This window comes from Salvelinus fontinalis, chromosome 16 (assembly GCF_029448725.1).
Source record: "Salvelinus fontinalis isolate EN_2023a chromosome 16, ASM2944872v1, whole genome shotgun sequence".
In the NCBI taxonomy this organism is placed as follows: domain Eukaryota; kingdom Metazoa; phylum Chordata; class Actinopteri; order Salmoniformes; family Salmonidae; genus Salvelinus; species Salvelinus fontinalis.
This window is the reverse complement of record NC_074680.1, coordinates 32150162-32222250: the sequence shown is the minus strand read 5'-3', so window position 1 is coordinate 32222250 and position 72089 is coordinate 32150162. Positions and strand designations below refer to the sequence as shown.

At 42.5% G+C, this 72089-nt stretch overlaps 1 protein-coding gene and 1 long non-coding RNA gene across 3 annotated transcripts; one reads left to right on the top strand and one right to left on the bottom strand.

Annotated features, from left to right (window-relative positions):
- Positions 1–21062: 21062 nt before the first annotated feature.
- LOC129813040 (uncharacterized) lies at positions 21063–36143 on the bottom strand. The gene is made up of 2 exons (XR_008753100.1): positions 35928–36143; positions 21063–23218 (listed from the first exon to the last, which is right to left on the bottom strand). It is a non-coding gene; the product is annotated as an uncharacterized LOC129813040 (long non-coding RNA).
- An 89-nt stretch (positions 36144–36232) lies between these two features.
- On the top strand, positions 36233–51303 carry LOC129813039 (protein LBH-like). Of its 2 annotated transcripts, none has more exons than XM_055865177.1 (3): positions 36233–36495; positions 45106–45282; positions 49427–51303. In XM_055865177.1, the coding sequence occupies exons 2-3, from the start codon at positions 45166–45168 to the stop codon at positions 49622–49624; spliced, it is 315 nt and encodes a 104-aa protein (XP_055721152.1). In that variant the 5' UTR covers positions 36233–36495; positions 45106–45165; the 3' UTR covers positions 49625–51303. The 2 variants fall into 2 exon arrangements, with proteins under 2 accessions (XP_055721152.1, XP_055721151.1); XM_055865176.1 differs by having other exon boundaries at positions 36240–36495; positions 45180–45282.
- Positions 51304–72089: the final 20786 nt, after the last annotated feature.

Sequence of the window (72089 nt, the reverse complement as noted above, 5' to 3'; positions counted from 1 at the left end):
TGATATAACTCGGTTTAAAATAACTACATTATGATGTTTTTAACACGTATATCGAATAAAATCAGAGCCGGATATATCTAGCGCCTATAACAACAGCTTTACAGGACGCAATCCTGAGGTCTGTCTCGCGTCAAGACGAACGTAGAAAAGACTGCACACCCGGTTCCAAGAGCTCTTGTTTGGCCTCAGATCTACCTAGACACCCCATTCCAATTCTCACTGCTTACTGACATCTAGGGGAAGGCGTATGCAGTGCATGTAGACCCATAGATTACATGCAAATTAATAAACTGACCCTGGAACAGAGCCCCCGATTTCAGATTTCGGGTTAATGTACAAAAAATCAGCATTTCTTTCAAAAGCAAGGACATTTCTAAGTGACCCAAAAAACTTTTGATCGATAGTGTATATACCTCAAATACCTCGTACCCCTGCACATCGACTCAGAACTGGTACACCGTGTATATAGCGAAGTTATCGTTACTAATTGTGTATTTATTCCACGTGTTATAACTTTTCTCTGCATTGTTGGGAAGGGCCCCTAAGTAAGCATTTCACTGTTAGTCTACACGTAACAGCAACAGTGAAAGCATGTGACAAATAACATTTGATTTGATTTGTGTGTGTGCACGTTTGAGTGTGTGTGTGTGTCATCCACCCCCCCCCCCCCCCCCCCCTCCCCTCCTCCCCCCTCTCCCAGGTGGCAGTGTGGCTTTGAAGCGCGGTCCCCTCCCTCCCTGTGATTCCCCTCTACTCTGCCTGCCCAGGTGTGTATGGGCTGCACCCGGCTTTCTGAGAGAAAAAGGCCCTTTTTTGCCTGAGCTTTTCAACCAGCTCTGTCACACCCTTGATCTCTCTGCCTCCCCCTCTCCACTTTAGCGTGCTACCACACCTCCCAAATAGTCCCCAGTCTTAGATGTGGGACCTGAGAGAAACTAAAACCTGTTGGGTGAAGGGGGGTTATGGGTGGAGGGGTATATGTAGATAAGGAGGGGCTGTACTCTTGCCGCTAATGGGGCAACTGTTTGCACTCTACAAGTGCTGGCCTCGCAAATGAGGTCACAGCTCAAGTGTGGCTCTTCAGAGGGAGAGGGGGATTAGAATTCCTAGGAGTGCTGGGAGAAGACATGGGAAACATACACACACGCCAGAGGAGAGACACATGGATACACAAACACTTAGCCTGTCAGTGTTGGAAGGCTGCTGAAAAAAGATCACAGTCATCATGCGACTTAACACACACATTCTTGAGTTACCTTTTAGGGGTCATGACTCTTATCCAAAATTCAACATTGGCGTCAGTCACCTGAGGCCAAACACACAGCTCTTTATGGCTCAGAAGAAAATGCACCTAGCTCCAGAACATGGATGATTCACCTTGCAAGGTGTATCCTTTTGATCAGTGTGTGCACACGCTAATAAATACTTTTAGCTTTAGATCTGCCGTTCAGCCCTCTACTTTTGACCCACCAGCAAAAAAACATAAATGAAGAGAACAGAAAATATAATTTTCGGTTTGAGGGATCCCATCTGTCTTAATAGAAGAGAGAGGGTGGGGGTGAGAGAGATAAAAAGAGACGGACCGATGGACGGAGAAAGCTAAATACATCACGGACCCTGAACAGCTTCTACCCCCGGGCGGGCGGGCGGACGGGCGGACGGGCGGACGGACGGACGGACGGACGGACGGACGGACGGACAGACAGACAGACAGACAGACAGACAGACAGACAGACAGACAGAGCTAAATACATCACGTAAACACACAAGACACTATACCAGGCGGTGTCAGAGGAAGGCTATACAAATTGTCAAAGACTCCACCCACCCAAATCTGCTACCACATGGCAAGCGGTACCAATGCACAAAGTCTGGAACCAATAGGACCCTGAACAGCTTCTATCCCCAAGCCATAAGACTGCTAAATAGTTAATTAAATAGTCTGGGTAGTGATTTGGTTAATTATCTGCATTGACCCTCTTTGCACTAACTCTTTTGAATCATTACTTACGCTGCTGCTAATGTTTTATATATCCTATTGCCTAGTCGCTTTATCCCTACCTATATGTACATATACCTCAATTACCTTGTACCCCTGCACATCGACTCGGTACTGGTACCCCTTGCATATAGCCAAGTTATCATTACTCATTGTATATTTATCCCTTGTGTTATTATTTCTGTATTTCTGTCTCTGTTAGAAAGTAAGCATTTTACTGTTGGTTTATTTATTTATTTATTTATATATATATATATATATATCTTTTTTTTTTATTTTTTTATTTTTTACATTTGTCAGGTAGCCTAGTCGTTAGAGCGTTGGACTAGTAACTGAAAGGTTGCAAGATCAAATCCCTGAGCTGACAAGGTAAAAATGAACAAGGCAGTTAACCCACTGTTCCTAGGCAGTCATTGAAAATAAGTGACTAACTGACTTGACTAGTTAAATAAAAGTAAAAAATATATGTATATACACTGCTCAAAAAAATAAAGGGAACACTTAAACAACACAATGTAACTCCAAGTCAATCACACTTCTGTGAAATCAAACTGTCCACTTAGGAAGCAACACTGATTGACAATAAATTTCACATGCTGTTGTGCAAATGGAATAGACAAAAGGTGGAAATTATAGGCAATTAGCAAGACACCCCCAATAAAGGAGTGGTTCTGCAGGTGGTGACCACAGACCACTTCTCAGTTCCTATGCTTCCTGGCGGATGTTTTGGTCACTTTTGAATGCTGGCGGTGCTTTCACTCTAGTGGTAGCATGAGACGGAGTCTACAACCCACACAAGTGGCTCAGGTAGTGCAGCTCATCCAGGATGGCACATCAATGCGAGCTGTGGCAAGAAGGTTTGCTGTGTCTGTCAGCGTAGTGTCCAGAGCATGGAGGCGCTACCAGGAGACAGGCCAGTACATCAGGAGACGTGGAGGAGGCCGTAGGAGGGCAACAACCCAGCAGCAGGACCGCTACCTCCGCCTTTGTGCAAGGAGAAGCACTGCCAGAGCCCTGCAAAATGACCTCCAGCAGGCCACAAATGTGCATGTGTCTGCTCAAACGGTCAGAAACAGACTCCATGAGGGTGGTATGAGGGCCCGACGTCCACAGGTGGGGGTTGTGCTTACAGCCCAACACCGTGCAGGACGTTTGGCATTTGCCAGAGAACACCAAGATTGGCAAATTCGCCACTGGCGCCCTGTGCTCTTCACAGATGAAAGCAGGTTCACACTGAGCACATGAGCACATGTGACTGACGTGACAGAGTCTGGAGACGCCGTGGAGAACGTTCTGCTGCCTGCAACATCCTCCAGCATGACCGGTTTGGTGGTGGGTCAGTCATGGTGTGGGGTGGCATTTCTTTGGGGGGCGCACAGCCCTCCATGTGCTCGCCAGAGGTAGCCTGACTGCCATTAGGTACCGAGATGAGATCCTCAGACCCCTTGTGAGACCATATGCTGATGCGGTTGGCCCTGGGTTCCTCCTAATGCAAGACAATGCTAGACCTCATGTGGCTGGAGTGTGTCAGTAGTTCCTGCAAGAGGAAGGCATTGATGCTATGGACTGGCCCGCCCGTTCCCCAGACCTGAATCCAATTGAGCACATCTGGGACATCATGTCTCGCTCCATCCACCAACTCCACGTTGCATCACAGACTGTCCAGGAGTTGGCGGATGCTTTAGTCCAGGTCTGGGAGGAGATCCCTCAGGAGACCATCCGCCACCTCATCAGGAGCATGCCCAGGCGTTGTAGGGAGGTCATACAGGCACGTGGAGGCCACACACACTACTGAGCCTCATTTTGACTTGTTTTAAGGACATTACATCAAAGTTGGATCAGCCTGTAGTGTGGTTTTCCACTTTAATTTTGAGTGTGACTCCAAATCCAGACCTCCATGGGTTGATAAATTTGATTTCCATTGATAATTTTTGTGTGATTTTGTCAGCACATTCAACTTTGTAAAGAAAAAAGTATTTAATAAGAATATTTAATTCATTCAGATCTAGGATGTGTTATTTTAGTGTTCCCTTTATTTTTTTGAGCAGTGTATTTAACTAGGCAAGTCAGTTAAGAACAAATTGGCAAAACCCTAACCCGAACGACGCTGGACCAATTGTGTGCCGCCCTATGGGACTCCCAATCACAGCCGGTTGTGATACAGCCAGGAATTGAAGCATGGTCTGTAGTGACGCCTCTAACACTGAGATACAGTGCCTTAGACCGCTGCGTCACTCCAGAGCCCCAGTTTACACTTGTTGTTTATGAAGCATATGATAAATACAATTTCATTTGAAGGAAGAGCGGAAACATTTAAAAAGGGGGAACATATGAGAAAGAATAAAAGAAAGAGGAAGAAAATAGGAGAACAATTTTTATTAATTTAAAATATTTGTATTGTCTTTGATCACATTGTCAGTTGGATAGTTGGGGATTTAGGATGCACTCTGCTCCACGCTTGTAGCATCAAGGCCTCTGGCTAAACTATAGCCCAGATGAGAAATGGTTAGAAGAGAACATGTCAGACAATTACATGAAGATAAGAAGCCTGATGAAGAATGGCCATGAATATCTGATGCAGCCCGCTCTCCTCAGGCCCGCCCACACACACACACACACACACACACACACACACACACACACACACACACACACACACACACACACACACACACACACACACAGTACAACCACAGTCCCATTCTCCTCTGTCTTTGTTAGGATGATATGCAGGTGTCACGATCGTTGTTTGGGTGGAATTGACCGGACCAAGGTGCAGCGTGGTGAGTGTACATTTCTTTTTATTTATAATGTCGCCAATAAAAAACAAGAAACAACAAAAACGAACGTGAAGCTTACTAGGGCTATACAGGCCACTAACAAAGTCAACTACCCACAAACTACAAAAGGAAAAAAGTCTACCTAAGTATGAATCCCAATCAGAGACAAGGATATACAGCTGTCCCTGATTGAGAACCATACCCGGCCAAAACATAGAAATAAAGAAACTAGAATGCCACCCTAGTCACAGCAGGTATTTTCATCCTGACACTTCCTGTGCTTTAGACTTGTTCATTGTGTCTCTCTACACCATTGAGTCTACAGCCTCACACAAATCTCATTGATGTTTTTTACCCTATATCCACAGGAATTTACATTCACAACTAATTTACTGTTATTTTTCTCAGGAAGCTGTAAAGACATAAAAAAAACAAATAATGTCAAATCCCACCAGGTTTGCTAAAGTAGGGATTTGGTTGTTTTTCTGGGTAAAATCTCCAGTTTTTCCTCCAGCTCTTGGCTTGAAGGCAAGACCAGGCGGCCTCTTTGTGAGGAAATGTACATTAATGGGTCAGGTGCAATATGGAATGCTGAGGAGAGAAATAATTCCTGTTTTTGTAACTTTATGCCCTTCCGTAGCCAATTAGCAGGTAGCTGGAGGAATGAGCGGTATTGAGCGAGCTGGGCCTATTAAAGGGTAGGTAGAATAAACATAACCACATGTAACATGGATTTGCATTAGTTTATGCATAAAAAGTCCCAATGCAAAGTTACACCTCACTTTTCTATTTTTCAACAAATCAGAATTACAAAGAATGCCGAAGTCATGTCAGAAAATTATTTTTGCAGGGTGTGATGTAATATGGAGGACCGGCAAGCCAGCCTATTCCCTATAATGTAAACTCCAACAGAAATAACTTCAAATGTATAACTTCAAATTAAACCAAATCTTTTGCACTGATGACTACTGGTTTCAATTAAATTTTCAGCCAACAAGCAAATACTTTATTTATTTTTTGTTACAAATCAACTTGCAAAGTTCCTAGTCATCTAGCCTGCTAACTTTAGCTATTTAGCCAACTAGCTATTAGCCTAGCCAGCCTAGACAACCACCAAGGTTATGGCTGGCAAGCTAGAGCCCAACTACTGGAGACCAGCAAGAACACAACTAACACAACACAACCAAAACATAACCGCAGATTAAAAGCAAATAGAAAGCATATTTATAAATTGATGGCTGGGGCCCATCTGTTAGTAAAACTTTTAAAAGAGTTTAGGCTGAGTTAGTTACCAAAGCAAGGCGGAAGCAGGCGCTTCTACGGGCCAAGGGAGAGTCAGGGAAATCGGAAAATAAATTCCAGATGTCCGTCAGCTAGCACGCTAGTACTAAACCAAGGTGGAAAAAGTTACAAAACTCCAGTAGCTTACTTCACAGAGAACGTGCCGAAATGTTGACAAAATTCAAAGGAGAACAGATGAGGTACTGCAAAATTAGAGCAAGCAGGTATGATTTTCTTTTTCTTTTGAGCCCACGACAAGATAACACAGCCACAAAATCCGTGAAGAGCATGCTGCATGGCAGCATGTGCCCCATCTCCTCCTTGTTTACATCACACTTCCTCGTGATTGGTTGATTGTAACTGTCATATATGTACATGTAGTTGCCTGAAGTGCCCGATGGTGGCGCTGTCGCTAATTACTACATGACATCATAGAAATATTGTTATTCTACCCACATCCCGGCCTCAGTGTGCTGTATATTACATGGTGTCAGAAGTTAAAAAGTAATAAAAAGGAAAGGTTGACACTATGGAACAAACGAGACCGCCAACTACTTCAAGCCTATAGGGAAATCTAGCCAAAAACAGGAGGGAGTGGAACCAGAAATTCAACCTTAATATCATCGCTAGTAGCATCTTGGCGAAATCCGAGGTATGTTCTGTTCTCGCCAGGCATGGCTAAACATATCGAAGATGTTGTAACAAAATGTGCAGTCTGCAACACACAGAAACACAACAACCAAAGAGAGCCCCTTATGTCTCATCCAATCAAAGAGAGAGCTTGGGCCAAAGTTGGAGTGGACCTCTTCCATTACAATGACGCAGAATATCTACTATTTGTGAATTACTGCTCAAAATACCCAGAAATCTCAAAGCTCAACGGGAAAACAAGCAAACACATCATTGCAGCACTAAAATAAATCTTCGCAAGGTATGGGGGGCTCGGCGTTTAGTGCTCTGACAGTGAAAGACAACTGGTGAGTCAAGAAATGTTTGCGACCAACATGTCACGACGAGCTTATGATTTACACAGTCAAATGGCCAAGCTGAGAGAGCAGTTCAGACTGTGAAGAACCTGTTGAAAAAAGTATGACAGGAACAAAGATCCTTACATAGCTCTCCTTGAGTACAAAAACACACCCCTGGAAGGAGTAGGTCTCTCACCTGCACAACTACTATGTCAGAGCTAGAAGCACAAGCATTTCACTACACCCGCAAATACATCTGCTAATTATGTGTACGTGACCAATAAAATTGGATTTGATTTGATTTTACTAATGGGAAGGATGCTGAAGACAAAGATTCTGCCATCAAAGAGACTCTTAAAGCCAGGAGCCGTCTCATAAGCAGACAACAGAGACAAAAACATTACCTCGACCAAGGCACACGTAAACCTTTGGTCATGAAGGAAGGAGAACGAGTCAGGATCAGAGAAAACAACAAATGGCAACCAGCAATTGTACTTGGATAACATGACCAACTAAGGTAATACATAGTACAAACACCAAACAAGAGAGAATCTACAGAAGGAAGTGAAGACACCTGTTAAAAACACATGAAACGACACACTTAGAAACCATAATGGACTTACATTATCCTGTGGAAAGAGAACCTGAAACAAGTCTCACCCTGGAAGAAAACTACTCACCTGTGTGTTCTCCAGCTCCAACACCAAAACAAACAGTGGAAAGCAACAAAATAACCACTGAAACACCAGTGAAATCACCTCGTTATGGAAGACCTTTCAAAATGCCAAAACGCTACCAGTATTGAAAGACTGATATTAACCTCTTTCAGCTAGGGGGCAGAATTTTTACGTTTGAAAAAATAACGTGCCCAAGGTAAACGGACTATTTCTCAGGTGCAGATGCTAGAATATGCATATAATTGACAGATTAGGATAGAAAACAATCTAAAGTTTCCAAAACTGTCAAAATATTGTCTGTGAGTATAACAGAACTGATTTTGCAGGCGAAAACCTGAGGAAATCCAACCCGGAAATGGCTTTTATTTGGAAAAATCCCTGTTCCGTTGCCTGCCCCTCCTCCATTTAAAGGGCTATCAACCAGATTCCTTTTCCAATGGCTTCCTCAGGCTGTGGCCAGGCTTTAGACATAGTTTCAAGCTTTTATTTTGAAAAATGAGTGAGATTTTTCAAAACGCGTCAGGTGTCCTTTGATTAGTTCCTGCGCGCGACAGATGTAGCTCGACATTTTCTTTCTCTGTAGTATTGAATAGGTTACCGTCCTGTTGAAATATTACCGATTATGTATGTTAAAAACAACCTGAGGATTGATTATAAAAAACGTTTGACATGTTTCTACGAACATTACGGATACTTTTTGGAATTTTCGTCTGCCTTTCAGGATTGGAACAAGCCTGTGGTTTTCTGAACATAACGCGCAAACCAAATGGCAGTTTTTGGTTATAAAACGAATCTTTATCGAACAAAAAGAACCTTTATTGTGTAACTGGGAGTCTCGTGAGTGCAAACATCCGAAGATTATCAAAGGTAAGCGATACATTTTATTGCTTTTCTGACTTTCGTGACCATGCTAATTTTGGGCTAGCTGTTCTTACTGTTTTGTCTAGTGATTGATAAACTCACAAACGATTGGATTGCTTTCGCTGTAAAGCATATTTTCAGAATCTGACATGATAGGTGGATTAACAACAAGCTAAGCTGTGTTTTGGTATATTTCACTTGTGATTTCATGATTATAAATATTTTTAGTATTTTTTTTAATTTGGCGCTCTGCAGTTTAGCGGTTGTTGTTGATAAATGATCCCGGTAACAGGATCCATGCGTCAAGAAGAAAGAGACTGAAAAAACAGACTGAATATAAATCAAACAGTAGATTGGAAAAGACAATAACAATGTGATGACAATTCTGATGTCTGTTATGTTGAGGTAAAAATGTTTGCGATGTAAAATGTTGAAACGTGTTGAGAGAAAACAACAAAACATCTAAAGAAATGGATATGTCATGTATGTACATGTACTTACCTGTGCATGAGGGTGGTGCTGTTACTAATTACTGCATGTGATCACCTGGACTAGACCCATGACATCATATACATGTTGTTCTTCTACCCGCATCCCTGCTTCAGTTTGCTATATATTACAGTAACTCACCACCGCCAATCCTTGGTCTGGAATGTAATTACATGCTAGCATAACTAGTGCCTAACTTTAGCCAGCTTGAGCTAACACACAACAATATTGATTCCAAGTAATCGGTAGCGATAGCACAGCTCGACAGATATATTAAATAGCATCCCAAATTGGGTCCTTATCTTTGTTGATCTTCCATCAGAATGTTGTAAAGGGGTCCATTGTCCAGTACAGTCTTTGTTTGGGATCCAGAACGAACTATTTCCCTCTTGAATTAGCAAGCACACTGGCCGTGCGGCGCTATCCTCTCCTTCTTCAAACAATTCTTCCAAAGCATCACGTCTAAAGTCCCGAATAAATTTCAATAATATAATTAAACTATATTGAAAAAACATACTTTAGGATGATATTGTGACATGTATCAAGTCAAATCGAAGCCGGAGACTATATTCACGTATAACGACAGTTTTCCAGGAGGCAATACAAAGTCCAACTTTGCGCCTGGGAGAAAAAAAATTATGGCGGTCCTCTCACTCCAAGAGGCTGTATGCAAGCCCTGAACGAGATATTCAAGTCCTTTCTGCTCTCACTTCCGCATGACACCCAGGGAAAGGCGTATGACGTGTTTCTATGGTCCCAAGTGACATGCCCTTTTATAGACAAGGTCTTGAAGAGAGACATCGATTTTGGAAATCTCAATTCCGGATAGGAAATGGGCTGTAAAAATAGTTCTGTTCCACTTAGAGAAATAATTCAAACGTTTTTAGAAACTAGAGACTGTTTTCTATCCAATAGTAGTAATAATATGCATATTGTAAGAGCAAAAATTGATTAAGAGGCCGTTTGAAAATGGGCACATATTTTCCAGTTTTTCAATACGCCCCCTGCAGCCATAAGAAGATAACTACCAAGCTAGGATACAAACTTTGAGAAATAGTGCATTGTGGGTAGTTTAGAAGATATCCAGAAATAAGTTAGTTATGTTTTTGGGTTATTACATATTTACTATGTTTTTACTATATTGTAGTCACGATCTGGTTACCTATAAGTTGCTAAGTCTTTGACCACACTGTGTTTTTACATTGGTGAGTAAATAAATCATGCTTCCTACCCTTTAAAGGCCAGAGCTGGGGATGTGAATGTTGGAGCCGGACCAGAAAACAGAGGCAGCACCCAGACAGAGGGCATGTCATACCTGCCGAAAGGGAAGGGGATGGATGTCCCATAAGCCAACCCCACACTCAGGAGGCAAAATGGACACTCTCTACGCTAGGTGGATGATGCAAATCCCACACTCAGGAGCCAAAATGGACACACTCTACACAAGATGAATGATGCAATTTGATTGGACAGCCAGCCAGGCTCTGGCGATAGGAAATATCATAGAAACATGGCCTGTAAATGTTATCTTTAGTTATTTTACATCAACAGTTTACCCATTGCTAGTTGGAACATGCCCCTCCACACATCCACCCACCACACACACACATGCAAGCACGTACGTACGCATACACACAAACTCACAGTCCACTGGAATTATGACAACATCTGGAGGAACTCACCCAATATACTGACAACAGTTTTTTGGAGTGCACCGTAGGAAGCATAAGAAGGGTTTCAGACGCACGTACACACTCGCACCCTGATCACCGAGAACAGACGATTGGACCATAGCGCTCAACTGGGGGCACTAAATGTTAAGTACTCACTCACTCACTCACCCACCCAACCAACCAACCAACCAACCAACCAACCAACACAGGTCATGTAATATATTGCCTGGCGCCATGCCAATATGACAAAGTGGGAAAGAGATAGAGACAGGAACACAGGAGATAATGTTATGAGGTGGGATTGAATAATGACTGCTAACAGAATGGGACTTAAGTGTGAAATCAAATATTCAAGCTTTGGGGCAGTGCTTTCAATCTAATTTCACAGGAATGCATCCTTCCTATGTCATAACTTCCTCAATGTGATCATTGATTGAACTCTCTATGACTAGACATTTTTTATGGGATATGGTGGAAACTATGACTAAGTCAATTTCATCAGTGAGTGGCTCATATGTGTCCTTCACTTAAAGGAGGAAGGAAATAAAAGAGGAGGGAAGAAGGGAAGAAAGAATGTAGCCTCTTACAACACCTGAACGGGGTCAGGCACAGGAAGGCAACAGTGTGATGACATGAGGACACACACACGCGAGAGAAGCAAATGATTTAAATCAAATCAGATTGTATTGGTCCCATACACATGGTTAGCAGATGTTATTGCGAGTCTAGTTCTGACAGTGCAGTAATATCTAACAAGTAATCTAACAATTTCACAACAAATACCTAATACACACAAATCTAAGTAAAGGGATGGAATAAGAATATATACACTACCGTTCAAAAGTTTGGTGTCACTTAGAAATGTCCTTGTTTTCCATGAAAAAATACATGAATAGGAAATATAGTCAAGACGTTGACAAGGTTAAAAATAATGATTTTTAATGGAAATAATAATTGTGTCCTTCAAACTTTGCTTTCGTCAAAGAATTCTCCATTTGCAGCAATCACAGCCTTGCTGACCTTTGGTATTCTAGTTGTCAATCTGTTGAGGTAATCGGAAGAGATTTCACCCTATGCTTCCTGAAGCACCTCCCATAAGTTGAATTGGCTTGATGGGCACCGCTTTGTACCATACGGTCAAGCTGCTCTCACAACAGCTCAGTAGGGTTGAGACTGTGCTGGTCACTCCATTATAGACAGAATACCAGCTGACTGCTTCTTCCCTAAATAGTTATTGCATAGTTTGGAGCTGTGCTTTGGGTCATTGTCCTGTTGTGTTGTAGGAGGAAATTTGTTTCAATTAAGCGCCGTCCACAGGGTATGGCATGGCTTTGCAAAATGGAGTGATAGCCTTCCTTCTTCAAGATACCTTTTATCCTGCACAAATCTCCCAACTTAACATCACCAAAGCACCCCCAGACCATCACATTGCCTACACCATGCTTGACAGATGGCGTCAAGCACTCCTCCAGCGTCGTAAAAAATTTTCTGCGCCTCACGAATGTTCTTCTTTGTGATCCAAACACCTCAAACTTAGATTTGTCTGTCCATAACACTTTTTCAAATTTTCCTCTGTTCAGTGTCTGTGTTCTTTTGTCCATCTTAATCTTTTATTTTTATTGGTCAGTCTGAGATATGGCTTTTTCTTTGCAACTCTGCCTAGAAGGCTAGCATCCCGGAGTCGCCTCTTCACTGTTGGCGTTGAGACAGGTGTTTTGCGAGTACTATTTAATGAAGCTGCCAGTTGAGGACTTGTGAGGCGTCTGTTTTTCAAACTAGACACTCTAATGTACTTGCTCAGTTGTGCACCGGGGCCTCCCACTCCTCTTTCTATTCTGGTTGGAGCCAGTTTGCGCTGTTCTGTGAAGGGAGTAGTACACAGCGTTGTATGAGATCTTCAGTTTCTTGCCAATTTCTCACATGGAATAGCCTTCATTTCTCAGAACAAGGATAGACTGACGAGTTTCAGAAGAAAGTCTTTGTTTCTGGCCATTTTGAGCCTGTAATTGAACGCACAAACGCTGATGCACCAGATACTCAACTAGTCTAAAGAATGCCAGTTTTATTGCTTCTTTTAATCAGCACAACAATTTTCCGCTGTCTTAACCTGTCTAGGATCAGCGTGGCGCTAGCGGCACACCCCCCCCCCCCCCACTGAAAAACCAGTGCCGCGAAATTCAAAAAAAATATTTTTTTAAAATATTTAACTTTCACACATTAAAGTCCAATACAGCTAATGAAAGACACAGATCTTATGAATCCAGTCAACATTTCCGATTTTTAAAATGTTTTACAGGGAAGACACAATATGTAAAGATGTACATCTATTACCTAAAAACACATTAGCATATTCCACCATCTTTTATTTGTCCACCAACACCAGTAGCCATCACCAATTCGGCTAAACTAAGATATTTATAGCCCCTAACCAACAAAAAAACTCATTAGATGACAGTCTGATAACATATTTATGGTATGGGATAGGTTTTGTTAGAAAAAAGTGCATATTTCAGGTATATGGCATAGTTTACAATTGCACCCACCATCACAAATGGACTAGAATAATTACAATGAGCAACGTGTTTACCTAACTACTAATCATCAAACATTTCGTAAAAATACACAGCATACACGAATCGAAAGACACAGATCCTGTGAATACAGACAATATTTCAGATTTTCTAAGTGTCTTACAGCGAAAACACAATAAATCGTTATATTAGCGTAGCACATAGCACATAGCAGCCCAGCATTGATTCTAGCCAAAGTGAGCGATAAAAGTCAACATCGCCAAAAGATATTAATTTTTTCACTAACCTTCTCAGAATTCTTCCGATGACACTCCTGTAACATCACATTACAACATGCATATACAGTTTGATCGAAAATGTTTATATTTAGCCACCAAAATCATGGTTAGACAATGTGAAATGTAGACAAGCTGGTAAAGAAAACGTCCTTGCGCCACTTAGACAGTGATCTACTCTTATACATAAATACTCATAAACGTGACTAAAAAATATAGGGTGGACAGGGATTGATAGACAATTTAATTCTTAATACAATTGCGTTATTACATTTTTTAATTTATCCTTACTTTTCAATACAGTTTGCGCCAAGCGAAGCTACGTCAAAAAACATGGCGTCCTAAGCCACTAAAATGTTTCGACAGAAACACGATTTATCATAATAAAAATGTCCTACCTTGAGCTGTTCTTCCATCAGTATCTTGGGCAAAGGATCCTTTCTTGGGAGAAATCGTCTTTTGGTGGAAAGCTGTCCTCTTGCCATGTGGAAATGTCAACTACGTTCGGGATGAACTGAAAAGCGTTCCCAACTTTTCACATCGTTGCAAAAATAAATGTCCCAAAATCGCACTAAACGGATATAAATTGCTATAAAACGCTTTAAATTAACTACTTTGTGATGTTTGTAACTCCTATAACGAGTGAAAAGATGACCGGAGAAATATAACAGGCTAAACTAATGCTTGGAACAGGAGAGGGTCGGTGTCTTCCACGCGCGTTACGCAGCAAGAAAAGACTTGCTAGCTAAAGGTTTTTTTCATTTGTAGTGCCTGTGAACGAGCAATCGAGCCCGTTGGAATCGTCATCACGTAAAGGCATCCAGGGGAAGACGTAAGAAGTGTCCGTATAGTCATAGCAACGACAGTGCCCGTTTAAATGACTTCAGAAAAGTGGCCAACGTTTCTCAAATCTGACTCCATGTCAGGGAAATTGCTGTAGAATGGGCTCTGTTCCACTTAGAGACAAAATTTCAACTCCTATAGAAACTATAGACTGTTTTCTATCCAATAATAATAATAATATGCATATTGTACGATCAAGGATTTTGTGGGAAGCCGTTTAAAAAATTAGCCACATTAGCATAAATAGTCTAAACAGCGCCCCCATCCCCAACAGGTTAACATAATTGCAAAAGGGTTTTCTAATGATCAATTTGCCTTTTAAAACGATAAACTTGGATTAGCTAACACAACGTGTGTAATGAACATGATTGGAGACAGAGAGCTGGTTTCAACCGCAGGGCGCAGCAGGTGTTTATTGTAAAGGACCACAGGAGGAGGCAGGTAGCTGGGTTCAGGGGCAGGCAGAAGGTCATACACAGGGGATCCAAAAAGGCAACAGTACAGGCAGGGAAAAGGCTAGTAACGTCATCTGGGAGATCAGGCGATAGGTTGATAACAGGAAATCCGATAGGCTAAAGTACAGGCAGGGAATAGGCAAAAGGCGTCGTTAGTGAGGTAGGCCAAAAATATCATACACGTGAGGATTAGATTACAGGAAAAACAGAGCTCTGACTAGAAGTGTGTCACAAAAGAAACAATACCTCACAATGATGGGGTGCAAAGAACTGAACTAAATAGTGTGTGATAATGATATACAGGTGTGTGAACAGGTGATCAGAATTCAGGTGATTGGCATCTGGAGAGTGAGCTGCGTTCAGGGGATCTATGTGTTTAAGAGTGTGAGCTGGAAAATGGGCTGGAAAGTGAGCTGCGTTCAGGGGATCTACGTGTTTGAGAGTGTGAGTTGGAAGCAGACATTACAACGTGCCATTGGAACACAGGAGTGATGGTTGCTGGTAGGCCTCTGTACGCTTATGTAGAAATTCCATAAACAATCGAGTGTTTCCAGCTACAATAGTCATTTACAACATTAACAATGTCTACACTGTATTTCTGATCAATTTGATGTTATTTTAATGGACAAAAAAATTTGCTTTTCTTTCAAAAACAAGGACATTTCTAAGTGACCCCACACTTTTGAACGGTAGTGTACATATACATTTATGGACGAGCGATGACCGAGCGGCATAGGCAAGATGCAATAGATGGTATAAAAATACAGTATATACATTTGGGATGAGCAATGCAAGATATACAGTTCGTGAGGGTTTTAGGTGACATCCAAAGTTCTTCAGCTGTTGCTCCTTCTTCACCACACTGTCTGTGTGGGTGGACTATTTCAGTTTGTCCGTGATGTATAAGCCGAGGAACTTAAAACGTTCCACCTCCACTGCTGTCCCGTCTAAGTGGATAGGGAGGTGCTCCCTCTACTTTTTCCTGAAGTCCACAATCATCTCCTTTGTTTTGTTGACGTTGAGTGAGAGGTTGTTTTCCTGACACCACACTCCGATTTCCCTCACCTCCTCCCTATAGGCTGTCTCATCGTTGTTGGTGATCAAGCCTACTACTGTTGTGTCATCTGCAAACTTGATGATTGAGTTGAAGTTGTGCATGGCCACGCAGTCATGGATTAACAGGGAGTACAGGGCTGAGCACGCACCTTTGTGGGGCCCCAGTGTTGAGTATCAGGGAAGTGGAGATGTTGCTTCCTACCTTCACCACCTGGGGGCGGCCCGTCAGGAAGTCCTGGACCCAATTGCACAGGGCGGGGTTGAGACCTAGGGCTTGGATGGTATTATGAGCTTGGATGGTATTATGGTGTTGAATGCTGAGCTGTAGTCAATAAGCAGCATTCTTACATTGGTATTCCTTTTGCCAAGATGGGATAGGACAGTGTGCAGTGTGATGACAATTGCATCATTTGTAGACCTGTTGGGGTGGTATGCAAATTGACGTGGGTCTAGGGTGGCAGGTAAGATGGAGGTAATATGATCCTTGACTAGTCTCTCAAGGTACTTCATGATGACAGAAGGGAGTGCTAAGGGGCAATAGTCATTTAGTTCAGTTACCTTTGCCTTCTTTGGTACAGGAACAATGGTGGCCATCTTGAAGCATGTCGGGACAGCAGACTGGAATAGGGAGTGATTGAATATGTACGTAAACACACCAGCCAGCTGGTCTGCGCATGCTCTGAGGATGCAGCAAGGGATGCCACCTGGGCCGACAGCCTTGCGAGGGTTAACACATTTAAATATCTTACTCGCGTCGGCCACAGAGAAGTAGAGAGCGAGCCTGCAGTCCTTGGTAGCGTGCCGCGTTGATGGTACTGTATTATCCTCAAAGCGGGCAAAGAAGGTTTTTAGTTTGTCTGGAAGCAAGACGTTGGTGTCCATGACTTGGCTGTTTTTTTGTCATCCGTAATTGCCTGTAGACCCTGCCACATGGGTTCCTGAGTGGCGCAGCGGTCTAAGGCACTGCATCTCAGTGCTAGAGGCGTCACTACAGAACCTGGTTTGATTCCAGGCTGTATCGCAACTGGCCGTGATTGGGAGTCCAATAGGGTGGAGCACAATTGGCCTAGCATCGTCCGGGGTAGGCCGTCATTGTAAATAAGAATTTGTTCTTAACTGACTTGCCTAGTTAAATAAAGGTTCAATCAAAAAGGTAATAAATAAAAACACATGTCTCGTGTCTGAGCCGTTGAATTGCAACTTCACTTTGTCGCTATACCGACATTTCGCTTGTTTGAATGCCTTGCGGAGGGAATAACTACACTGTTTGTATTTGGCCATATTCCCAGTCATCTTTCCATGGTTAAATGCGTGGTTCGCGCTTTCAGTTCTGCGCGAATGCCGCTATCTATCCACAGTTTCTGGTTAGGGTAGGTTTTAATAGTCACAGTGGGTACAACATCTCCAATGCACTTCCTTATAAACTCACTCACCGAATCAGCTTATAAATCAATATTATTCTCTGAGGCTACCCAGAACATGTACCAGTCCTCGTGATCAAAACAACCTTGAAGCGTGGATTACGTTGGTCAGACCAGCATTGAATAGTTCTTGTCACAGGTACATCCTGTTTGAGTATCTGCCTATAGGACCCCACTACTCCCCCGCCATACTCCCACCCGCCAAATCACCCCTCACTCCCAACCACCACCTAGTGAGCACATTCCCTCCTCTCCCTACCAGTTCCACGGAAAAACAAAGAAAGAAAAGCTTTTACTCATTAGTGGATGAACTTTTCCCCCGGGCCACATTTTAGAGGCTCTACTTGGCTCCTGAAATGCCTGTCAGCAATCACATGTATATTCAGTGCAGGCAGTGCAGTGGGGGGTATGGATGGGGTTGGATGTGTGGGTAACATCAGTCTGATGTGACAGGAGACAGATATGTTCATGATACCAGTTGGAGCTCCATTCCATGTTAGTGTGGGTTGGCGGTATCCCTGCTGTGTGTGCTTCTTGGATGGGAAAAGGTTGTTAAGTCGTGTAAGCGTTTGTCAGTGTCAGTGTCAGTGTTCTGTTGAGGAAGCTTTCCTAATAACTGTTCTCAGGAGTTGGCTTGTCAATGGGTCTGATGTGTTAGTATTTGAGGGCTGATTTCACAGATGCTCCTAAGTGGCCCTCTGACACTCGTTCACACACACACACACACACACACCCACACACATGCACGCACGCATGCATGTGCACACACACAAAGTCCAATACAGACTCATGGACATACAGTGGGGAGAAGAAGTATTTGATACACTGACGATTTTGCAGGTTTTCCTACTTACAAAGCATGTAGAGGTCTGTAATTTTTTATCATAGGTACACTTCAACTGTGAGAGACAAAAATCCAGAAAATCCCATTGTATGATTTTTAAGTAAATAATTTGCATTTTATTGCATGACATAAGTATTTGATCACCTACCAACCAGTAAGAATTCCGGCTCTCACAGACTTGTTAGTTTTTCTTTAAGAAGCCCTCCTGTTCTCCACTCATTACCTGTATTAACTGCACCTGTTTGAACTTGTTACCTGTCTAAAAGACACCTGTCCACACACTCAATCAAACAGACTCCAACCTCTCCACAATGGCCAACACCAGAGAGCTGTGTAAGGACATCAGGGATAAAATTGTAGATCTGCACAAGGCTGGGATGGGCTACAGGACAATAGGCAAGCAGCTTGGTGAGAAAGCAACAACTGTTGGCGCAATTATTAGAAAATGGAAGAAGTTCAAGATGATGGTCAATCGCCCTCGGTCTGGGGCTCCATGCAAGATCTCACCTCGTGGGGCATCAATGATCATGAGGAAGGTGAGGGATCAGCCCAGAACTACACGGCAGGACCTGGTCAATGACCTGAAGAGAGCTGGGACCACAGTCTCAAAGAAAACCTTCTTCTTCCCACTGTAGGTCTGCACACTGCACACACACACACACACACACTTACACACTTACACCCCCCACACACACCTACCCTCTCTCTTACACATTATCCTGCTTGAAGCACAGTGCTCTGAGGTTCTGTAAAAGCCTTCAGAACAGATACAGTTGCAGTGCCTTGAGTGAACCATCTAAAACCTCTCAGTGCAGGTGAAGACCCTTTAATGAGTAAATTGACAGGATCCTCCCTAAGGCACAGTGCTGCTACTATAGTAATAGCCCTTCAACGCTGACAGATTCATACACAAAGTCTGTTTGATGTGGTTCCCCCACTCCGCTCTAACTTTAACTTCTCTTTTGGCAGGGGAACGTGTTCTATAGAGGAGTGGAAACATTTCAAAGGATGGCAAATGGTAATTAAAGTCTTCTTTCCATGTTTTACAGGCTGCTAATGTTGCACAGCTTTCTAGGGTTGGGGTCAATTCCAATCAATTCAGAAAGTAAACCAAACTCAAATTCTAAATTTTTCTAATTGAAAATAATTGAAGTTAGTTGGAATTTTAGTGCACTTCCTACATTGACTGTATTTGAAATGGAATTGACCCCAACCCTGCAGCGTTTCTTTGACACTGTCTGGCAGATATCTGTGCATCTCTTTGGTTGAGGATCGCTAGGCTTTTACTGTTGTTTTTCTCCTTTTACAGATTATTCCCTTTAAACTTTTTATTAATATGTTTTGACATAACATTTGAAATATATGCTACTTTGTGTGTTTGTGTGTGTACCGGTGTGTGCATGTGTCAGGGGTTATATGCGGTGGGGACGAGGGGGTTCAGAAGAGTTTACTATAGGCCAGGGACCATCAACTAGATTCAGCCATGGGCCGATTTTGTTTCTTGAGTGGATGGTCAGGGGTCTGGAACATAATTACAAATAATTAGTAAACTGCAAATTGACCGCAAGAAGCCCAAATATATGTAATATTTGGCTAAAACATAATCATTTCAAACCTTGCTTACGTTTGCATACGATGAAATACACTGCTCAAAAAATTAAAGGGAACACTTAAAAAACACAATGTAACTCCAAGTCAATCACACTTCTGTGAAATCAAACTGTCCACTTAGGAAGGTCATCCACTTAGCCAGGTCATTTTGCAAGGCTCTGGCAGTGCACCTCCATGCACAAAGTCGGAGGTAGCGGTCCTGCTGCTGGGTTGTTGCCCTCCTACGGCCTCCTCCACGTCTCCTGATGTACTGGCCTGTCTCCTGGTAGCGCCAGCATGCTCTGGACACTACGCTGACAGACACAGCAAACCTTTTTGCCACAGTTCGCATTGATGTGCCATCCTGGATGAACTGCACTACCTGAGCCACTTGTGTGGGTTGTAGACTCCGTCTCATGCTACCACTAGAGTGAGAGCACCGCCAGCATTCAAAAGTGACCAAAACATCAGCCAGGAAGCATAGGAACTGAGAAGTGGTCTGTGGTCACCACCTGCAGAATCACTCCTGTTTTGGGGGGTGTCTTGCTAATTGCCTATAATTTCCACCTTTTGTCTATTCCATTTGCACAACAGCATGTGAAATTTATTGTCAATCAGTGTTGCTTCCTAAGTGGACAGTTTGATTTCACAGAAGTGTGATTGACTTGGAGTTACATTGTGTTGTTTAAGTGTTCCCTTTATTTTTTTGAGCAGTGTATATCTCTCTATTATGCGTTGGACCAAATCCGACCAAATTCGGCACGAGGGCCACCAGTTGGGGAACCCTGCTAAAGGGCGGTCTAATTGAGCTAAAGCTGAGGGATGTGGAGGCTAGAGTCTGTCCTCACCACACCACCACCAAGCCCCTGTGTTTGGAGAGTTTTATTTTCAGCCTCTACGTGAATCTTTAGCATGCAACCCTACCCTGCAATAACCGGGTACTGAGCAATAGAAGGGACATGTGGCCACCAGACTCCCTCAGCCTCCCTCATCCCCTCCTCTCTACCTCTCATCGCTCCTGCTGTTCCTCTGAAAACATTGCGCCCTGCGGCATGAGCAAACATGTTCCTCTGTGGAATGGCGGGACTACGTTTCTTTATGAGGCACTCCCATAATACAACACTGCCACCTCTCTGTGTTACTTAGATCTGGTGCAACAACAACTCTGTTAATTTCCTCTTGCTGTTTTACACATTCTAAGGCTGAATCCATTCAGGAAAGAGGTGGCTGGTGCTTTAGGGCAGTCAGGACACACCTCATCTCACTTGAAGACACTGCCCTCTAGTGGTGCACAGATCAAGCCACAAACACCCAGGGACTGGAAGCATATCAATAGTCTTTATTTTTTGTTTAACTGGGCAAATCAATTAAGAACAAATTCTAAATTTACAATGATGGCCTAGGAACAGTGAGTTAGCTGCCTTGTTCAGAACGACAGATTTTCACCTTGTCAGGTCAGGGATTCAATCTAGCAACCTTTCGGTTACCGGCCCAACGCTCTAACCACTAGGCTACCTGCCACCCCCATCATTGTCTTCATTCCTTTCTTTCCTTCAGAACTGGACTAAAGGAACTGGGCTCAGTTTCCCCAAAAAAACATAAAGATCATCTTTAGCATGAAGGTCATTATTTGTCCATTGCCTACCACTAAGATGATCTTAGTGCTAAAGAAAACATTTGTGTTTTTGGGAAATTCACCAATGGACAGTTTAAATCAATCCCCAGACACTAATGCCTCCACCAGGTTGCTTTCACCTGTACTATCTTATTGGAGATGGGAGTGAAGAAGAGGGAAGGAGAACACTGCAGACTGATATACTTCCCAGAGAATAGGAGCTGCAGTGGTGAAAGTTTGGTTTTTCTTTATTTTGACTATTTTCTACATTGTAGAATAATAGTGAAGACATCAAAACGATGAAATAACACATATGGAATCATGTAGTAATCAAAAAAGTGTTAAACAGATCAAAATATATTTTAGATTTGAAATTCTTCAAGGTAACCTCCCTTTACTTTGATGACAGCTTTGCACAAAAAGATAAATATTCACATGCAACACCATGGACCAGAAAAGGTTAAATACTTTGGCCATGCTGTCAATCCAGCATGACTTCTGCCAAGTTCAAGACAACTGGGAACTCAGAAACTGGGAAAATACATTTTGAACGGTCATCCAACTTGGAATTCAAATCGGGAACTCTGGCCTCTTTCTAGAGCTCTGACCTGAAGATCACTGACATCATGATTCAGAGTTCCAAGTTGTCTTGAAAGCACCATAAATCCAGAAAATGCCAGACTTTGATGACAAAGTTCGATGACAAAATTTGCTGGCAAGAAGGACTGTCGCACCACCTTCCTGTTCAAGTGAGCACAGCACAACAAGGTGAGTCTAAAAATGTCTTGTATGCTGCTAAATACATGATGTAGAGAGAGAGAGAGAGACTGTGAAAGAGAAAGATAGAACAACAGCAATACATAGCTATTAAACACACAGCTGCAAGCCCCATCAGGCCAGCCCTGTACTGCAGAGGCGCGTGTTGCCAGAGCTGGGATCACTCCCACACACACACACTCCCTAACTAATAAAGTACATCTAAAATGGCCAGGGATCCCTGGTGGGGGGACCAGAGGGCCACAGGATCAGCAAACACCTGCTTGTTTTGGCCCTTATGCTCCTCTGTTGGAGTGTGTAAGCAGAGCGAAGGACTTACACAACATCACAGCCCAGGGACCAGGCAGGCCCCCTGTTAATGATAAAACCCTCCCAGAACGTTGCTGCCTAGTTCTGCTTTAGCTGTGAATTTACTTAAAAGAATGTTCCTGAGACAGGCAGTGGGGGTAGAAGAATGGGCAAGGAGGTGTGTGTGAGTACGTGTGTCTGTGTGTGGGTGCGTGTGTGTGCACTTCAAATCAAAATCAAATGTATTCATAAAGCCCTTCTTACTTCAGCTGATATCTCAAAGTGCTGTACAGAAAACCAGCCTAAAACCCAAACAGCAAGCAATGCAGGTGTAGAAGCACGGTGGCTAGGAAAAACTCCCTAGAAAGGCCAGAACCTAGAAAGAAACCTAGAGAGGAACCAGGCTATGAGGGGTGGCCAGTCCTCTTTCTGGCTGGGCCGGGTGGAGATTATAACAGAACATGGCCAAGATGTTCAAATGTTCATAGATGACCAGCAGGGTCAAATAATAATAATCACAGTGGTTGTCAAGGGTGCAACAGGTCAGCACCTCAGGAGTAAATGTCAGTTGGCTTTTCATAGCCGATCATTAAGAGTATCTCTACCGCTACTGCTGTCTCTAGAGAGTTGAAAACAGCAGGTCAGGGACAGGTAGCACGTCCGGTGAACAAGTCAGGGTTCCATAGCTGCAGGCAGAACAGTTGAAACTGGAGCAGCACTACGGCAAGGTGGACTGGGGACAGCAAGAAATCATCAGGCCAGGTAGTCTTGAGGCATGGTCCTAGGGCTCAGGTCCTCCGAGAGAGAGAAAGAGAGAATTAGAGAGAGCATACTTAAATTCACACAGGACACCGGATAAGACAGGAGAAATACTCCAGATATAACAGACTGAACCTAGCCCACTGACACATAAACTACTGCAGCATAAATACTGGAGGCTGAGACAGGAGGGGTCAGAAGACACTGTGGCCCCGTCCGACGATACCCCCGGACAGGGCCAAACAGGCAGGATATAACCCCACCTACTTTGCCAAAGCACAGCCCCCACACCACTAAAGGGATATCTTCAACCACCAACTTACCATCCTGAGACAAGGCCGAGTATGGCCCACAAAGATCTCCGCCACGGCACAACCACCAAGGGGGGGGGGGCGCAAACCCAGACAGGAAGATCACGTCAGTGACTCAACCCACTCAAGTGACGCACCCCTCCTAGGGCCTCATGGAAGAGCACCAGTAAGCCAGTGACTCAGCCCCTGTAATAGGGTAAGAGGCAGAGAATCCCAGTGGAGAGAGGGGAACCGGCCAGGCAGACAGCAAGGGCGGTTCGTTGCTGCAGTGCCTTTTCGTTCACCTTCACACTCCTGGGCCAGACTACACTCAATCATAGGACCTACTGAAGAGATGAGTCTTCAATAAAGACTTAAAAGTTGAGACCGAGTCTGCGTCTCTCACAGGGGTAGGCAGACCATTCCATAAAAATGGAGCTCTATAGGAGAAAGCCCTGCCTCCAGCTGTTTGCTTAGAAATTCTAGGTACAGTTAGGAGGCCTGCGTCTTGTAACCGTAGCGTACGTGTAGGTATGTACGGCAGGACCAAATCGGAAAGATAGGTAGGAGCAAGCCCATGTAATGCTTTGTAGGTTAGCAGTAAAACCTTGAAATCAGCCCTTGCCTTAACAGGAAGCCAGTGTAGAGAGGCTAGCACTGGAGTAATATGATCAAATGTTTTGGTTCTAGTCAAGATTCTAGCAGCCGTGTTTAGCACTAACTGAAGTTTATTTAGTGCTTTATCTGGGTAGCCGGAAAGTAGAGCACTGCAGTAGTCTAACCTAGAAGTGACAAAAGAATGGATACATTCTTCTGCATCATTTTTGGACAGAAGGTTTCTGATTTTTGTAATGTTACGTAGATGGAAAAAAGCTGTCCTTGAAATAGTCTTGATATGTTCGTCAAAAGAGAGATCAGGGTCCAGAGTAACGCCGAGGGCCTTCACAGTTTTATTTGAGACGACTGTACAACAATCAAGATTAATTGTCAGATTCAACTAAAGATCTCTTTGTTTCTTGGGACCTAGAACAAGCATCTCTGTTTTGTCCAAGTTTAAAAGTAGAACATTTGCAGCCATCCATTTCCTTATGTCTGAAACACAATTTTGGGGCTTCACCATGTTTCATCGAAATGTACAGCTGTGTGTCATCTGCATAGCAGTGAAAGTTAACACTTGTTAACCCTGTCAGTTATCTCCTCCATTACATGATGTAAGAGTGTGAGAGACACGGGGAACAGCCCACACAGCTCCCTAGTAACAAGGTATGTGTTTACTTTGGCCACTCTACTGTGAATGGGGAATGGTTGTGTCATACATGCAGTATTCTGCTTCACGCCTCAGACCTAGAGACAGTAGCAGAACTCTGACCTTGTTGGGTTATGGTCAACGAAATGGGTAGACTACAGGACGATAAGGTCAGTTTTTGGTCGAGAACCATGCAGAACCTTTCACCTGTAATTCTCTTGCACAATGAACATAAGACAGAAAGCATCGCAAGTGTTAGCAGTTTGGAGTTTTGTGCTGAGAATTATGAGAGTTAAGAACATACTTGTGAAACGTTTGGCTCGATCATCTAGAGAAGTACATTAAATACTAGTTCCACATTTACAGTATATTACCATGACTGAACTGATAACATAAAGCTTCTACAACACACAAGATGAATCCATAGGCTGACATGGTTAGTGTCTGAGACTTGTTGTTTGCTCCTCTGGTCTGGTTTGGTCGGGGGGGGGGGGGGGGTGTGAGTGTGTGACAGGGGCTTGAGACTGCACACAGCGAGGGGCTCTGTGCATTCTCATATGCAGGAATGGCAGGGGTGCATAGATTGTGTATATATATGTGTGTGTGTGTGTGTGGTAGTTTTGTAAAGGAGCATTTGTACATAGAGTAAATTGGCATTTTAGGGAGATGTACATAGTCCCCCTGGTCTGTTTAAGATCAGGAATAGTTTCCTAACAGTTTCAAGAAGCCCTGTTCTGGCTTAGGTTCCAAATTTAAATTGGGTTTGACCTTGTTGAATAATGATGCTGGTTAAGTTCCCTCTGCTCTCTTTGGCTGCAAGCCAACCTGAACTCTACACAATGTGCAAGTTTCTAAGTTACAACAAACTGAAAAAGAAGAGCTCATATCGTTTTAAAAGGTAGATATTTACTGAGCCCCTTGGACTTGTTGAATGGAATACTGAGCTAAACTTCAGCTCTGTACAACAGATTTTGCAATTGTGTCATAAACATGTTTGGTTTATGCTTCCTGTTTATATGGTCTGTGGAAGTGGAGAGGACATATAACAGGACGTCTGGAGCTGAACTAATGTATCTCCGCCCACTGGGGCTCCTCAGTCTCAAATGTTGTGGGCAATGGCATCTCTCTCGCTCGCCCTCTTATAGGCATACAGAGACAAAAAGAGCAATAGTTTGTAATGAAACTTTGCAAAGTTTCTCTATCGCAAAGCTTATCAGAAGATAGATTTCTCCTTCTGTGTGACTCCTTCATTCACATCCCCATAGCGTTTTCAATGATTCACTGATTAAAGAACCCACAGAGGTCATTAAAACAGAGGGCTCCAGTAATGCATCCAAGGGGTTAAAGACAGCTGCCAATATCTGTAGCTGTGGCTGGCTTGTAATTGTGAGGCCCAGCAAGTGAGCGGGCGGCATGTTGGAAAGGGGGGCTGGCAAGCCGCATATTTCAGCCAAGTGCTCACAGTGCGCCTTTCCGGCCTGCCATGTGGACTCAATGATGGCGTCCAGGGGCATGCTGTGTTCCTATGAAATATTAAATCTGCTGCCGGCCCCCAAGCATGACAAACCACCTGCAAGCAAGCGTGGAGTGCGGCAAGCGAGAGGATCAGATGTCCCACAGCACACACGCATACACAGTTACACAAACACAGTTACACATTCACGGACATTGTCTAAAAATGTCCCAAGCAAGCACACACGCATTTACATAGACACACTAAACTTGAAAAGCATGCACATACTCACTGCCACTGCATACATTCTAAAAATACCAACATGAAGTCACAAAAGTGCCTCCATTACTGAAGGCATGACCTTGTATTACCCCACTCTAACTGCTGATAGTGTGACCAATCTCAGTAATACACAGCTGTGTCACATATAGGTCCCAGAGATGACAGGACAGGCACACGGGATACGCTGAGCTGACCATTCACGCCCTCTACAGGATCTCTGACCACTCTGGCTTTAGAAGCACAAGTATACATTATACAGTACATCCGTTTACTCTGCAGCACGCAATGTGCAAGGACCCTTCTCACAAACTCAAGGGTGTGTACACGAAACGACCAGCAGCTGAAAACAACGATGAAGAGAAGAAGAAAAATAAAGGCACTCGGAATGTTCAGAGCCCCGTAGAAGGAACTTAAGCCTCCTTGGAAACGCGGCCAAGAGGACGACGGGTGCTTGATGACAGCTGTCCCCTCAGGGGCCTCGTCCATTTACACATTGCGCGGGTGGCCTCCCGCCCCACCCACCTGTCCAGATGTGCCTTTGTTTATGTGGAGCAGCGGTCCTGACAGCCGGCCTGAGAATGCTCCCAGCAAACAGTAGACGGTGCTGCCGTGACCGCCGCTAGGAAAAACTAACCACTCTGGCTTTAGCCTATCATTTGCAGTTCACTACAGGTTCAGGATCAGTTCTGTGACCCATTCATTTTGCCTTGAACCATTATAAATCGAACAAAACAACCAATCAGCCTTGTGACAATTGTTATGGACAACTGATAGGCCTAGTTCACTCCCAAACCCAAGGTTTGTTTTATCAAGTTCTTACTAAGTTCTCCAAGCTCTTTAAACCCTGACTGCCACAATCCTTAAGTAACCCCATGCATCAAATAACCTCTGTTTAACTCCATCACCCCACTGACTGACCATCCTTGCCCTCTGCCCTATGACTCAAGCCCGAGTGATGCAGGCCCACTGAGCCTCTGACAACTGAGAGCTTAAATGAATCCTCCATGCCATGGCACATTGTTGTTGTAACTTCAAATACTTACTTCCTCCCGTCCTTGTGCTTTCAGCCTTAAGTCTGTCAGAGAACTGAACATATTTCTAAGACAATAGTGACACCTTATGGACATTTTGTTGATGTTTTTTCATGTTCATATGCAGGTAAGCAGTAAACCGAATGAATTTTCAAAAGCACCACAAAATATCGGTGCTTTTAGCAACGCGGTGTATTTACATACACTAGCAATGCTTTCAATTTTATTGGGTTGCACAAAAACAGTTCGTGGGAAGCCAGAAGTTAAATACACCTACACATTTCAACTAACTGTACCAGTAGGCAGGACGGTAGGTCATTATGATGGGGCAATTTTAAACAAAAAATCTAAAGGATTGTACTATTAAACAGACATTCCAAATGTCAGTTTGCTGTAGACTCACTTGCTCTCTGGTTACCTCATGTCAAATTAAAAGTCCTGCATGTGCGCCATACAGTGGGGCAAAAAAGTATTTAGTCAGCCACCAATTGTGCAAGTTCTCCCACTTAAAAAGATGAGTGGCCTGTAATTGTCATCATAGGTACACTTCAACTATGACAGACAAAATGAGAAAACAAAATCCAGAAAATCACATTGTAGGATTTTTTTTATTTTAATTTTTAACCCCCTTTTCTCCCCAATTTTCATGGTATCTAATCGCTAGTGATTACTATCTTGTCTCACCGCTACAACTCCCATACGGGCTCGGGAGAGACGAAGGTCGAAAGCCATGCGTCCTCCGAAGCACAACCCAACCAAGCCGCACTGCTTCTTAACACAGCGCGCCTCCAACCCAGCAGCCAGCCGCACCAATGTGTCTGAGGAAACACCATACACCTGGCTACCTTGGTTAGCACGCACTGCGCCCGGCCCGCCACAGGAGTCGCTGGAGCGCGATGAGACAAGGATATCCCTACCGGCCAAACCCTTCCTAACCCGGACGACGCTAGGCCAATTGTGCGTCGCCCCACGGACCTCCCAGTCGCAGCCGGCTGCGACAGAGCCTGGGTGCAAACCCAGAGACTCTGGTGGCACTCTGGTGGCTGCGATGCAGTGCCCTAGACCACTGCGCCACCCGGGAGGCCCACATTGTAGGATTTTTTATGAATTTATTTGCAAATTATGGTGGAAAATAAGTATTTGGTCAATAACAAAAGTTTCTCAATACTTTGTTATATACCCTTTGTTGGCAATGACAGAGGTCAAACGTTTTCTGTAAGTCTTCACAAGGTTTTCACATACTGTTGCTGGTATTTTGGCCCATTCCTCCATGCAGATCTCCTCTAGAGCAGTGATGTTTTGTGGCTGTTGCTGGGCAACACGGACTTTCAACTCCCTCCAACGATTTTCTATGGGGTTGAGATCAGGAGACTGGCTAGGCCACTCCAGGACCTTGAAATGCTTCTTACGAAGCCACTCCTTCGTTGCCCGGGCGGTGTGTTTGGAATATTGTCATGCTGAAAGACCCAGCCACGTTTCATCTTCAATGCCCTTGCTGATGGAAGGAGGTTTTCACTCAAAATCTCACGATACATGGCCCCATTCATTCTGTCCTTTACACGGATCAGTCGTCCTGGTCCCTTTGCAGACAAACAGCCCCAAAGCATGATGTTTCCACCACCATGCTTCAAGGTAGGTATGGTGTTCTTTGGATGCAACTCAGCATTCTTTGTCCTCCAAACACGACGAGTTGAGTTTTTACCAAAAAGTTATATTTTGGTTTCATCTGACCATATGACATTCTCCCAATCTTCTTCTGGATCATCCAAATGCTCTCTAGCAAACTTCCGACGGGCCTGGACATGTACTGGCTTAAGCAGGGGGACACGTCTGGCACTGCAGGATTTGAGTCCCTGGCGGCGTAGTGTGTTACTGATGGTAGGCTTTGTTACTTTGGTCCCAGCTCTCTGCAGGTCATTCACTAGGTCCCCTTGTGTGGTTCTGGGATTTTTGCTCACCGTTCTTGTGATCATTTTGACCCCACGGGGTGAGACCTTGCGTGGAGCCCCAGATCGAGGGAGATTATCAGTGGTCTTGTATGTCTCCCATTTCCTAATAATTGCCCCCACAGTTGATTTCTTCAAACCAAGCTGCTTACCTATTGCAGATTTAGTCTTCCCAGCCTGGTGCAGGTCTACAATTTTGTTTCTGGTATCCTTTGACAGCTCTTTGGTCTTGGCCATAGTGGACTTTGGAGTGTGACTGTTTGAGGTTGTGGACAGGTGTCTTTTATACTGATAACAAGTTCAAACAGGTGCTTGTGATGAATTGTTTTGGGGAAATAAAGATATACATGGTTTTAAAAAGGTTGTGGTAGTATTTCATTCAGTACAAAAATGTGTAGGCGGCTTAAATGATCCTGTCCCGCAACTCAACATACCCCATTCCTGTGCCAAGAGACCACTTTTTTGGGACAAACTATGTTTTCAAAACTGTAATGTTTACATTAATTCTGATTATTTCCTGGGATACACAACATTCTGAAATAAATAAATATTTATTTATGTATTTCCCTTGACTGAGTGATGGTGAATGTAAAAAATTGCTCGACATACCCCACTCTCCTCTATCATAAAACCAGCAAAACACTTTCTCTGATGTCACAACTTTCAAACCCACAATTCAGCAGAACTGTTTTTTTCAAGGCATCATGGCGGATCCCAGAGACAAGGGACTTCAAGATTACAGAAGAAATTGATGGACGCCTGAAAGAATGTACAGTAAGTACTCATTAATAATTAACATCAGTTTCTCTTGCATGACACATCGTTTCTGTCAATAGCCAGGCTTTACAGACACTATTTGACTCAATCAAAACAACTGTCCATGTCATTTTGCCATCATGCAACACTCTTCCCACTCGCTAATTTCTTCAATAACCCTCTCCCTTAGCTCACCAAAGATATTTATAACTAACCCAAATAGTTCATCTGTGTCATTTCCAATGGGAGCAAATGAAGCATAGTGGGCAGAACAAGCAAGGAGGTTGGCAAAGCCAAGCACAAGCTAGTGAGATCCTATTGGCATATTTCCGTTAGGGAAAATCTCCTCTGTGAAGTGCACTCCTAAATAGACTCGTCAAGTCTATAAAACTTAGTGCCCTGTGTTCATAATAGATTTTAGTCTTGGTTAAAAGAAACATTAATTGAGATCAGATGTTTCATCGATGAGAAAATGTGCAGAATGTCGGCCCAGTTTCAGCTAGTTCCATCTTCTGCTATTACCCGCGACTGGACTTCCTCTCACTACCATATTTGGTGGTGAGAACTTTTTAAACGGATGCTTCAGCTTTTTAGCCCCTTTGACGTGTCTTGGTTACACCTTCTGTCTGTGGTATCACTGCTCGTGACAGCGCCTCATGTAACTCCTTCCCTGAGAAATCTTTTAGTCCCAGGAACCGCTCTGCCTCATCCACAATAATGTCCATCTTCCTGTCCAATAAGCTACCTTCTTTACATTTAACATCCCTGGATCCTGCTGGTGGGAAGCTAACTCTGCAGCCTGCATTGAAGGCCTACTCAACACTATGGAGTCCTCAGGAGTACCTTTATTTCCCTCCACCCTTTTGACAGCCTCTGCTTATGACCACCCTGACTTTGGCACACTCATTCTCTTTCACCCATGTCGGGCACTCCAAAGATGTAGCTACATGCTTTCCACCACAGTTGCAACACTGCATATCTTCTTCATAACATTCATCATGACCGTCTTTTCAACAATATCCACATCTTGGATTCCTCCGGCTGCAGATTTTCTCTACATATCCAAACATTGTACACCATTTACACAAATCTCTTACATACCCCAGCTTCACTCGGATCGGGAGGGACTCCACATCAAAAAACACAGAATAGACAAGCTATTTTCTTTCTTGCCATTGACCCAATGATTCATCCCCCGTGCATCAGCCACTCCAGGAATACTTTTCAGCTCCTCGATGACCACTTCTTCCGAGACTCCAGCAATTACTCCTTCGACAGGTTTCTCCTTTCCTGAGCTTAACTTCTTTGGGCTGCAAGCCCGAAGCCGGGCACAATATGACAACAGCCACTTCAAGTGCAGGGCGCAAAATTCAAAATATATTTTTTAGAAATATTTAACTTTCACACATTAACAAGTCCAATACAGCATATGAAAGATAAACATCTTGTGAATCCAGCCAACATGTCCGATTTTTAAAATGTTTTACAGCGAAAACACCACATGTATGTTAGCTCACCACCAAATACAAAAAAAGACAGACATTTTTCACAGCACAGGTAGCATGCACAAAGCCAACCTAACTAACCGGCTACTCAATACTGCCCCTGCAGCCCAAACAGGTTAAACCACAATACAGTATGGTCATCAATTCGCCTAATAACCAACATACACTTCCACTGTTTGTATTTATTATGGATCCCCACAGCAGCTACTCCTCCTGGGGACCAGCAAATTTAAGGCAGTTATGCAATTTTAAAAACATTACAATACATTCACAACAGATTTCACAACACAATAAGTGTGTGCCCTCAGGCCGCTACTCTACTAGCACATATCTACAACACTAAATCCATGTGTACGTGTGTGTATAGTGCGGATGTTATCGTATGTGTGTATGCATGTGTCTGTGCCTATGTTTGTGTTGCTTCATAGTCCCCGCTGTTCCATAAGGTGTATTTTTATCTGTTTAAATCTAATTTTACTGCTTGCATGAGTTACTTGATGTGGAATAGAGTTCCATGTAATCATAAAAACAGAAAATATCACATTTACATAAGTATTCAGACCCTTTACTCAGTACTTTGTTGAAGCACCTTTGGCAGCGATTACAGCCTTAAGTCTTCTTGGGTATGACTCTACAAGCTTGGCACACCTGTATTTGGGTAGTTTCTCTCATTCTTCTCTGCAGATCCTCTCAAGCTCTGTCAGGTTGGATGGGGTGTCTAAACATGCGACTGAATTTCATCATTAAATTCAGTCACATCCACAGCACAGCATGGGCTGCTCAGCGTCTGTAGACACAAACCCAGAATTTAAGATTCCGGCTGTTCTGTGATTGGTCCAAAGTGGATCTTCAGAATGTCCATCCGAGCCGGCTCATTGAGCTGCCCATGCTGTGCTGTGGATGTGACTGAATTGAATGATGAAATTTAATCGCATGTTGTTTGTTTCATGACGGGCTTTAACTTTCATTTCTTTGCAGATTACGAGGCTATTGTTAAGTAGTCTGATGGATTTAATGGAGCTGATTTAAGGAATGTGTGCACTGAAGCAGGTTAGGAACCTATCCAATACACTGTATAACTGTATTTTGACATCGTAAAAACAAGCTTTTCACTCACTGTCTGTTCCTATGCGTGTTTCCCAGGTATGTTTGCGATCCGTACTGACCATGAGTATGTGACCCAGGAAGATTTCATGAAGGCGGAAGGTAACCTAGTGGTTAGAGTGTTGCTCCAGTAACCGAAAGGTTGGTGGCTCAAATCCCCAAGCTGACAAGGTAAAAATCTGTTGTTCTGCCCCTGAACAAGGCAGTTAACCCACTGATCCTAGGTGGTCATTGTAAATAAGAATTTGTTCTTAACTGACTTGTCTAGTTAAATATAGGTCAAATAAAAGGCCATTTGCAAGTTTGCAGATTCTAAGGAACTGGAAACTACAAGCATATATTATAGTACCACCAACCTATCAGGAAATGTTTTAGTAATTTACATGGCATTCTTTGAGGCTGGAAGAGTAACGGAACAGATGATGAAAACAAACATATTTGTGGTCTTACTGCGTTCCAAATGTATATCTCATAGACATAGTTTTAGACGTTTAGACACCACTAATACAGACCTATAGTATGTGGTGAAATATATGGTTTGATTATTTGTTTAGAAATTTGCATAAGAATACATATTTAAATAAACTGCCAACGATCTTATGTCCTTTCATATGATTCTCTTAATGCCCGTCCAGATGTTACTGAGTAATACACCAGTCAGTGTAAAATATGCTTAAAGCCCGCATCCGCAGTTGCTTTTCACAACAGAAGCCGCCCACTGCTTGTGTTGAGAGAGAAAAAGTAGAGGTAAACGAAAACATGGGTGGTTGGCCCAGTGACTCCCTAAATACACGCCAGTTCACAAGTCTGCAGATTCCAAGAAACTGGAAACCAAGCTGTACTACAAGCGTATATGATAGTAACACCAACCAACCTATCAAGAAATAATATAGTAATTTACATGGCATTCTTTGAGGCTAGAAAGAGTAAAGGAACAGACAGCAAAAACAAACATATTTGTGGTCTTACTGCGTTCCAAGTGTATATCTCAAAGACATAGTTTTAGACGTTCAGACACCACTAATACAGACCTATGTGGTGAAATATATGTTTTGATTTTTATTTTAGAAATTTGCATAAGAATATATATTTAAATAAACTGCCAACGATCTTATGTCCTTTCATATGATTCTCTTAATGCCCGTCCAGATGTTACTGAGTAATACACCAGTCAGTGTAAAATATGCTTAAGCCCGCATCCGCAGTTGCTTTTCACAACAGAAGCCACCTACTGCTTGTGTTGTGAGAGAGAGAAAATAGTTTGAATGAAAACATGGGGGTTTGGCCCAGTGACTCCCTAAAAACATGCCACTTCGATACAGCTATACAGGAAGTGACTTTTCGTAGCAGATTAGGAGAGCATTTTATTTAACTATTTTCCTAACCTTAACCTAATTTTCATATCCTGCTGCATAAATTCTGCTACTAAAAAGTCACTTCTGGTCATAGCTGTATCGAAGTGTCGTGTTTTTAAGGAATCTCGTTTGGCTGAAACTATCTCACCAGAAAAAAACATTAGAGCGAGTGAAACAGCACCCCTCTGTCTTACTATACAACAGATATACCATCTTATGTCCTTTCATATGATTCTCTTAATGCTCTTGATGAGTCTCTCTGTCAGCATGCGTCTCGGTCAAATAAATGATCAATAATTAAATATTTTATTTGGACGAGCAAGGAGGTATGGTAGGGCTGGCTAAGCCCCCTAATGCCCGCCCTTAATAGCGGCCCTGCTCATGGACCGTTTTAGACCTATGTGGTGAAATGTGGTTTGTTTTTATATTTTTCTAATTTGCATAACACTACATATTTAAATCGTCTGCCAACCATCTTATGTCCTTTCGTATGATTCTCTTAATGCCCATCCAGAGGTTACTGGAAGATACACCAGTCAGTGTAAAATATCCTTAAAGCTGCAATATATAACTTCTGGGGCAACCCGACCAAATGCACATAGAAATGTGAGTTATAGACCTGTCATTCTCATTAAAAGCAAGTCTAAGATGCTGTAGATCTGTTCTATGTGCGCTATTTAAGTTTCGTTTTTGCATCTTTTACTTTCGGTTCGGTACAGCCGTTTCAAACAGCTGAAAATACAATATTTTTAGGTTATAAAAAATATATTTCACAGTGGTTTATATGGTACAATGACATTCTACAAAATTGCTTGTTTTGTCACCTAAACTGAAATTAGGCAAACTACTAGAATGTTTGCAACCAGGAAATGGCAGAGTGATTTCTGTATATTGCACCTTTAAGGATTTTTGGAATTCAGAGTCAACTGACTGACTTTGTTCCTAATGTCCACTAAATGGTGGAAAATTCTAAATTTACATTTCTGACTTAAATTAGATTGAATGACTACAGGCTAACGTGCCTTGTTGATAACTGTAAAGGTCTTTCCTGGCAAGGTCTTTCCTGGCAAGCACACAAATGTTCCTCTCTTCTTTGATGTTGAATTTCAGAAAAGATGCCCCTCTAAAACTTGCTGCAATAAAAATGCCACCCTGTCAATACATATGCTGTCCTACTTTTCGATCCCATGAAGGTTTTGCACACTTTCAATTAACTTATTTTGAGGTTATGGGGAACAGTCAGCTAGAATAATTACGGGTCAGTTAAAATAATTACGGCCACAAGGTGGTGGTAGAATGCATACACATAGAATTTAACAGTCTGCCAAATGCTTGCTATGTCGCAGGGCTAGAGAGGACAGCATCCTGTATTTGACATGCCCCAGCTTTAATCTTTACATGGTCTTGTAAATATTGTATATAGGCTACCTCTGATGACTTGTGATCTTCACATTTTCAGTATTGTTTAGCCTAAAACCTGCATTCCGGGTTTCTTGGTCTTAACCGGTGACATTTGCATGTCAATGTATTCAGAAAAAGAGCTTCATTGCCTGCTCTGGTACCGTATCATCATCCCCTCCAGTTATGCAAATATAGTTGCAATAATTGATAATAATAATTGGATATTCTGACCTGTGTTACATAACATAAATCGTTATGAAAGTGAGAAATAAGTAGACAATGGTGTGACTATTTTTTGTTCATTCGGCTAAATTTCATATTGCCTTAGTGACTATCAATGAAGATAAATATTTTTACATAATGACGAGATGCTCACCCTAACAATGGTAATAGTTGTCCCGAAGGCGAGAAGGCAGGCGACAAGTTCAGGTCCAAAATAAGCCCATAGAAATGCATTGCGGTTCTTTTTTTACATATTTTGGCGAGAGTGAAACCTCTAGCTTCCACTCATCCTCTCTGATGAAGAGAATGACGCAGTATCATTTATGGTTTCTTTTTTTTTACCAAATACTTTATCCCTTGCTATCGTCACCGCGAGTACGTGGCACCTGTCCTTTGATTGGTCCGTAGTGATACTGCTGTCATTGAAGAATTTGGAGCCCGTGTGAAGGGGGTGTGTCTGCAGTGACAGTACACGCCTCTTATATAAAAAGTAATTTCTCCTAGTCGAGATATTAAAAAGGCAAAATACACGAGAGCTGTTTGTTTAACCAAGGTCACAACTCAGCTTCGAGTAGTATTTTTCTGTACAAACGCTCGCTTTTAATTTACGTGTAACAGGCGTAACGTTTTTTTTAAAAGAAGGCGTCAATATCGAAGTAATTCCTAATCATAATCAACTGCAGGTGTGAATTCATGTCTGTATATTCTCCCCAAATATACTGGTAAGTGTGATTTTTGTCATGTATTTGTTTTACACCTAAGACTTCAGTTCGATGTTGAATAAAGTTTCATTATTGCAAGTAGCCTATGTGATTTTTAGCATTGGCTTTATATTTGCTAATGGCTATAATAGGTATAATCAATAGAAAACGAAATACTAAAGTATTTACTGCTTCAAACCATTACAACTGCGCTCTTGAATGTGTCAGGGTGCAGTCAGTGGCGTTGTTTTTGTTTTATAACCTTTTATAAAGCCACCTGAAAGAAAGGTCAGATAACAAACAAAGCACTCCACATTTTTCGAGTTCTGTTTTTCAAATGGTGACAGGTGTCAAGCTGTCCACCAAGACTCCTTATCCAGGTGCCATGTCCGAGGTTGACCCTTTTCCTTTCATAAGGGAACATCATAGGCAGGTTAACGTTTTTTGCAGAGTGGGTACTAGCTGGCACAGCCACAAAGTCATAACATTGGATTTGAAACCTAACCTTAAACCAAATGCAATTTTTTTGTTTTCAATAATTTTTACAATATAGTCAATTTTGACTTTGCAGATGGCCCATCTAGCCGAAATCACTCAGTTCTGCCTCCAGGGCAAGATTCATGAAAATAAACGTCAACATGCACATCCTAGATTGGCACCTAATGTTTTCACGTTGCAATGGGAGCATTGTGATGCAATGCCTTTTAGTCAAACTACTGATAAGTAATAACATGAGCCTACCTTGGTTTCTCGACAAGCAACGATATGGAACTGTTCAACCACACTACTGTTTCACATTGTTTGACCTTTAGTGGTTAGACAATTGACCTTTTATTGGTAAGCAATTGTGGTGGGGTACAATAGAGGGAGGTGGAATGAGGCTCTTAACCCATTGACAGTCCATCCATCACCCAGAGGAGGCCTGTGACTCAATCTCTCCATTTTACTCTGTGTACTCCGACCTCCATATAGGCTTGTAACATTGCATTAGGGATTAGAAGACTTGGTCCAAGACTTCATGCAATACATTTTTTTACCTCTTTTTTAAAATACATTTTTTTACTCTGCAAGTCTGTTTGCCTGCACCAGGAAGTGAAGACCCGACCCTGTGACTTACAGTAACCACAAAGCTTCTCGTCTCCGCTTTGTGTGCTTCTCTGTTCTTCAGATACCGCTGCTACATGGGGACCCTTTTGCTAAGATCTCTTATTGTTTCCCCATGCGTTGCTGCCTAATATAGCACTTTGCAGTTTATTTTTCAAAGCTCACTGCAGGAAAAAAAGTTCTTGTTTCAGGTTTATCATGTTATAAGTGCAGTCCCAAGGGAGCCATTTGATAGCTTTCAATGTTTTGCCAGGGGCAGTTGTTGCATTTGTGGGTGTTACACTTGTAGGTGAGTGACTACTCACACTATCTCACCACTGGTAAACAGGAAGACCTCTTTACTTTCATTTCTATCTTTTCTTTTTACACGTTTGAACTCTTGAAACAAGAACATGTAATTCTCCTATAAAGTGATCAGGTCATCGTGGACCAAATGCCTCTGCTTTGGCACCTTGGCATTATGCACTCAAGTTTTGCTGGACCTAAAAATGAGCAGGTTCTGTCCAGTCAGTAACACAGTAACAGTGTTTCCTGTATTCTGAGAAGGCTGAGCAAGGAAGCCTATGGACTGGAGCAGCAATCTGGATATGGCCCATTAATTCCAGCAGGTTTCAGAGAGATTGATGCCCCCCCCACACACACACACACACCTCCAGGTTGTGTGATTTGGCCGGTCGCCAGGCAGCCCAGCAGATCACACTTTTATTTGGATAGTCTGGATTTTCCATCTGTAGATGCTCTACAGCTGGTCATGCTATCAACAAGCTATATTGATAAGCAACTGCTTGCTAAGGTTACTGTTAGGAAGGGCCATCCAGCTCCAGGCATAAGCGGTTTTCTTAGAACAGTAGAATCCACAAATTGCAAGTTGGAAATTTGGTTGTGCATCAGCAGTTTTTCTCTTATGTCAGTCACTGACAGTGACTCAATTAGCCATGTCAGCTAAACATTTATAGATTGGTAAAGTTGTCTAGCCAGCTATCTAAACTTGTCGTAATCATGTCCAAATACCGACCGGTCATGCAGGGCACGTGCCCAGGGGGCCCTGACCTCCAGGGGCCCCCTGTTTCTTTTGTTAGTCACTCTCACTCAGGTATCATTTAAGATGGCATAAGTCAAGGCAAAATGTGTAGAATTACAGGAAATTCATTTAAAACTGCAAAATTTCTCTCTGCCCCATGGCATAATGACTGCAATTGCATGATTTTAAATGTCTTTATTTTTCCTAAATTGTCTCTCTGCCCCATTGCAAAATTTGTAGAATTCCAGGAAATTCACTTTAACCTTTTCACACGTACCAACAAACGGGTGTGATCATTCTACAGTGGTCCCTGCAGCTTATGCTCAAACCGGTTGGATTATTTAGAAAGTCCAGATTCGATTGACACAACAGTCAGCATTTGAGCTAGCCACAATGTTTTTTCACAGAAACATTTTGCACAAACACAGTCCTTACAAAGTTATGTCCTGAATGTGACCAGTTCATTTTTGGATGCAGTGTTCAGACATTCACATAAGTAGCAACAGTGTACACAATCATCCAAACAAACATTTATGCATTAGTCCTACCACTAACTGAGGAAAGATTGACGTAACACAAGTGGTCATATTTGGATAACTCTCGGCTGACAAACCACAATTTGAATTAGCTAATAGCAATTACTACTTATAATTCATCACAGGTGAGCTCAACATTGAAATAAATAATTGAGTGAAACACTTTCTTGAAATCTAAATTAACCCAACGATGGGTAGTTTGTGCGCGCTGCCATGTTTGTTTTCTGCGTCAACCAAAGATAATAAGTTTGAGTTTGGTCTGTTTGCAGTATGCGTCTACTTCCGGAGGTTTACACGAAAGATGAGCGAATCATTACTTCACCTCCATTATAACATCTTTGGTCTGACAGACGTTGACGTGACACCCAGAATCCATTGTATAATGTCAACAAACATGGCACCACGCATAGCTGGCAAATAGCTTAGCATTAGCTCATTATAATCAGTACAACCTTTAAAAAAGTATTTTGCACACATCATAGGTGTCCATTGCAATCTATGCAATAATCGGAATGCATTATTTGTCACCAGTACTTGAAAATGTGAATAAAACTGTAAATACATTATGCTCCATACTTCATGCAAAAGTAGAAACGACAACACGATATACAGAAAATAAGGCACTTACTTTGATAGGAATGCACACGTCCAAAGTTATTATTTCTAAGGAAAAAAACAATGGAGGCAGTGTGAGTGCCAGCCAGAAAATGTGTCAGATCATACAAGATTGCGCAAATGTCTACATACTTGATGCGTGGAAGGAAAAAATGGAACAGCTCTCCTCAATAAACCCTCAACATAAATTGTCGGCAACACTGAAATGGGATACCTCCATGTAAATTACATACGGAACATAACTCAATTCAAACTGTTATAAAATACAGCTTGTTAGAAACAGGCAGCACGTGTTAACTGTCCTGTTGCGTAACAATCACATTTTGGAACAGTGAGTGCATTCTGACATCACGTGCATAAAACAACTCATGTTGGGGTGACCGTTAGAGATATTTGGAACTCACATGTGACAAGGTTTTAAAATGTAAATATTTCTCTCCGCTGTCGGGGGGGGGGAACTAAAATGTTGAACCCGTGAGGTGGGAAGGGGCCCCCAACCGAATCTCGCTTAGGGCCCCAAAAAAGCTAGAGCCGACCCTACGGTTAGGTTTAGAATAAGGGAAAGGGGCAAGGTGAGGATAGTTAGTTGAAATGTTACTGTAGATCAGGGGTCTCCAACAGGTTGATCGCTTGCTACCAGTAGCTCGCCAAACAATTCTGAAAGTAAATGGTTAATGACAGTTTGCAATCTCACAAGTATCAGAAACTGCAAGCTCCCAACTCATATCTAATCAATGGAACTTTGACATGATCCCATCCCTGGTTAGCCACTATTGGCTTAAAAAACGTATCTGGCAATTCATTTCCAGCAGTATTGCCTGTCTGCCTGTGTGGTGGGCTCATTTGTCTAACTCCGTGTGTAGCCAGTTGGATGGGATAACCGTCTGGTGGGTTGACAGAGATACCTTCCCCAAAACGTTCTCAATTAAATGTTAACTGCGAGGTAGTGTTATTTGCAAACTTTGCCATTAAATGAGCAGCAGCGGTACAGAACCATCGCTAGACTGCATATTCCTCACTCCCTAAATGTGCAATTAAAGGGGCATTACACTCAAATCTAAATGTTAGTTTTCTTCCAGACCCCCCAAAAAATGGTATTCTCATGATTTAATCACTGACACTCAACATCCAATTTTGTTGTTTTTCTATGAACAATTATTCAATTGAGTGAAGAAGAAAAAAAACTAAAACCAGCAATTTTTACTGGGAACATCATTTGGAAAACAAATCACAGAATTTGTGGCCCCCCATAGTTTTTTTTATTAACCATTATTTTACCAGGTACTGTATATTGACAGAAAACAGTGCGCTACTTTCTCTTGTACAATAAGGACCCAGTGAAGAGTTGCAGGGGAGCGGAGAAGAGAAGAATGTGTCTATTTGAAAGCTGTTTTTAGTGTCTTGCGACATGTTTCATTTTTTTAAGGTGAAAAGGTTGGAGAACCCTGCTGTAGATAGTCTGTAGAGCATCTACAGATGGACTATACAAATAGTGTTACCGCCCAGTGTTGGTATGGAATCTCAGCAGCAGCTTCGCCTTTTCGCCAAGCCTCCTCAGATGTATAATGCGCATAGCGAGACTCGGGAGGAGTAGAGGGGAAGCAGTGTTAATTATGCAAGACGTAATATCCTATCGTGTGCACCGGGTCGCATTGCTATGGGGATATACGTTTTGTCTCCGTCAGCACAGACCCGTAGATGACTTGGCATGACTGTGTAGATCAATGTGTCCTCAATTCGTGTCCATACCATACGCACTTGGAGGATGATACAGCATAGATGGTAGGGTAATATTATTTTTAGTTACTGAGTCATTTACCATTTACAGTTGATGGGATTGTGCAGCTTTTGTAGAGATACCTACCCTAAAGAACAAATCCTGACGCGTCGATCCAGGAATTGGAGTCGTCACACTGTCCTCACCACAGATTAATCTAAAAATATCTTTGACACTGTAAATGTAATGTTGGACAGACAGACCTTCACACATGCTCCATAATGATCAGCCAAAGCCGCAGGCAACCTCTGTGATCCTTAGTTTTATTTATTTAGCCAGGACACGTGTCAGTCTGAGATGCCCCGTCTCATGCCCATGCCAGACCTCTGACTGGAATGTGTCTAGGACTGGCATTAGCCCACATAGGACTGGCATTAGTCCACATGAGCATGTGACTGTGTACAGTGTGTAGGCCTAGTTGTTTCTGTTGACAGTGCTAAAGATAGTCACTGAAGTGCCAAGCTGGCCAGTACCTAGTCATGTTGCATGCCCATGGAAGATGGGACAGCAAGTCCAGACAGAAGTTCTACTTGGCAATAGTCAAAGGAGTCATCTCAGGCCAATCCTGGTCTAAGATTTAAGATGATCATTTTAAAGTGGTTTTGAGTAAATGTGTCCTTGACAAGTGGAGTGCCGTAACTGATCTTTGGCAGTGGGCATTAGAGAATTTGGGGTGCCCTTTTAGAATTAATTTGTACTTGGAAGGGTGCTGTCAGCATAGTAGTAGGAATGCACAACATTTCACCTCTTGGCCTCTACATTAGTTGGCACAATGGCTTCATTGTGCCAACTAATGCACAATGAACTTGTGAAGTGTTTCTTAACTGCACAGCCCATGGTAATCATTATCCTCATACATTTGGAGTTGTTTAATTATACAGGACACTTAACATCACTCCTTGAGGAAGACATTTTCACATTCTTTTTGGAGAAAAAGGACATGTTTTGTAACATCGGGCAGATACTTTTAGCAGTAATGGATTTGAATGGTATGTTCTCTCACTGGTTGAATTGTTACAGTACGTGTGTTCCTCCACTTCTCATTGTGCCCCTTTATGTTTTATTAGGCCGATGTTCTGTTATTCTTAGCTGAGCAGGATGTTTATACGATCCCCGAGCAGAAATATGACTGGCAAAGGCAGTGTTTATCTTTCTCCCCGCAGTGCTGTCACCACTCTGTGTCCATCCCTCTCCATGTGTCTCTGGCTTACCCTCTCTCCTATCTCGAGAATGAAATGGGTCTTTTGACATATTCCACACACAACCTTGCATATCCTTTGGACTAGTTTTATTTTTAGATTTCCGGCTATTGTTGTCGTTGAACCAAGTCGACTAGTTTGTAAACGTATGTGAAGATTCCAGAAACCGATTCTGCCTTTGGGTCTTGGCTTGTGCTTTCCCCCTGTGGCCCCCACCTGCACAAAAATTGTTTTCCTTCTCCCAACTTGAATGTGACACATGGTATGCAAATTTGGGAATGGAAATATTGATTGTTAAACAGCAGTAGCCATTGCTTCAGGGTGTGGCAATGTGTTGTGTGCAATAAATCAATTTACACAGCATCTTTCCTTTTCAGTTTGAAGCAATTGACTCTTTCTTTCTGACAGATTCAGGATAGATGAACAATATAATGTATAGGGGCTTTGTCCCTTATTCTAAGGAATGTATACATCCACCTCAGTCCTTTTTTATTATGGTACCATAAGGCCAAGCCTTTTTACATGAAAGTGACGTGTTGGAAAATGTGGATGGCCTAAGGGCTTTATTTGCTATTATTGGATTGACATAAATTTAAAGAGGTAATCTGGAATTTAATCCCCAAAGAATGAAAGAATGGTTGTTGATCTCCATTTGTTTTTCTCCAATCAGAGTATGCGGGAACACTTTTGATGAAAGGTCTTGATTCCCACTGCAGACTGTCTTATCTTTACTGTGTGGGGATTTAATAGGTTCTTGAATAATAAACATGCATGTCTTAGAAAGAATTCAACAAAGCAGTGAAGGAACATGAGTGAGTGGCAAACTATGAGTCATACGACACATTTCTATTTTTGCCCACAATCTCTTATGGTGAAAAAAAGTTCATTTTCCGATCACAGAAAGTTTACAAACTGAAAGTGTCACAGGTTCCACTGTTGATTTCTCCATAAAGAGTCTTGAAGTCCAGTTCAGGGTCTTGTCTGACATTGTACATAGCAGTACTGTCAAAATACCTCAGAGGCAACTTGACAAATATTTGGAAAAGAGAGCTTTTAAGATGAAGTTGAGACGAAGAATCCATCCGGAGCAACATATATATGAAATAATGTAGGCTCCTTTTTTGAAGTGCACTTCATTGGTTTTACCTAAAATGTTTCGTTGGTCATGGCTACGGTGTGTTGACATGACCAACCACTAAACCTTCCATTGTTTCTACTGTGAAAGGAGGTTAATGGCACCCAATATTCAAATTTTTCGCAGAAACAAACTGACTTGTTATATTTGGAACAAGTCGGTTCTTGTTCTGCTCATCTGAGGCAGGTGGTGATCTATGTTCTGTTTCCTGTCCCCTATGGTGGGTTGGCCACCCTGACCGCAGTCCTGTGGACACTGGCTGCTGTGCCACCAGACTTGAAATAGAAAGCTTGAGATTCTCGCTCTGCTCGGCTGCCATCTTGGTTCTCAAACGTCCCAAGAATATATTTCCTGCCACATAGTACCTCAGTTCAATCCTCATGTTCAGTAATTTCTTACAGTGCATATACAGTGCGTCTTGCTTCAACTAAAATGGAATGTTTTCGGTCCCAGTCAAATTGCACTGCATGCCCACAATGCATTCTCGCTATGACTGTGTCCCCTCTCTCCTAGTTGAAGCATACCTCGTCCTATATTTAGACATGGCTACCCAATGCAAACCACATATCAGTGGTGGTGTAGCTTTGCAGTGCACCAAATGTATGCTGCAGAGCCTGTCAGTGATCGGACAAAATGAAAGCAAATGCATGCATAGAGAGTAAACAAAATACTGAACAAGGCTTATGTGTAGCTTTTTCTTTGCAAAAATAATACCAAAGGGCCAAATCTCATGCAACTACATGACTGAAAGTTGTACTCTGTCATTCTCGCTGATAGGATTCATTTGCATAACACTTGCCAAAGTAATAGCTACATGTAAATGATATTGCACCAACCTATCCGTTCTCCATTATGCAGCCTCTTCTACAGCACTATGATTGGGACACATGTACCAGCTCTGCATTGGTGTAAAAATACTTAAGTCGTTTTTATTTTTTTACTAATATTTTTGACAACTTTTACTTCACTAGATTCCTAAAGAAAATAATGTACTTTTTACAATTTCCCTGACACCCAAAAGTACTTGTTACATTTTGAATGGTTAGCAGGCCAGAAATGGTTCAGTTCACCCATTTATCAATAGACCATCCCTGGGCATCCCTACTCTCTCTGATCTGGCGGACTCCCTAATTACACATGCTTTGTTTGTAAATTATGTTGGAGTGTGCCCTGGCTAGTAGAAAATGGTGCTTCCTGGTTTGCTCAATATAAGGAATTTGAAATGATTGTATTCTGCTCCTCAGTGTGAAAGTTTGGGACTGATATTGGATCCTGAATGGTGGAATAAGCCAGTCCTTTCCCTTATGTCTCTGTCCAGCCCAGTGTTTGTGCCGAGCGGAGACATGACTGAGGTGATGATCAGTAGCACCCCCATGGAGGACATGAGGCTTAGCCCCAGAAAGGACCGGCTCTCCTTCCAGGTAACTAACACACATACTAACACCAGTTGTTGTCCTAAAGGGAAATTGGTTTGCAGCAAAATCATGGTATATAACCCATAAGGGCAGGGCTCTACGCTGACCTTTTTTACAAGGAGTACTTGTGTGCTTAAGTTGGAAAATTTAAGCACAAACAGAAATGTAGGAGCACACTTAAAAACATTTGATGTAATAAAGCTAGAATCCTACTTTTTATTTTATTTTTTTAGGTACTCTGGTACTGCTTAATGTAAATTCCAGGTCGCACAGGAAAGTATTTAGGCACATATGCGAGTAAAATGGTCACACTATAGATCTTATAAAAGGGGAAGCCAAACTAGGAGGCAGAGGGTGAACTAGTTTTAATTGGTTTATGGTACATGTCCCTGTTCAGAAGTCCTCACCACTATTAGTAACCCAAAAATGGTATTGGATTTTGAACAAAAGATTGAGGTTGGATTAAGGACAGGGCTGTATGTTCCATCATAATTCAATTGTGGTCCCGTGTGGCTCAGTTGGTAGAGCATGGCGCTTGCAACGCCAGGGTTGTGGGTTCATTCCCCACGGGGGGACCAGGATGAATATGTATGAACTTTCCAATTTGTAAGTCGCTCTGGATAAGAGCGTCTGCTAAATGACTTAAATGTAAATGTAAATAGTTCTTAATGTAAGCAGCTCACCCAGGGGACCATGGGTAAGGAGAGGTTTGTTTTCTAACCAGGAGGTCTAATCATTAGCATTATTATTGTTGTAACAAGTTATGCAAACAACATTTTTGGGGGATTTCAAGGGGGGATATTTAATAAAGAAATTGTATTTGCCTTGAGGTGGAGTGCAGCTTTGCAGGGAGTTCGAGATGATTGCACAGACTTTTAAAAACATGCAAAGGAAATTAATAGGAGTTAGTTGAATCTTCCCGACTTTACTGTGGGGGACTGATAGCATGTCACGACAATACAACTCACAGATGGGCAACTTTCTGAGTAGCAGGCCATCAGGTGGCCTTGACAAGTTTTATTGTTTGGAAAGAATCTGAGACATTTTAAGGCAAAGCCACTCCTTTATGAGTGTCTGTGACTGTACATGTCAGAGACCCAGATGATGCAGACTGACCCTTTAGGAAGGTGGGCTGCCTTCCTCTCTCAATTTACACCCAAGCTGTGTCTGTCCTGTGAGGCCACTAGGAGGCAGCACTCCTAGTGGCTGGTGATTTTAATGCAGGAAACCTAATTTCTACCAGCATGTCACCTGTGCAACTAGAGGCGAAAAAAACAGATCACCTTTACTCCACACACAGAGACGCATCCAAAGCTCTCCCTCGCCCTGTATTTGACAAATCTGACCATATCCTACTGATTCCTGCTTACATGAAAAAACTAAAATGGGAAGTACCAGTGATGTGATCCAAATGAAGCGGATGTTAAGCTACAGGACTGTTTCGCTAGCACAGACTGGAATATGTTGCAGGACTCATCCAATGACATTGAGGAGTTTACCACATCAGTCACCGGCTTCAATAATAAGTGCATTAACATTGTCATCTCCTACATGACCAACCGTACGTACATATCCCAAACAGAAGCCATGGATTAAAGGCAACAGCCACACTGAGCTAAAGACGACCTACTGCTTTCAACGAGCGGGGTACCAGACGAGCTAAATGCCATCTATACTCGCTTTGAGGCAAGCAACACTCAACCATGTGTGAGAGCACCAGCTGTTACGGATGACTGTGATCACGCTCTCTGTAGCCAAGGACTAGACTGAGGACCAGGACGTGTACTCGGAGCATGCGCTGACCAATTGACAAGTGTCTTTACTAACATTTTCAACCTCTCCCTGACCCAGTCTGTAAGGCCTACATGTTTCAAGCAGATCGATATAGTCCCTGCGCCCAAGAACGCCAAGGTAATATCTAAATGGCTATTGCCCCATTGCACCCGCGTCTGTAGCCATAATTCTTTGAAAGACTGGTCATGGCTCAGATCCACAGATGACGCAATCTCTATTGCACTCCACACTGCCCTTTCCCACTTGGACAAAAGGAACACCTATGTGAAAATGCTGTTCATTGACTACATCTCTGCATTCAAAAACATAGTGACCTCCGAGGTCAACACTAAGCTATGGACCCTGGGACTGAACACCTCCCTCTGCAACTGGATCCTGGACTTCTTAATGGGATTCCCCCGGGAGGTAAGGGTTGGAAACAACACATCCGCCACGCTGACCCTTAACACGTGGGCCCCTCATGGGAGTGTGCTTAGTCCCCTCCTGTAGTCCCTCTTCACCCATGACTGCATGACAGCATTCCAAAACCATTAAGTTTTCAGACACAACGGTGTATGGCCTGATCATCGACGCCAATGAGACTATAGGGAGGAGGTCAGAGAACTGGCTGTGTGGTGCCAGGACAACAACCTCTCCCTCAACGTCAGAAAGACAAAGGAGCTGATCGTGGAATACAGGGCCGACACGCCCCCATTCACATCAACAGGGCTGTAGTGGTGTGGGTCGAGAGCTTAAAATTCCTCAGTCCACATCACTAAGGATCTATCATGGTCCAAACACAGTCTTGAAGAGGACACGACAATGCCTCTTCCCCCTCAGGGGGCTCCTTCTAAAAATGTACTGTTGACTTTGATACAATTTGTGAGCCCATCACCTGAATGCCAACTGCGTCTCTGACTGTTAGGCAACACAGCATTACATTTTGCATTAACCCCCAACCCCCATTAACCCTACAGAGTTGCTGTAGGAAAAATTGGCAAAATAATGATGCATGGAGGCATTTATAGAGCAAAGTAACTGGAGGTTGGTGACTGAGGTGAGGGCTTCTCTGCAGCAGCTTCATTTGGAGTCTGCACTTGAGTGATTCCTGATCGCCCAAAGCTCCTATCACCCCACCCTACCACAACCCAAAATAGCTGTCATTGTGCCTCGCTAGCAATGTGTTGCCATTTCCTGCAGCTGGAAGTGAACTGAGCTGTGATGATGTTGCTGGGGGTCTTATAGCAAGGTCACTCTCTGCCATCCCCCTTGGTGCTGACACACAGACATTCGCAGCATAGACATTCACAACACAGGCAAGGATATGCAGATACTAAACCTCCCTGCGCACACATGCACTAACACACATACTCACACACACAGGCACTGACTAACATTCATACTCATTCCTACATATGCACACACTCAAGCTGATGTCTGGAGATGCAAATGCTCAATCTGTCCCACTAACCGGGCACTCGCAGCCAAACGTACTGAAACACGGCAGTTTTCAGAACATTTTGTCCTTTTCCTCCTCATCCCCCTCTCATGGTATTCAGGGAGACTTGGACCCTCTCTTTCTCTCCCAGCCTCTCCCTCCTCTTCCTCCCTCTCTCTCACTGTGTCTCCCTCTCAGCCTCATCTAATGCTTTCTTTCCACTGGGCTTTTTGCCCAGACAGCGACATCACTTTCCCCTTCCAATGTCTCCCACTGAAATATGCAGCTCTAAAAATATTCTTCCACTTCATCCAAACAGCAGAAAATGCTGTTCTTTGATTAGGAATGGCTGTAATCCCTTGTCAGAGTATCTCTCTCACGCTCTTCATTTTAGATCCAAAAAAGTCTGCACATCTTCCTGGGTTCTTCTTCAGCAAGTCTGGCATTGCACACCCACAACCCATTTAGGTCTAGCTTTTATTGCAGACAAAATCATAAAAAAGAGCAGACTCCACAGAGATATAATACCCATTGCTTAGCTTTTAGTATCATGGGGTTATTGGTGGTTATTTAGTCATCCTATCAGTTAACCTGATGAGAGTGAACCTGCAAGTAAGCATTTCATTGTACTGTGTACCACATGTATCCTGTGCATATGACAAATAAACTTTACTTGTCAATATCTACCACCTAGTGTTATTTTGGTTAAGCTAAGAGAAAGCTCTACTGCCTTAAAATGTGCTCGGTGTCTTGACTGTAACAAACTTACTGTAGACTTGCAATACTATGATTAGCTCTCGTATAATCTCCCCATTTGTAAGCACTTAAAAGCAGCTTTGGCACTATGCCTTCCAAAGCTATTAAATGTAGCAGCATGAAAGACTGATCAGACCCAGGGGCACCCAGGACTTTAACTGTGTGTTTTTGTCCTTTCCTCAGATCTTCCCGGACCCCTCGGACTTCGAGCGCTGCTGTAAGCTGAAAGACCGCCTGCCGTCCATCGTAGTGGAGCCCACGGAGGGGGAAGTGGAGAGCGGTGAGCTGCGTTGGCCACCGGAGGAGTTCATTGTCTGTGAGGAGGAGGAGAACCATGGCAAAAGCCAAACTGGACAGCCGACGCAGAACAACGAGCACTAGAGGCCAAACAGACCCCACCCACCCTCCTACACACACCAGCAGGAGATCCCACTCGCACCTAACCACTCAGACTGAACAGGGGCACACATGTCAGTGATGCTCACATTCCCTCCCTTGACACCAAAGCATCACTCTCAAGAGAAGCAATATGCAGTACCTTATCTACTCTCCAGATTTCACCTCTGTTGCTTTACCTTACACTCACACTCCATATGCATGAAAGTACACACACACACACACACACAGTTTAAACCAACCCCAAAATAGAGGCCCAGTTAAACGGTGGCAGCTCTGGGCTTTTTGTACAAATCTAGTACTGCAGGATGCTACAGTTCCCACACCATTCGGCCAAATCTGCTGGCCACATGACTCCAGAGACTCCTTATACCCATATAGACTACTGCTGTGGTACCCAACCGGACTTCTGTTTTTCATACTTTCCTTCAGTATATGGATTGAAATGTACATGACTGTGATTGCCATTGCAGTCTATGGATATCATAGCCAGTCTTTAAAAGTCAGTGCTTGTGCATAGGTTGGTGGGGTTTGTTTTGTTCGTTTCGGTGGTTGACAGGAAGTAGGGGTTACTGTCTAAACACAAGGAGACCTTTGGTCTCCGTTGGGTAAAGTAGTAGTTTTTTACACTGAGATGGAAAGAGAGGAAACGCTTCCCTACTTCTATAACAATGAATAATATGTACAGTATGTTATGAAGGCTGGTTGTGCCCTGAAGCACTCATGTGCTTTGCTTTTGTCCTTGTTGTGTACCCCTGATGTCATTGGATAGGTATTGGAAGTGGGGGACAGTAAGTGTCAAAATATTTTTGAGATTATGTAGTGATTTAAAAACCAACAGTATCACTATAATGGACAAAGACTCACTGAAGGACATGTAAATATGTTTGCCCTCAGAACCAATACCTGAGGTTACTGTTGATTTGGTTGATTTTATTATTGTCACAAAACATTCATGAGACTGAAATTAGTTCTAGGTTATTCTCACCTGAGCTCAGAGTTCACTAATCTAGTCTTCCTGTTCTTTTGAAATCCATGATGGGTATGTCAGCCTCAATGTTCAACCAGTCAGGTATAACATGTGTGGCCAGTGACTTGGCCAGATAACTTTTGTACATTTCTGAAACTCCAATTTTCCAGTTCATAAAAATGGACATTGGTTCACGGACTCTGCACTGTTACTAACCAGTCCTCAAAAGTAGCTTCATTTTATGATCTTGAAAACAGTTACCGGTGTTTGTCGAAGTTAGTTGGCTAACTCATTGATCCTGTCTCATAAATTGCCACTTGGTTTGTATGCAATTTGAAAGACCAACGGTGTTTTGCTATCTATTTATATTCTACATCGCCAGCTCCATGTCCAGTCTTCTTGGAAGGATGGATATTGTTAAAAGCATGTTTTCTGGAGAAAAAAATACTCATGTATTTCATTTATGATACTGTATATGAAGCGTTGTATGTCTCTCTCTTTTGCACATTTAATTTCCCTATACATGGCATTAGAGCTCTGTACAGAATATCTCTTTGTCTCTCTGCTGTCACCCACAAGTCCTGTGTAGTTTTTGTAAAGCTCAGGGAGATTAGCTGCCATTTTGCTGTAATTTTTTGTATTTAGACCACTTTACTCTGTTCATCAGAGGTTGTAAATAAACATTTGAATTTGCTTCCAACTGTCTGACTGATTCCTTGTGCTATGTCAGAGGTTGCAAAAGCAGATCCACTGCTATGGGGTAAAATCCACTTTTTCTGGGGTAACCCTATAGTGCATAATATTGCTTTCAAGAAACACACAAACTCTTTTATTTTCTCTTTTGTAAAAACATTTTATCCCCCTTACCTGCCATGGTTACAGGATCTAGTGCCTTTGGTTTTACTTCCTACACAGCTTGCCTTGTTCTTGATGCATGTATACAGAATATATATATAGCAGCACAGACCACATCTTCCTGTTTTCTAACCTCCCCCTCAGGCACTAAAATTATTTAATCTCTACATCCTACTGAAGCATATTGCTAATTCTGAAGTCACTTAAGATGTTTGTAAATTGCTATGAATTGCTAGCAACAGTGACATAGTACAATTCTGAAAACACACATGCTTATACTTTCCAGGAACAAATGAAAGTCTCTGAAAACACACTACAGGTGATTCACTGCTTTGTGCTTGTAACATGGTCTGGTCAAGTTTGATTGACTTGTACCTGGAGCTGTCCATCAAAGTGAAGGGGGTGGGACTGAGGGGGGGCAAGGGCCTCCCAGATTGTCCAGGGGGCACTCCCAAGGTCTTTGGGACACTTCCTGGAAACAACAATGAGCTGACATTCTCCCCTTGCTGGAAAAAAAGCAGTGCATAAAGAGTTATTAATACACAGAGACTGATAATGATGAGGCTGTGGGAGCGCAAGAAAAAGTTTTTATTTTAAACTTTATTTAAAACTTCTTATGGCTGCAGTGGCAGTATTGAGTAGCTTGGATGAAAGGTGCACAGAGGTGCCCATAGTAAACTGCCTGCTCCTCAGTCCCAGTTGCTAATATATGCATATTATTATTCGTATTGGATAGAAAACACTCTGAAGTTTCTAAAACTGTTTGAATGATGTCTGTGAGTATAACAGAACTCATATGGCAGGCAAAAACCTGAGATAAAATCCAAACAGGAAGTGGGAATTCTGAGGTTGGTCAATTTTCAACCAAGACCCTTTTGAATACACAGTGGGATATGGATGAGTTTGCACTTCCTACGGCTTCCACTAGATGTCAACAGTCTGTAGAACCTTGTCTGATGCCTCTACTGTGAGAGGGGATTGAGTAAGGTCTATCATTACCTGACCATGCTCTGACCATGCACGTTCACATGAGAGGGAGCTCTGTTCCATCGCACATCTGAAGTCAATGTAATTCTCCGGTTGGAACGTTACTGAAGATTTATGTTAAAAACATTCTAAAGGTTGATTCAATACATCGTTTGACATATTTCTACTGACTGTTACGGAACTTTTTGACATTTCGTCTGCTGTTAGTGAACGCGCTTCCTAACTTTGGATTTGTTTACCAAACACGCTAACAAAAATAGCTATTTGGACATAAATGATGGACATTACCGAACAAAACAAACATTTCTTGTGGGAGTCCTTGGAGTGCATTCCGACGAAGATCAGCAAAGGTAAGTGAAGATTTATAATGCTTTTTATGAGTTTTGTTGACTGCACAATTTGGCTGGTAACTGTATGGCTTGCTTTTGTGGCTGAACCCTGTTCTCAGATTATTGAATATTGAGCTTTTGCCGTAAAGCTTTTTGAAATCTGACACAGCGGTTTCATTAACCTGTTAGGCGGGCTGTCCCGATGTCGGTACACTTATGACAACATCCAGCTCTATTGCAGGGCGCGAAATTCAAAATCTATTTTTTTTAAATATTAAACTTTCACACATTAACAAGTCCAATACAGCATTTGAAAGATAAACATCTTGTCAATCCAGCCAACATGTCCGATTTTTTTTATGTTTTACAAAGAAAACACCACATATATTTATGTTAGCTCACCACCAAATAAAAAAGTGAACAGACAAGTAGGAGCAGCACAAGTATGATTCAAGTAGCATGCACAAGCCAACCTAACTAACCTAGAACCAACCTAAACAACCTAGAGAAAACCACCTCAGATGACAGTCCTATAACATGTTACACAATAAATCTATGTTTTGTTCATAAAATGTGCATATTTTAGCTATAAATCAGTTTTACATTACTGCTCCCATCATAGCTACAGTCTGAAATCGCACGGGAGTAGCCAGAGAAAATACAGACACCAACGTCAACTACTAATTACACCTCATAAAACATTTCAGAAAATATATGGTGGATAGCTAATGAAAGACAAAGAACTTGTGAATAGAGCCAATATTTCCGATTTTTGAAGTGTTTTACAGCGAAAACACAATATATCGTTATATTAGCTTACAACATTAGCTAGCATACGGCAGCATTGATTCTAGTCAAACGCTAGCATAGCACAGTTCGACAGATATATGAAAAAGCATCCCAAATTGGGTCCTTATCTTTGTTGATATTCCATCAGAATGTTGTAAAGGGGTCCATTGTCCAGTACAGTCTTTAGTTGGGTTCCAGAACGAACTATTTCCCTCTTGTATTAGCATGCACACTGGCCGTGCGGCGCTAATCTCTCTTTCTTCAAACAATTCTTGCGTCGCATCACGTCTAAAGTCCAGAATAAATTTCAATAATATAATTAACCTGTCTAGGATGAGGGTGCCGCTAGCGGCACTCCCCCCCCACCCCCACTGAAAAACCAGTGCCGCGAAATTCAAAAAATATATATTTTTTAAATATTTAACTTTCACACATTAAAGTCCAATACAGCTAATGAAAGACACAGATCTTGTGAATCCAGCCAACATGTCCGATTTTTAAAATGTTTTACAGGGAAGACACAATATGTAAAGATGTACATCTATTACCTAAAAACACATTAGCATAATCCACCATCTTTTATTTGTCCACCAACACCAGTAGCTATCACCAATTCGGCTAAACTAAGATATTTATAGCCCCTAACCAAGAAAAGAACTCATCAGATGACAGTCTGATAACATATTTATGGTATGGGATAGGTTTTGTTAGAAAAAAGTGCATATTTCAGGTAGATGGCATAGGTTACAATTGCACCCACCGTCACAAATGGACTAGAAAAACTACATAGAGCAACGTGTTTACCTACTTACTAATCATCAAACATTTCGTAAAAATACACAGCATACACTAATCGAAAGACACAGATCCTGTGAATACAGACAATATTTCAGATTTTCTAAGTGTCTTACAGCGAAAACACAATAAATCGTTATATTAGCATAGCACATAGCACATAGCAGCCCAGCATTGATTCTAGCCAAAGTGAGCGATAACGTCAACATCGCCAAAATATATTAATTTTTTCACTAACCTTCTCAGAATTCTTCAGATGACACTCCTGTAACATCATATTACACAATCCATATAGAGTTTGATCGAAAATGTTTATATTTAGCCACCAAAATCATGGTTAGACAATGTGAAATGTAGCCCAGCTGGTGAGAAAATGTCCGTGCGCCATATTAGACAGTGATCTACTCTTATACATAAATACTCATAAACGTGACTAAAAAATATAGGGTGGACAGGGATTGATAGACAATTTAATTCTTAATACAATCGCGGAATTACATTTTTTAAATTATCCTTACTTTTCAATACAGTTTGCGCCAAGCGAAGCTACGTCAAAAAACATGGCGTCCTAAGCCACTAACATTTTTCGACAGAAACACGATTTATCATAATAAAAATGTCATACTTTGAGCTGTTCTTCCATCAGTATCTTGGGCAAAGGATCCTTTCTTGGGTCTAATCGTCTTTTGGTGGAAAGCTGTCCTCTTGCCATGTGGAAATGCCAACTGCGTTCGGGATGAACTGGAAGCGTGCCCAGCAATTCACAGCGTTTCAGAAATAAATGTCCCAAAATCGCACTAAACGGATATAAATTGCTATAAAACGCTTTAAATTAACTACCTTATGATGTTTTTAACTCCCATAACGAGTAGAAACATGACCAGAGTAATATTACTCCCTCCACTAATGCTTGGAACAAGTGCGGGTCGATGTCCTCCAGGCGCATTATGCAGCAAGAAAAGAGTTCCTAGCTACAGGGTTTTTTAATTTGTAGTGCCTGTGAACGCGCAATCGACCCCATTCAAATCGTCATCACGTAAAGGCATCCAGGGGAAGACGTAAGCAGTGTCCGTATACTCATAGCAATAACTGCGGCCTTTTAACCTACTCCAGATCAGGGGCCAAAATTTCTGAAATCTGACTCCATGTCAGGGAAATTGCTGTAGAATGACTTCTGTTCCACTTAGAGACAAAATTTCAACTCCTATAGAAACTATAGACTGTTTTCTATCCAATAATAATAATAATATGCATATTGTACGATCAAGAATTTTGTGGGAAGCCGTTTCAAAAATTACACGATTAGCATAAATAGTGACAACAGCGCCCCCATCCTCAACAGGTTAAACTATATTGAAAAAACATACTTTATGATGATTTTGTGACATGTATCAAATAATATCGAAGCCAGAGATCATATTCACCTTTAACGAGCGTCGTGCAGGAGCCGAGTCCATGTTCAACTTCGTGACCAGAATTCTTTTTGAAGTGCGCAGGTCTCACTCCAAGATGTTGTGTTCAGCCCCTGGAAGAGATATTCAACTGCTTTCTTCTCTCACTTCCGCATTACACCCAGATGAAGGCGTATGACGTGTTTCTACGGTCCTAAGTGACATGACCTTTTATAGACACGCTCTTAAAGAGAGACATCGCATTTGGAAATCTCAATTCCGGATAGGAAATGGGCTGTAAAAATAGTTCTGTTCCACTTAGAGAAATAATTCAAACGTTTTTAGAAACTAGGGACTGTTTTCTATCCAATAGTAGTAAATATATGCATATTGTAAGATCAAAAATTTCTTAAGAGGCCGTTTGAAAATGTGCACATATTTTCCAGTTTTTTCAATATTCACCCTGCAGCCAGAAGAAGTTATTAAGAACAAGTTTATCTTTAATTCCATGTAAAACATGTATCTTTCATCAAGGTTTATGATGAGTATTTATGTTATTTGACGTGGTTCTCTGCAATTTCTCCGGATATTTTGGAGGCATTTCTGAACATGGCGCCAATGTAAACTGAGGTTTTTGGATATAAATATGAACTTAATCGAACAAAACATAAATGTATTGTGTAACATGATATCCTATGAGTGTCATCTGATGAAGATCATCAAAGGTTAGTGATTCATTTTATCTCTATTTCTGCTTTCTGTGACTACTATCTTTTGCTGGGAAAATGATTGTGTTTGTCTGTGATTTTGCGGTAACCTAACATAATCGTTTGTGGTGCTTTCGCTGTAAAGCCTATTTGAAATCGGACACTTTGGTGGGATTAACAACAAGATTACCTTTAAAATGGTATAAGATACATGTATGTTTGAGGAATTTTAATTATGAGATTTCTGTGGTTTGAATTTGGTGCCCTGCACTTTCACTGGCTGTTGTCATATCATGCCGTTAACGGGATTGCAGCCATAAGAAGTTTTTAACAAGGTAGGCCAGTTGAGAACAAGTTCTCATTTACAACTGCGACCTGGCCAAGATAAAGCAAAGCAGTGCGACAAAAACAACACAGAGTTACACATGGGATAAGCAAACGTACTGTCAATAACACAATAGAAAAATCTATGAACAGTGTGTGCAAATGTAGTAAGATTAGGGAGGTAAGGCAATAAATAGGCCATAGTGGTGAAATAATTACAATTTAGCATTAACACTGGAGTGATAGATGTGCAGATGATGTTGTGCAGGTCGAGATACTGAGTTGCAAAAGGGAAAAAAATAATGTTATGAGGTAGTTCGGTGTGCTATTTACAGATGGGCTGTGTACAGATACAGTGATCGGTAATCTGCTCTAACAGCTGATGCTTAAAGTTAGTGAGGGAGATATAAGCCTCCAGTTTCAGTGATTTTTGTAATTTGTTCCAGTCATTGGCAGCAGAGAACTGGAAGGAAAGGCGGCCAAAGGAGGTGTTGGCTTTGGGGATCACCAGTGAAATATAATGGCTGGAGAGTGTGCTACGGGTGTGTGTTGCTATGGTGACCAGTGAGCTGAGATGAGGCGGGGCTTTGCTAGCAAAGACTTAGATGACCTGGAGCCAGTGGGTTTGGCGACGAATATATAGCGAGGACCAGCCAACGAGAGCACACAGGTCGCAGTGCTGGGTAGTATATGGGACTTTGTTGACAAAACGGATGGCACTGTGATAGACTACATCCAGTTTGCTGAGTAGAGTGTTGGAGGCTATTTTGTAAATGATATCGCCGAATTCAAGAACCGTTAGGATGGTCAGTTTTAAGAGGGTATGTTTGGCAGCATGAGTGAAGGAGGCTTTGTTGTGAAATAGGTAGCCAATTCTAGATTTAATTTGGGATTGGAGATGCTTAATGTGAGTCTGGAAGGAGAGTTTTCAGTCTAACCAGACACCTAGGTATTTGTAGTTGTCCACATATTCTAAGTCAGAACCGTCCAGAGTAGTTATGCTAGGCGGGCGGGCGGGTGCAGGCAGAAATCGGTTAAAGAGCATGCATTTAGTTTTACTAGCATTTATTAAGAGCAGTTGGAGGCCACGGATGGAGTGTTATATGGCATTGAAGCTCGTTTGGAAGTTTGTTAACTTCTCTGGGATATGTGGGACGGTAGCGTCCCACTTGGCCAAAAGCCAGAAAAAATGTAGTGCTCCAAATTCAAATATATTACTATAAAAATCAATCTTTCATGAAATCACACATGAAAGACATCAATTACAGCTACACATGTTGTGAATTCAGCCAATATGTCTGATTTCAAAAAGGATTTACGGCGAAAGCACACCAAACGATTATGTTAGCTCAGTACATAGCCACAGAAAAACACAGCCATTTTCCCAGCAAAAGATAGTAGTCACAAAAAGCAGAAATAGAGATAAAATGAATCACTAACCTTTGATGATCTTCATCAGATGACACTCATAGGATATCATGTTACACAATACATTTATGTTTTGTTCGATAATGTGCATATTTATATCCACAAATCTCGGTTTACATTGGCGCCATGTTCAGAAGTGCCTCCAAAATATCCGGAGAAATTGCAGAGAGCCACGTCAAATAACAGAAATGCTAATCATAAACCTTGATGAAAGACACATGTTATACATAGAATTAAAGATACACTTGTTCTTAATGCAACCGCTGTGTCAGATTTAAAAAAAACTTTACGTAAAAAGCACACCATGCAATAATCTGAGCCGGCGCTCAAAAATAACAACATTTCTCTGCCATGTTGGAGTCAACAGAAATATGAAATTACATCATAAATATTCCCTTAACTTTGATCATCTTCATCAGAATGCACTCCCAGGAATCCTAGTTCCACAATAAATTGTTGTGTTGTTCGATAATGTCCATTACTTATGTCTAAGTAGCTACTTTTGCTAGCATGTTTAGTGCACATGTCCAAACGCTCGCGCAGATGTAGGCGAACTCGGACGAAAAATTCAAAAAGTTATATAACAGGTCGAATAAACTGGTCAAACTAAGTAGAGAATCAATCTTCAGGATGTTGTTATCATATATGTCCAATAACGTTCCAACCGGAGCATTCCTTCATGTCTGTAGAAGCTATGGAACGCAAGGCGATATCATGAGGAAAGCGGGTGACCAGGAACTGGCATTCTGCCAGACCAATGACTGTAACACCTCCCATCCGGCCCCACGTCACACTAGAGGCTTCATTCCACTTTCTACAGACGGTTGACATCTAGTGGAAGGCGTAGGAAGTGCAAACAGATCCATATCTTACAGGGAATTGAATAGGCGATGAGTTGAACGTTGACCAGTCTCAGAATTCTCACTTCCTGTTTGGATTTTTTCTCAGGTTTTTACCTGCCATATGAGTTCTGTTATACTCACAGACATCATTCAAACAGTTTTAGAAACTTCAGAGTGTTTTATATCCAATAGTAATAATAATATGCATATATTAGCATCTGGGACAGAGTAGGAGGCAGTTCACTATGGGCACGCAATTAATCCAAAAGTGAAAATGCTGCCCCCTATATCAAAGAAGTTAACATAGTGTCCAAGGAAGGGCCAGGTGTATACAGAATGGTTTCATCTGCGTAGAGGTGGATCAGATAATCACCAGCAGCAAGAGCGACATCATTGATATATACAGAGAAAACAATCGGCCCAAGAATTGAACCCTGTGGCACCCCCATAGAGACTGACAGAGGTCCGGACAACAGGCCCTCCGATTTGACACACTGAACTCTGTCTGAGTAGTAGGTGGTGAACCAGGCGAGGCAGTCATTTCAGAAACTAAGGCTATTGAGTCTGCCGATAAGAATGTGGTGATTGACAGAGTCGAAAGCCTTGGCCAGGCAAGTGAAAACAGCTGCACAGTACTGTCTTTTATCTATGGTTATGATATCATTTAGGACCTTGAGCGTGGCTGAGGTGCGCCCGTGACCAGCTCGGAAACCAGATTGCATAGTGGAGAAGGTACGACGGGATTCTAAATGGTCGGTGATCTGTTTGTTAACTTGGCTTTTGAAGACCTTTGAAAGGCAGGGCAGGATGGAAATAGGTCTATAACAGTTTGGGTCTAGAGAGTCTCCCCCTTTGAAGAGGGGGATGACCACAGCAGCTTTCCAATCTTTAGGAATCTCAGACGATACGAAAGAGAGTTTGAACACGCTAGTAATAGAGGTTGCAACAATTTCTCCGGATAATTTTAGAAAGAGAATGTCCCGATTGTCTAGCCCAGCTGATTTGTAGGGATCCAGATTTTGCAGCTCTTTCAGAACATCAGCTATCTGGATTTGGGTGAAGGAGATGCAGGGGAGGGGGCTTGGGAAAGTTGCTGCGGTGGGTGCAGAGCTGTTGGCCGGGGTGGTTGTAGCCAGGTGGAAAGCATGGCCAGCCATAGAAATATGCTTACTGAAATTCTCAATTATCGTAGATTTATTGGTGGTGACAGTGTTTCCTAGCCTCAGTGCAGTGTGCAACTGGGAGGAGATGCTCTCATTCTCCATGGACTTTACGGTGTCCCAAAACCTTTTGGAATTAGTGCTACAGGATGCAAATTTCTGTTTGAAAAAGCTAGCCTTAGCTTTCCTAACTGACTGTGTATATTGGTTCCTGACTTCCCTGAAAAGTTGCATATCGCAGGGGCTATTCGATGCTAATGCAGTACACCACAGGATGTTTTTGTGCTGGTCAAGGGCAGTTAAGTCTGGAATGAACAAAGGGCTATATCTGTTCTTAGTTCTACATTTTTTGAATGGGGTATACTTATTTAAGATGGTGAAGAAAAAACTTTAAAGAACAACCAGGCATCCTCTACTGATGGGATGAGGTCAATATCCTTCCAGGATACCCGGGCCAGGTCGATTAGAAAGGCCTGCATGCTGAAGTGTTTTAGGGAGCGCTCGCCAGTGATGAGGGGTGGTCGATTGACCGGGGGCCCATTATGGACGCAGGCAATGAGGCAGTGATCGCTGAGATCCTGGTTGAAGACAGCAGAGGTGTATTTAGAGGGCAAGTCGGTCAGGATGATATCTATGAGGGTCCCCATGTTTACGGATTTAGGGTTGTACCTGGTAGGTTCCTTGATAATTTCAAAGTTCTGTCATACTTTCCAGGTCTATGCCCAAACAGTTCGAACTTCTAATTTTAAAAATTAATCTCTCCAGAAATAAGTCTCTCACTGTTGCCGCCTGCTACCGACCCCCCTCAGCTCCCAGCTGTGCCCTGGACACCATCTGTGAATTGATCGCTCCCCATCTAGCTTCAGAGTTTGTTCTGTTAGGTGACCTAAACTGGGATATGCTTAACACCCCGGCAGTCCTACAATCTAAGCTTGATGCCCTCAATCTCACACAAATCATCAAGGAACCCACCAGGTACAACCCTAAATCCGTAAACATGGGCACCCTAATAGACATTATCCTGACCAACTTGCCCTCCAAATACACCTCTGCTGTCTTCAATCAAGATCTCAGCGATCACTGCCTCATTGCCTGTATCCGCCACGGGTCCGCGGCCAAACGACCACCCCTCATCACTGTCAAACGCTCCCTAAAACACTTCTGCGAGCAGGCCTTTCTAATCGACCTGGCCCGGGTACCCTGGAAGGATATTGACCTCATCCCGTCAGTTGAGGATGCCTGGTCATTCTGTAAAAGTTACTTCCTCACCATATTAGACAAGAATGCTCCGTTCAAAAAATGCAGAACCAAGAACAGATATAGCCCTTGGTTCACTCCAGATCTGACTGCCCTCGACCAGCACAAAAACATCCTGTGGCGAACTGCAATAGCATCGAAGAGCCCCCGCGATATGCAACTGTTCAGGGAAGTCAGGAACCAATACACGCAGTCAGTCAGGAAAGCAAAGGCCAGCTTTTTCAAGCAGAAATTTGCATCCTGTAGCTCTAACTCCAAAAAATTCTGGGATACTGTAAAGTCCATGGAAAACAAGAGCACCTCCTCCCAGCTGCCCACTTCACTGAGGCTAGGTAACACGGTCACCACTGATAAGTCCGTGATAATCGAAAACTTCAACAAACATTTCTCAATGGCTGGCCATGCCTTCCTCCTGGCGACTCCAACCTTGGCCAACAGCCCCGCCCCCCCCGCTGCTACTCACCCAAGCCTCCCCAGCTTCTCCTTTACCCATATCCAGATAGCAGATGTTCTGAAAGAGCTGGAAAACCTGGACCCATACAAATCAGCTGGGCTTGACAATCTGGACCCCCTATTTCTGAAACTGTCCGCCGCCATTGTCGCACCCCCTATTACCAGCCTGTTCAACCTCTCCTTCGTATCATCTGAGATCCCCAAGGATTGGAAAGCTGCCGCGGTCATCCCCCTCTTCAAAGGGGGAGACACCCTGGACCCAAACTGTTACAGACCTATATCCATCCTGCCCTGCCTATCTAAGGTCTTCGAAAGCCAAGTCAACAAACAGATCACTGACCATCTCGAATCCCACCGTACCTTCTCCGCTGTGCAATCCGGTTTCCGAGCCGGTCACGGGTGCACCTCAGCCACGCTCAAGGTACTAAACGATGTCATAACCGCCATCGATAAAAGACATTACTGTGCAGCCGTCTTCATCGACCTGGCCAAGGCTTTCGACTCTGTCAATCACCATATTCTTATCGGCAGACTCAGTAGCCTCGGTTTTTCTAATGACTGCCTTGCCTGGTTCACCAACTACTTTGCAGACAGAGTTCAGTGTGTCAAATCGGAGGGCATGTTGTCCGGTCCTCTGGCAGTCTCTATGGGGGTACCACAGGGTTCAATTCTCGGGCCGACTCTTTTCTCTGTATACATCAATGATGTTGCTCTTGCTGCGGGCGATTCCCTGATCCACCTCTATGCAGACGACACCATTCTGTACACTTCCGGCCCTTCCTTGGACACTGTGCTATCTAACCTCCAAACGAGCTTCAATGCCATACAACACTCCTTCCGTGGCCTCCAACTGCTCTTAAACGCTAGTAAAACCAAATGCATGCTTTTCAACCGTTCGCTGCCTGCACCCGCACGCCCGACTAGCATCACCACCCTGGACGGTTCCGACCTAGAACATGTGGACATCTATAAGTACCTAGGTGTCTGGCTAGACTGCAAACTCTCCTTCCAGACTCATATCAAACATCTCCAATCCAAAATCAAATCTAGAGTCGGCTTTCTATTCCGCAACAAAGCCTCCTTCACTCACGCCGCCAAACTTACCCTAGTAAAACTGACTATCCTACCGATCCTCGACTTCGGCGATGTCATCTACAAAATAGCTTCCAATACTCTACTCAGCAAACTGGATGCAGTTTATCACAGTGCCATCCGTTTTGTTACTAAAGCACCTTATACGACCCACCACTGCGACCTGTATGCCCTAGTCGGCTGGCCCTCGCTACATGTTCGTCGTCAGACCCACTGGCTCCAGGTCATCTACAAGGCTATGCTAGGTAAAGTGCCGCCTTATCTCAGTTCACTGGTCACGATGGCTACACCCACCCGTAGCACGCGCTCCAGCAGGTGTATCTCACTGATCATCCCTAAAGCCAAAACCTCATTTGGACGCCTTTCCTTCCAGTTCTCTGCTGCCTGCGACTGGAACGAATTGCAAAAATCTCTGAAGTTGGAGACTTTTATCTCCCTCAACAACTTTAAAAATCTGCTATCCGAGCAGCTAACCGATCGCTGCAGCTGTACATAGTCCATCTGTAAACTACCCACCCAATTTACCTATCTCACCCCCCATACTGCTTTTATTTATTTACTTTTCTGCTCTTTTGCACACCAGTATCTCTTCTTGCACATGATCATCTGATGATTTATCACTCCAGTGTTAATCTGCTAAATTGTAATTACTCGATTTATTGCCTACCTCATGCCTTTTGCACACATTGTATATAGATTCTCTTTTTTTTCTACCATGTTATTGACTTGTTTATTGTTTACTCCATGTGTAACTCTGTGTTGTTGTCTGTTCACACTGCTATGCTTTATCTTGGCCAGGTCGCAGTTGCAAATGAGAACTTGTTCTCAACTAGCCTACCTGGTTAAATAAAGGTGCAATAAAAATAAATAAAAAATTGTGCGTTGGGAACAGAGAATAAAAGGAGCAGATTTCTGGGTGTGGTAGAAAAGATTCAGGGCACAATGTACAGACATGGGTATGGTAGGATGTGAGTAGAGTGGGGGTAAACCTAGGCATTGAGTGACGATGAGAGAGCAGCACATCTCTGGAGACACCAGTTAAGCCAGTTGAGGTCTCCCCATGTGTGGGATGTGTGACAAAATAATAACTAATCAAGACAGCAGAAGACAAGGCAAATTGACATTAGAGAGAGGCATATGTAGCCGAGTGATCATAGGGTCCAATGAGCAGCAATCGGTGAATCAGGGAGCCGTTCGGTAGTCGCTACTATGCTAGGCAAGCAGGAGACACGGCGTTCAGAAAGCTAGCGGGCCAGGGCTAGCAGATGGGTCTTCGGCGACATCACAATGGAAAAGCCTGTTGAAACCACATTGGACGATTACGTCGGCAGACCAGTCGTGATGGATCGGCGGGGCTCCGTGTCGGCAATAGAGGGTCCAGGTCAATTGGCAAAGGAGGTATTGTAGCCCACGAATTAGCGGGTATACCGCTTCGGCTAGCCGGGAGATGGGCCTAGCTCGAGGCTAGCTCAAGGCTAACTGGTGCTTGCTTCTGGACAGAGGCGTTAGCCAGCAGTAGCCACTCGGTTGCAGCTAGCTAGCTGCGATAATCCAGTGTAATAGCCCAGAGCTTGCGGCTGGAATCCGGTGATGTGGTGGAAAAAATTAATCCGATATGCTCTGGGTTGATATCGCGCTGTGCAGATTGGCAGGTATTGACCGAGCTAAAGCTGGCTGGTGTCCGAGCTAAAGGTGAAGACTGCTAGCCGTGGCTAACAGTGACTAGAAGCTAGTAGCTATTTAGCTGGCTAGCTTCTGATGGAGGTTCCAGTTATAACGTATATACAAATAGCAGATCTGTACCACATTGGGTGAAGCGGGTTGCAGGAAAGTATATTTAGATTGTAGGTGGAAAGTGAGATTAAAATATATACCAAAAAAATTACGAAACCGACTATTTACATGGGGCAAGACGGGACAAGACAAACACACGTACGACTGCTACACCATCTTGGATTCTCTTAAGGTTGGGCCCAGCCAATCAGTAATCATGACTTGCTTTATCTTGTCGCCACCGCTATATAGTCATGAAACTCTGGTGATAAGAATGCTAAAAATGTATAGGAAACAATACAGTAAACAAACAAAAAAGCCATTGCAGGATCTAATTGTTTATAGTATATAGGTTAGAGAGATTTTTGTTCAAATCAGTTATCTGGCATCATCGTAACAGTAGCATTAAATCCACTCAGTTCAAAGGTCCAACACTCCATCCCTCAATCAAGTTGGAGTAAATCGAGAACTAATCATGTAGTTGTTACACCATATCAAAGTTTATTTGTCGTGTACACAGATTTGCAGGTATTATGGCAGGTGCAGCAAATTGTTTGTGTTACTAGCTCCAACAGTACATAACTCAACCCCTTAGTGAACTGACATCTGATTTTAATTCATTTCTTTCTCTTGCCCTCCATGTTGTTCGATAAATGTAATTTCTTTGGCAATGTCCTTGTGTGAACAACCATTTAAGTACACGGTGGTCTGTACGGGCGACAGCTTTCATTTGGGCAGCGATAAAATCAGAAATTCCATAGTGACACTGGGGACGGATTGTGTCTCGCACACCGTTGTTGGCTTGTGGTGCTGGGTGCGAGAATGTGCATGAGTGAGTGTGTGTATGGGTGCCTGGCTGTGTATTAAACGGTTGTCGGAGTGCTCGCAGCATATTACTGATAGCTCTCCTAGCCAATTCTTGGAATTCTTTCCTATGGAAACAATCTGCCACAGATCCCAGTGTGTCAGCACAGTCTGAACCCTTCACCCCCCAACTTTTCTCTGATTCCTGCAGTCAACAACTCGCTTCGCTCTCTCATTCCCTCGCTCTCCCCTCTAACCCCAGCACCATTCCCCACATTCACACAAACTCACACTCACACCTGGACCCACACCCCTCACACACACACCACACACACCCTCTCGCACAAGCATGATATGTTGGTTGACACAGTGGCTTATGGACAGTATGAGCTCTTGCTGGCTCTATTTCTCTGTCTCTCCCCCCCCCCTCTCTCTCTCTCTCTCTCTCTCTTACTTTATTCTTCTGTCTCTCTCCCTTCTCTCTCTCTCTCTCTTACTTTATTCTTGTCTCTCTCCCTCCCTCTCTCTCTCTCTGTCTTACTTTATTCTTCTGTCTCTCTCCCTCCCTCCCTCTCTCTCTCTCTCTCTCTCTCTCTCTCTCTCTCTCTTACTTTATTATTATTCTCTCTCTCTCTCTCCCTCCCTCTCTCTCTCTCTCTCTCTTACTTTATTCTTCTGTCTCTCTCTCTCCCCCTCTCTTACTTTATTCTTCTGTCTCTCTCCCTCCCCTCTCTCTCTCTCTCTCTCTCTTACTTTATTCTTCTGTCTCTCTCCCTCCCTCTCTCTCTCTTACTTTATTCTTCTGTCTCTCTCCCTCCCCCTCTCTCTCTCTCTCTTACTTTATTCTTCTGTCTCTCTCCCTCCCCCTCTCTCTCTCTCTCTTACTTTATTCTTCTGTCTCTGACATCTCCAACCACCATTCACTATACTGCTCTGTAGTTCTAGTAAGTTTGCCATACTTGACTGCCGTTACATACACTGCCTCACGTTTCATGTTATGTAATGTTACGTGACATTTTATTATTTGTTTTGTGCCCAACCATGGCATGGTATGTTTGCTGTGTGTGTGTGTGTGTGCGTGTGTGCGGCGTGCGTGCGTGCGTGTGCATGCTCTTCAGAGGAGGAAGGGGAGGAATTACAGAAAAATTTAAATAGTGAAACATTTAAAAAGTTATCCCTTTTAGAAAAACATATACTAAATATATTCACATGTCCCCAAATAACTGATTAAAACACACTGTTTTGCAATGAAGGTCTACAGTAGCCTCAACAGCACTCTGTAGGGTAGCACCATGGTGTAGCTAGAGGACAGATATTTTCCATCCTGCTCTGGGTACAGTGGCTTTAATACAAACCCTTAGAGGCTCATGATTCCATAGACTTACACAGTAATTATGACGACTTCAGAGCTCTTGCAGCACAAACATCCAATCAAAGGATCAGAGCTAGTACTGAAAGCATAAGCTACAGCTAGCTAGCTAGCACTGCAGTGCATAAAATGTGGTGAATAGTTGACTCAAGAGAGAATGACAATAGATTAACAGTTTTGAACAAATTAAAATCTTCAAAAATTAAGGAGAAGCAGCAGAGAGAGAGACAGCTATATTTCGTTGTAATTTTTCAGTTTCACTTACTTAGCAAGCTAATGCAGCTAATTTAGCTTACTCAACAACTTGACTCAAAAGAGAGGAATGCTATTTATGTTAGTTAGCTGGCTGTCACGCTCTGGCCATAGAGAGGTTTTTATTCTCTATTTTGGTTAGGCCAGGGTGTGACTAGGGTGGGCATTGTAGTTTCTTTATTTCTACGTTTTCTGTTTAGTGTTTTGCACCTGACAGGACTGTTTCGGTTTCACTTATTCTCTTTGTTATTTTGTTTAGTGTTCAGTTTAAATAAAAAGTCATGAACACCCAGGGGGGCCCACCGGTGTAAATGCTCAACTGCTTGTTGTACACTGTACCTACTACACAATTGTACACATGGATTGGCAGTGCTGCCAACTCTCAGGCATTGGCCAGGGGTCACCCACATTTAACCCTCTTCACACAGCACACCTCTTATTTCTCAATCATGCTGCTTTTATTTTCAAATTAATCCACAATGTATTCAGTGCGTTAACTTTTCAACTGTGCCTGCAAATAATTTTGAAATCGGAGCACATAATATGTGCCTGTAATTCTAAATCACAAGCAATGTAATCGCGACAGCTTCACCGGGATGATCAATTATTTTCCTGCCACTGCACTGTGAACCACGGCAGATTGAAGCTTGTGATTGGTTTAATAATGGTCATGGACCAAGGGTATTGGATGTGCATTTGTAAAGAAACGACACTCACAATTAGAGTGGAGTGCAGCCACGGCAGACTGGAGAGGTACGTTCGTTCTCCGCGAATCAATTTTTATGTACTCAATTATCCAATAAGTAGCTCTGTTTTATACACGTAATGTCTTGTAGTGCTCTTTTATACACATAACTGTCAACAAATGAATTTGTGGTCACTCCTGTCCCTGTCGCAAAATGCTTCCTTACGACATCATGTGATAATTAAGAAATAAAGCCCGAGGGGGTGTGGTAAATGGCCAATATACCACGGCTAAGGGCTGTTCTTAGGCACAGCCCTTAGCCGTGGTATATTGGCCATATACCACAAACCCCTGAGGTGCCTTACTGCTATTATAAACTGGTTACCAACATATTTAGAACAGTAAAACTACATGTTTTGTCATACCCTGTCATCATTCAGGGCTCGAACCACCCAGTTTATAATATAGCCTATACTACTAGTGATTTAATCCACCACTTGCATTAGCCCAGATCCATAGGCTACATTATTAATCTCTGGTCGTTAACAATTTAGCACTATGTTCATTATTCGGTATCAACGAAAAGGCAGCATTGAGCATGAATTTTGGTAGGGTGACCTGATTTGCCTTTAACTGTATTATAAACATTATATTGCCAAAACAGAATGCAATATTACAACCTATGTGTTGTGATAATTGTGTTGCTTGCTCCTGTTAGTTCAAATGCCTTACAAACGTGATATATAGGCCTAAAGGCCGATATAAGAAGAAGAAGAAGAATGGCATAATAGATTCAACCACACCTTTGTTTCATCACCAAACCAGAGAGGAATCTCTGTCCGGTGAAGTTCACAAAGCATTTTGCATGTAACAAACAGTTACATGACCTACAGCATGGTCAAGCAAGTGAACGTTTCCCGGCATTTTCAGACCACTAAAGAACTATTGATTTAGAACCACAGAGTTACTACCTCCTACACACAAGTGTAAAGGGATAAAGAATATGTACATAAAGATATATGAATGAGTGATGGTACAGAACGGCATAGGCAAGATGCAGTAGATGGTATCGAGTACAGTATATACATATGAGATGAGTAATGTAGGGTATGTAAACATAAAAGTGCATAGTTTAAAGTGGCTAGTGACACATGTATTACATAAAGATGGCAAGATGCAGTAGATGATATAGAGTACAGTATATGCATATACATTATATTAAGTGGCATTGTTTAAAGTGTCTAGTGATACATTTTTGATCAATTTCCATCAATTTCCATTATTAAACAGCCACGACTAACATTGAGTGGCTGCTGCCAACATACTGACTCAACTCCATTTTCCTAAACAACCGCTGAATTGCAGAGTGCAAAATATTACAAAAAATATTTATAATCATGCAATCACAAGTGAAATATACCAAATGTTCTTTTTGTTCGATAAATATTACTTTTATAACAAAAAAACGCCATTTGGGTTGCGCGTTATGTTCAGAAAACCACAGTTTCGTTCCAGTCCTGAAAGGCAGAAGAAAATTCCCAAACGTATCAGATTCAAAAATATTACTAAAAATATTTATAATCATGCAATCACAAGTGAAATATACCAAAACACAGCTTAGCTTGTTGTTAATCCACCTATCGTGTCAGATTTTGAAAATATGCTTTACAGCGGAAGCAATCCAAGCTTTTGTGAGTGTATCAATCAATGCTAGAACAGCTAGCCCCAAATTAGCATGGTCACGAAAGTCAGAAAAGCAATAAAATGAATCGCTTACCTTTGATAATCTTCGGATGTTTGCACTCACGAGACTCCCAGTTACACAATAAATGTTATTTTTGTTCGATAAATATTACTTTTATAACAAAAAAACGCCATTTGGGTTGCGCGTTATGTTCAGAAAACTACAGCCTCGTTCCGTTCGACGAAAATTCCAAAAAGTATCCGTAATGTTCGTAGAAACATGTCAAACGTTTTTTATAATCAATCCTCAGGTTGTTTTTAACATACATAATCGATAATATTTCAACCGGACCGTAACTTATTCAATAAAAGAGAGAGAGAAAATGGAGAGCAACTCTCTCGCGCGCAGGAACTAATCAAAGGACACCAGACTACTTTTGAAAAATCTCGCTCATTTTTCAAAATAAAAGCCTGAAACTATGTCTAAAGCCTGGTCACAGCCTGAGGAAGCCATTGGAAAAGGAATCTGGTTGATACCCCTTTAAATGGAAGAAAGACGGGCAAGGAAACACAGATAAAAAATAAAAAGAATCACGTCCGGTTTAGATTTCCTGAGGTTTTCGCCTGCAAAATCTGTTTTGTTATACTCACAGACAATATTTTGACAGTTTTGGAAACTTTGGAGTGTTTTCTATCCTAATCTGTAAATTATATGCATATTCTACGATCTGGACCTGAGAAATAGTCAGTTTACCTTGGGAACGTTATTTAAAAAATAAAAATAAAAATCTGACCCCTAGCGTCAAGAAGTTAACTTCTCTGGGATATGTGGGACGGTAGCATCCCACCTGGCCAAAAGCCAGTAAAAATGCAGAGCGCCAAATTCAAAAGAATTACTATAAAAATCTAACTTTCATGAAATCACACATGAAAGACACCAAATTAAAGCTACACTGGTTGTGAATCCAGCCAACATATCAGAATTCAAATAGGCTTTTCGGCGAAAGCAAACGATGCTATTATCTGAGTTAGCACTATAGTAAACAAAGAGAGAGAAGCACATTTCAACCCTGCAGGCGCGACACAAAACGCAGAAATAAAATATAATTCATGCCTTACCTTTGATGAGCTTCTGTTTTTGGCACTCTAATATGTCCCATAAACATCACAAATGGTCCTTTTGTTCGATTAATTCCGTCGATATATATCCAAAATGTCCATTTATTTGGGGCGTTTGATCCAACTTGTGAAACTTGACTACAAAATATCTCAAAAGTTACCTGTAAACTTTGCCCAAACATTTCAAACTACTTTTGGAATACAACTTTACGTATTTTTTTATGTAAATAATCAATAAAATTGAAGACGGGATGATCTGTGTTCAATACAGGATTAAAACAAACTGTAGCTAGCCTTCTGGTCATGCGCCTCTAAAAACAGGACACAACAAGTGACCCTGATTCAAAATGGCCGTACTTCTTCATTACACAAAGGAAAAATCCTCAAACAATTTCTGAAGACTGTTGATATCCAGTGGAAGCGGTCGGAACTGCAAGAAGGTCAATTAGAAATCTGTATTCCCAATGAAAATCCATTGAAGAGTGACCTAAAAAAAAATATCTGAATGGTTTGTCCTCGGGGTTTCGCCTGCTAAATAAGTTCTGTTATACTCACAGACATGATTCAAACCGTTTTAGAAACTTCAGAGTGTTTTATATCCAATAGTAATAATAATATGCATATATTAGCATCTGGGACAGAGTAGGAGGCAGTTCACTATGGGCACGCAATTAATCCAAAAGTGAAAATGCTGCCCCCTATATCAAAGAAGTTAACACAGTGTCCAAGGAAGGGCCAGGTGTATACAGAATGGTGTCATCTGCGTAGAGGTGGATCAGATAATCACCAGCAGCAAGAGCGACATCATTGATATATACAGAGAAAACAATCGGCCCAAGAATTGAACCCTGTGGCACCCCCATAGAGACTGACAAATCTACTAACGATATGCATATCTTATCTTCTGGGGATGAGTAGCTGGCAGTTGAATTTAGGTATGCTTTTCATCCAAACGTGAAAATGCTGCCCCCTATCTTAGAGAAGTTAACAGTCTGATGGCCTTGAGATAGAAGCTGTTTTTCAGTCTCTCGGTCCCTGCTTTGATGCACCTGTACTGACCTCGCATTCTGGATGATAGCGGGGTGAACAGGCAGTGGCTCGGGTGGTTGTTCTCCTTAATGATCTTTATGGCCTTCCTGTGACATCGGGTGGTGTAGGTGTCCTGGAGGGCAGGTAGTTTGCCCCCAGTGATGCGTTGTGCAGACCTCACTAGCCTCTGGAGAGCCTTACGGTTGTGGGCGGAGCAGTTGCCGTACCAGGCGGTGATACAGCCCGACAGGATGCTCTGGATTGTGCATCTGTAGAAGTTTGTGAGTGCTTTTGGTGACAAGCGAAATTTCTTCAGCCTCCTGAGGTTGAAGAGGCGCTGCTGCGCCTTCATCACAA

Coding starts and splice junctions, on each gene's coding strand:
- LOC129813039 (XM_055865176.1), top strand. CDS start 36,467: ATGTCTGTATATTCTCCCCAAATATACTG. Junction 36,496..45,179: donor TATTCTCCCCAAATATACTG/GTAAGTGTGATT, acceptor GTCTCTGTCCAG/CCCAGTGTTTGTGCCGAGCG. Junction 45,283..49,426: donor AGGACCGGCTCTCCTTCCAG/GTAACTAACACA, acceptor TCCTTTCCTCAG/ATCTTCCCGGACCCCTCGGA.